Below are 72089 nucleotides of genomic sequence, written 5' to 3' on the forward strand. Positions count from 1 at the left end.
ATTATATGTTTCTCAATTTTACCATTAGAAAGGCGTAATTGAAGTTTCTTAAAAGTTTGCTTGAATCCTAAAATGCTTGTAAGACTGTACGTTTTTTCAGGTAGGCTATCCTGGCACATGACAGCCTCCTCAGGAATCTCGCAGATTTCTTTTCCCTGACATGATGGTCCTAGTGACTGACAAAGACTGGCAAGGCATTTTGTGCTGTTCAGTGCAATGAAATAAAATGTCGATACGTACAATGAACAAAAACCTAGACAACATTCAGTCAAAATGTATCTCTTGTATTTTAATTTTCTCTAATTAAAAAAATTATCCCTAGGGGCCTCTAAACCAACTATATTCAGGGAATGCTGCACATAATTTTGCTTAGTTCTTAAATGTAATAGCTTTTAAGTATATTTTTAATATATAAGAATGTTTAAGATACCACTTCCATATCAAACGTGCAATGTTTTAAAAGATACATAGAATTGCAGTGTTTCTATCTCAGATTTGTAACTGAGGGTAAGATAAAATAGGATTCATGGCAGATGCCTAAATGTGAATCTTCCTCCTCGTGCTCTCTGCTCTCTCATTCTGAAGACAGCCTATAGCCTCATAAATAGGTCACTTGCAGCATAATTAAGAAAAAAAAAATTATAAACTTGATGTTTAAAGGGGAAATAATCGTCCAATAGCAGCAGAGCTGGCTGTGGAGGTGACAGCACTGTGACGTCGAATGAGGAGTGCACAGAAGAGAGAATGCAGGAGAACGGGTCATGGTGGCAGTGGGATAAAGATAGCATCCATTAGGGGTCGTCTCCAACAGGACAAGGTCCACCTCAAGCTGGGAGATACTGGAAACAGATCTAAGCCCTGGGGATGTGAGAAAGGTCTGCTTTGGAGTCAAAAGGAGGGAGCTTGGGAAGTGCGTGGAACCAGAGCAGCAGCCCCGAGAAGCACTTGCAGTGCACTTCCAGGGGTGGCCATAACTACTCTCCCATGCCCATGCCAGTTTTTTTTTGCAATGTGACTTTGACATTCCTCCTATTAAAGGATGGTGTCCTGCATCTGGGTTCCCACAGTGACTTACTTTGAGAAACAGAATGTGGAGGAAGTGAGACTATGTAACTGGGCCTGGAGAGACCCTGAAGCTTGCATCTGTGTCCTGGTGGAGCTGTGAGCCCTTGTGCAGAAGTCCAGCTGCCCTATTGGAAACTGCATGAGGACAAGAAGGGCCTGAAGTTGGAAGGTCATTAGAGGAGAGAATTTCTGGAAGATAAAGTGTCACAAGGGGAAATAGTCCCCAGCATTCCAGTGATCCTAGCTGCGGCCTCTGGTTCCATGCCAAAGAAAAAGACATGTCTTACTCAGCAGGCCACGTACGTGCTGTGTGCGTGGTTTATTAGTAGTGTTTAGTGCCAATGAGACTGGCTGGTTCTGATGGGTCACTCCGCTCTAGCGTGGAAACAAGACTATGGGAATTTTATGCTAAAGAAACTTAAAGTTCAATGTATGGAGATTCCTCAAAAAAATAAAACAAAAGCTCTAATACAACCCAGAAATATCACTTCTGCATATTTATCCTAAGAAAACAAAAATGTTAATTTGAAAAGACATCTGTACCCCTATGTTCATGCAGCATTATTTACAATAGCCAAGACACAGAAACAACCTGAGTGTCCATCGACAGACATTTGGGTAACAAAGACGTGGTACATGTACGGTGGCACCTTGGTTTTTGAACATCTCCATTGATGAACATTTCGGTTTACGAACGCCATAAATGTTATGGATCTATGGTATCATTAGATAGTAAAAGTCATGCTAAACTTGCAGTTTTAGGGGTCGATTTTAAAGGTCTGGAACGGATTAATCCATTTTGCGTTACTTTTTATGGGGAAACCGTGTCTCAGTTTTCGAATGTTTCAGAACTTGAATGGTCTTCCAGAATGGATTACGTTAGAAAACCGAGGTACCACTGTATATACACAATGGAACATAACTCAGCAATAAAAAGGAATTAAATCTTGTATTTGTGACAACATGGATGGGCTTAGAAGGTATGAGACTAAGTGAAATAAATCAGACAAAGACAAATACTGTGTGATTTCACTTATGTGTGGAATCTAAAAAAACAAATGAACAAGCAAAACAGGAAGAGATCCCATAGGTACAGAGAGCCAGCTCATGGTTGCCAGAGGGGAGCGGAAGATGGGTTAAAAAAAAAGAAAAAGAAAAAAAAACAAAACAAACGTCCATCAGCAGCAAAAAATTAAATACATGAATAATTAAACATGCTCAGTACCAATCTCTGAGTGGACATCATAGCCCAGATAGCACTCTCCTAATTCTCTTAAATTAGGAGGAAAAAATAAAGTCCAGGTGGACTATAAAAGGAAGTAGGAAATGTTTGTGCCTCAGCCATTGCCACAGGTGCTCTCTGAAATCCAATCAAGAAGGAAGCGTCTGCCTGCAGATGGATGTGTGCAGGATCAAGATGCAAAACTAGATGGAATGAGTCTCAGAACTGCGGGACTAAAGTCTCCAAACTCTGCCTCCTACCCCAAGGTGGCAACCTTGCCAGGTTCAGAAGTTTTACACTGTATCCAATGAAACTCTAAAGTCTTCATTCTTTCAGGAGCCCTGAAAGCAAATAGAAGTGGGTTCACCGAGGCTGCTTCGAAATGTAACAAAGGCCAGAAGGGTTTGAAAACTCTCCGTTTCTCTGTGATCTTTATTCTCCTCATGTTCCCGACAGTTACTCAGAACAACGTTCCCAAATTAGAAATCTATGTCTTCAGGTTCAGTTTCAACCACGATGGGGTTTGGACAGCAGTGGAGCCTGCAGGAGGTCTGTCCGAGCCGCCTGGTCCCTCCTCTGCCTACAGAGAACCCCTTGGAGGCCGGGAGCGGGCGGAGAGCAGCTCCTGTGGAAGCTACAGGGCGTGATCCGTGCTTCCCGCTCCGAGAACCCAACAGTGATGAGCAGAACCAGCCCAGGTGATTCTAAAGCCCAGGACAACAAACAAGCAGCCAATTGGCGTCGCTACAAAAGACCAGTCTTAGGTGGGAACCTGGAAATGGGAGGAGGGCAAGTGGAGAGAGGAAGTGGAGAAGCCCAGGGCCCCGAGGTTGTCAGCCACAGAGGGGCCATGGGCCTCCTTAGTGGTCGGAGGTCTTCAGGGCCGAGGATTGGACCCCAGACACTGAGAACACCTACAAAATTGGGATTAGGTTGGTGCAAAACTAATTGCGGTTGAAAAGGTTAAAAAGAATGGCAAAAACCGCAATAACTTTTGCACCAACCTAATAACATAACCAGAAAAGTGGGAATAAACTTTCCTTTAACTGCAATTAGGGTCACTTCATTTGCCCGCGTCTTCGTGGCTGCTCCTTTTCATTAAAAAGGAGTTCAGAAGCCTGGCGATTTGATGAATGAGCGTGGGCGTGCACATGTGCGCTCACACAGAAAGGTGTTTTAAGGATCGAAACCCAGTCCTGCCTTCACTGTTGAACGTGAACATCCCAAAACTTGACGTTTTCTGCTGATGATTTGTGCTCACCTTGGGGATCACTGGCCTGAACCCCGAACAACTCGCAGACAGATGCATCGGTGAGAGCAAAGCACAAGAAGACTCTGGTGTGGCTGGGGGGGCTGGTTACACCCCCCCAACCCCACTTCCTCAGAGAAGGTTTCATTTTAGGTGGGGAGAGGCCGATAACAGCCTCCGTCTTCTGACACTATTTGCTTGGTAGAATTAATATTTTGTATTTAACTTAATTGGCTTCCTAATGTTTGTAATAAAAAATTCAAACTGGGTATAGACGTATGCAATTCAAAGTAAAGGCTTCTCTTTGCTCCTCATTCACACTTGTGAGCAGTAAGTGCTAACTTTCATATATAAAGCAATAAGATATAGAATGTTTTAAAAGTAGTACATTAAAAGTTAGATAAAATTATACAGCAGCCACAACTGAGAAAAGAAGTGTTTAAAAAAATCCAAAATTAACTTTGTATGTTGTGAGTACAAAGTCAACTTTAAAAACAAGCATAGCCATACGGAAGGAAACCAGCATTTGTACTTTGGGGACTCAAAGGATGAGGGATGAAATTTGGAGAGAAGGCTCTTTAGACGTGGCGTCCAGGCCCAGTTTCCCTAATTAACACCATTGCTAGTAAATCACTCGCTGGATCTCAGTTTCCACAGTTTTCAACAGCAGCAGCTAACATTTGTGGGGTGTCCATTCTGGGTCAGGCCCTGAACAGAGACTTCATATGAAATAACTCAGTATCCTATGAGGCAGATACTGTTCATTTCCGTTTTGTGATCAGGAGAGAGTGAGGGACAGAGCGATGAAACGACCTGCTCAAATTTCACAGCAAATAAACGACAGCCAAGATTTGAGCCCAGGTGATGGGACTTCGTACCCGAATGGCTACGCAGCAAAGGTAGAGAGCACCTGACTGTCCCCTTACATAGCAGCTATGAAGACAAAAAGAACAGTGTGTGTGAAAGCAGTTCAAACACTGAAAGCAAGCAACTCAAGTACCGCGGAAGGTACTGGGGAAGTCATGCAGAAGCTAGAAATGTCAGTGAATGCGGAAGAGGAACGATGCTTAATCACTGTGTCCCAAAATACCCTGGGAGAATCAAGACGTATTTTAAAACGTAAGCTGATGTACATATATTTGAATTAAATATGCATATATCATAATGCCTGGAAGCTAATAACTCCATACCATGTTGCACATGGAATACTTAGCTGCTTTGTAAAGTGAAATATAAAAGTAGGATAAAAAGCACGTTCTTGTGCAAATGTTTTCCACTGTATTTCAGTCCACACACACAAACTGATGTCCTCTAAAGAACGGGAGCTTGTAATTTAGGAGCTGACGGTTTGTTTGGGAGTCAGGAGCGCGGCTGGGCGCATAATATAAAAATGACTGTGTTGCATCTTCCTCTTGGACTCATGACTTCCCCAGGCAAGAAAACGGACAGTGGCCGTGACCTGCAGGGAAGTTCTGTATGCAGGGAATGAAAGTTAATGAGGTGGGTTAGGTGATCAGGCCAACACAGCCCCAATACACCTGAGTCCACAAACGTTCTGTCCACTGTGGGGTAACTCAGTGTGCTGTGTGGCATGGCCCCCAGAAAGCCCCCAACGCATCATTCACAGCTCAGACTTGAAACGCCACGGGTGGTTTATAAAATAAAGTAAACTTTTTAGCTGTTTTATTAGTATACTTTCCATTTTCCAAGTGACTTTTAACACAAATCTACCCTGCAGATGTAGCTGGAAAGAGAAGAGCAATGTGGGGAAAGGAGGCATAGTCTGCAGCCCTGGGCCTCCAGGCCAAAGGCTCTTCTGGAAAGGTCCCTAGGAATCCTGAGATCTGTGTGGACTCAGCTTCCTGAGACACTCGTATACATGACAAAGGATGAAAACGTAACCCACATGGGAGAGTGCCACCTGCTTATGACACGAGAATCCGTGGTGCTGCCATGCATTCCTTTGCCACCTCTCCAGGCAGGTGTGGCCAGAGGAGCTGTGTGACCCATCTTCCAAGCATGATGACTCTCAGCGATTTCTAAGGGGCGGTGTCAGCAGTGTCTTCCCACTAACCCTGCTGAGACAGTCACTCGCCCACCTGAGACAAGGCTTGTAGCCAGTGAACTGATCGCTTTTGGGGCACAATGTCACCGGGAAGTTCTGTGGACCCTCCACTCCAAGCTGCAGACGCAGGTGAATCGGGGCTTCCCCTTCTATGTGATACAGAAATACGGGCCCCTAGGACTCTGAGGCCCCAGCCACAAGTTAGCTTTTTTGGTGGACCCAGTGTTGACAAAGCTGCCTCTGCCCCGAGCATGGCCGACCCCAGAAAACTGTCAGAAGCACTGGCTTCTGTAATTTCATGCCTTTTCTCCAGGCTGTAAAAAAAGCTGATCACAAAAACCACAAGCAAATTAGCAAACCGACCAACGAGCCAAACACGTGCTGACAGCAGAGACTGCTGAGGATGAAAGATGGCTCTCATGTGCTCTTTGGGGTTCTGGAAATCCAAGAGAGGTTATTTACAGCCTATTTCCTGACGTGAAAATAACAGGCAGAAGGTGCCTTAAACTGCCACTGTCACCCCAACACCCTCGGACTGGCTACTGTAGCACCACGGTGGTTCAGGTAGAGAGGCTCTTCTGAAGGAAGCGCTGCCGCTCTTTGCTCCCCTGCTGAATGCCAGGGTCGGGACTAGTTACCAGGCAGGGTGCTCCTGCCTCAGAGGTCTACACAATGTCAGAAGGGCAATGCCGAGTGCAGGCGGGATGAGATTTCCCTATGGAAGAAGCATTTCTAGGGCAGTGTGAAGGCATGCTTCCCGGGGGTCTACAAACACGCCTTGTCTGAGAGAAGGTACTTTAAAGGTCTCTGTCTTACAGAGGAAGACGGTTTCCCCAGCGGGCACATGGCAGAGCAGGCCTGACACTGGGCAGTCTGCATGGGTCGTGCCTGCTACTCTGCTGGCCCTCACGTGGGCGGGAGCCTGGCTGCACACACCTTCTGTGCTGGGGATGAGCCATTCAGTCACACACGCGATGCACAAGTCACACGGCAGGTGTGGCCGGCCTCCACCTCCTCGCTAAGGAACCGCCCAGCCTCTGACCGCACGTCAGTGCCACCCCTCGCGCTTCAGAGTCCCCGGCACAATTCATGGAGATCTTCTCTGCCTCTGTTCATTGTTCCACGTTTGGTCTTTAAGCAGCGTGCATTGCATTTCTTCAGAAAATGTTGCTTCCTTCCAAAACACTGCACGAAATGCTGGCTGCCTGCCTGCCGTGTCACCAACCTCAGGAACTCTGCAGCCCCCAACCCTCTCGTCGGAACGCCGTGTGGGCGCTGTTTCACGTTTGTGGTCTCCCTGCAGCCGTCGGCTTCTGCTGTGCTAGTGAGTGACACAAACACTTTAATCTGCCTTCAGCCAAAAGAAAGATTTGCTACTCACACCCTGAAATAATAACTGATTTCCCATTCCATGACAGTCTGGCATTTCCTGGAAAATGCAGCATCAGTAACTATTTTTGAGGCACCTCTGCAGTGGCCCTCGGGTGGGGTGGGGTGTGTGTGTGTTAAAGCAGAAGCACGTGGGCTATGCTAGTCCAGGAGCCCCTGCAGTTAGGTGTGACCACCATCAAGCGACCCGCGCCGATAACGAGGGCTTCTGAGTGCAGGCTCTGCGTGAGCTCACACACTGCTCTGCCGACGGAGCACGTCCCCTTCCGGGCTCCGCTGCCAAAGCTGATGCTCAACGGATCCCTCCTTCCATGACTCTGGACTTGTGTATTGGTTTGCATGGTCTGCATGCTCAGCCTCCGAAACAAGCACTGTGGACCCCACCCTATCACCTCCCAAGTCTGGGGCCAGAGCTCATTCTTCCCAGTTGGTTCTACATCTGCAGTTTGATTAGCTGTCATTAGCGGACAGTTTGGTTCATTTATTATAAAAATGACCTAGTTAAACAAAACTATTACTTAAAGCAAGGGAGGGATGATTCACATTAGTGATTCTCAAACTTGACCATGTATTAGTCACCTAGCAGCTTTCACCCTACTGGATGTTCAGGCTACATGTAGATTAGTTACGATGGTGTCTCAGGGGAGGTGCAGAGGGACCCCGGGATCATACACCGTAAAGTCTCCTGGGAGACTCCAACGTGCAGCAGAGTTTGAGGACTGATTTACAGGGAGGGTTAGAGAAGCAATGATATTCAGTTAGACTTGTCATAATAGGGGACATTGCCAGAAGCACTGTATGAATATAACGCATTTCATCCTCACTACAACCTTATTAGGATTGATGGAAATAAGGAACAGAAATCCAGTGACTGGTCCAAAGTCACCCACATTGTAAGTGGCAGAGACATGACTTTTGGCTGTCAGCTTGGCTCGTAACCCTTACAGTGTCCTCCCTCCTGTTAGGTTTTCTGCTCTTAGGAGAGCGTTGTCACAGCTGTGGCAGCAACACACCCTCCGAGGCACAGGTCTCAGTGCTGTACACACAGACACACTGATGAGGGCGCAAAAGTTCTGAATAAATGCCAGCTCTTACCAGGAAGTGCTTGGTCTACTCTCAGAACAAACCTCTTTTTCCAAAGTTTACATGACTTTAATCAAACCACATACTGTGTACCCGGGTCTTTAGCTTAAAACCGTTTGTTAACATTGACAATGTCCTTTGCCATGAAGTCATCTTAATGCAGTTGTCCCACCTTTCATTTTCTTAGGCAAACACGTGATTCTTCCCCACAGGACAGACAAACCAACCTGCGGCCCCTCTTGCTCTCCCTGCTGCCTCGCTTTCACAGAGCCTGTCGGTGTTCCCTGCAGCCCTCTCCTACGGGGCAGGCTCTCTCACCCCTGCTAGCCGTCTCCCCAACTTTCCTGAGTCACCCCTTTCAGCTTTCGTGTCCCCAGTTCCGCACAGAAGCAAAGTGCTCGTGGACCCGCCATACTCAGGAAGAGACCCTGACCTTTCTTCCTGCGATGGGGCAGGAGGCAGCCAGGGCTCTCCCAGCCTCAGGCCCCAAGCGGGACCTCTGATGGCCCCTTCTCCTTGGGGTGTATTTCTCCTGTGGCTGGTGGTGACCAGCGGGCGGGGTGCGCTGAGAGGGGCTGTGGCGGCTGCCGCCTGAGCCGGGCTGGGCATCCACATAACCGCTGACCTTTAGTCCGTCAGGTAGGCTGCTGGCTTGCTTCTGGGGTCACATCCCTCTTTATATCGTACTGTTAGGAGCTATGGCTGTGTTTTTCTCTTCTCCACACTGATCTTCACATCCCGCCTCTGATGTGGCCCTGACCTGAGATAGGGGCCCTTGTTTATTCCCTTTCAACCGTCTGGAGTCCCTTGTCCAAGCCCCTAATTCTAGCCCCCAGCCTGCACTGCCACCGCCGCCAGACCTCGCCGACCCCCACAGCCTGCTCTTGTGGCCCCAGGCCTGTCAGAATCCATCTACCAACCTCCCTGATGTTTTTCCTTTATTGCCCATGGCTGAGACTTGTCCCAGGGACCTTCTCTGCCCCTGGGGTTCTGGTGTGTTTCTGCTTTGCTCTTTTCTGCCTGACTTCTCCCAAGTGCCATTGGAGCCTGAGGTTTGGCAACCTTCTCTCCACTGGAGCTGGGGTTTGTGAGAAATTGTATGCATGTACCTGGCATTTTGTTTTTACCAAGCTGTGTGACAGGCAGTGTTCCCCACCTATCTCCGGGTGGCTGGCATAGCTTGTCCCTTTACTGACAGGGCCAGGTCCTCACACAGGGCACACCTGTGAGCAGGTACACAGTCGTTTCTTAGGGCACCACTTCGCACTGCTTCTGCCATCACTGTGCAGTCTCCACCCCAGGCTCTTCCCTTCACCGCTGCGCACCCCACTCCTATCCCTCATCTGTCAGATTCAGTGCTTCAGGCTGTGGCTGCATCTGACGGTCACCTGAATCACTTTGTCAATAAATCAGAATCTGACTCAGGAAACTTTAGGTTTCTGTTCTTTTCTATGAAAGCCAAAAGGCTCAGCCGCCAGAATTACTCTGATTTATCATATTATTCCTATACATCACATAGCATGTGGCACATCCTGGGAACAATATGTGTTTGAGGAGTGAACAAATGGGTATTCTGATACTCTTTTTCCTAAGGCTGGAGGCTATGGTTCCTGCCTACCAAAGCCAACTGGCTAGGAAATGTAAACAGACACATTCCAAGCATGTTCACATCCAATATTAAAAATTTTAGATTTTTGACATTCCTGATCACTCTAGTTTTAAAAATATTTTGCTATTTGATATATATTTATTGTAGGAAAAAATAGAAAATACTTCTCACTAAAACAAAGCAACTAAAGCACGTGCACTTACACCACCCAGAAATACCCAGTTACCCATCGTCTCTTCATTTACTACGCACATGCATTCTTGCTTATGTTAAATTGAATCATTCTTGACCCAGGGAGCCATATATTGTGTGAAATCATAGTTTTATTAGAACACTGTGGACAAGTCAGCTACACGTTAGGGAGGTCAAATGGAAAGCTCCCTCGAGGGACCCTCAGACCTTTCTAATATTCAGCCAGTGTCACTCGGGTGCCCATCAGTGGTTGAATCCTTAATTAACAGTTGTGTTTGAAAGAATGAACCCTAGAAAACCATGAAATAGAGAAAGTTACTCTCCAGTGACTATATATAGGGACAAAAAAAGAAAAGTTTAACAAAAATGAGAACGTTTCCTGAGGGTTTTGAGTCTTCAACTCCTAATTCTTTTAAACCTATGCTTGCTGTTTTATTTTGACAGAAGAAAATCATAATAACTAATGTTTATCAACCACTTTCGTTGGGTGCAGTGCTAAACAATTTGCATGAATTATTATTATTTTGTACTGCTCACAATAGAACCATCAGGTAGGTATTACACTCCCAGGTTGTAGTCACGGAAACGGATGCTTAGAAAGGAGAAGAAAGTCTGCTGTCTCTGCACTGAGTGGCAGAGCTGGGGCTCACGGGTAAACAGGTTGTATCCTGGCCACAGTGTCCTGCTGGTACTCTAGCAACACTTCTTAAAAATGTCGTGCTTGAGCAAAACTTGTTTTTACTAAAAACCTGTGCTGAAAATCTCCCTTTCTTTATTGAGTCCCTGTAGAATTTTACTGGAGCTGGCCCCCATTTTCCGTCTTGGGGAAATTGAGAATTTACCCATGTCTAGTCTACACTGTTTGTCTTGGTCTTCTGATTTCCTAAAGGTTTTCAGGGGCGTTCAGCTATGTTGGTTAAGCTAGTTCTCCTGTTTTGCGGTGCCACCATCTGTTGCTGACCTGGTCTGACCTGGAGCGTCCACTGGACAGCAGGCAGTGGGTGGTAGATACGCTGTGTCCAGAACACACAGCAACAGCAGAAATTTTCAGTCAACAGCAGGAAAGACCATTTATCTCAGTATAGAGCCATTTCTTATACGGCTCCTGTCCAAAGCCCGCCAAAGACGGTTGGGATTCAGGGCTGGCCGTTTTGAGTCAAATCACTAGAAAGCAGCACACCTGCATTTCACATTTTATTATTGTGGCTCTTTGTACTGATCGTTTTATAGAACTCTGACATGAATTTTGCCATCAGCTTGCATCAAGTTTGCCATTCCAAAGGGCTGTGTGCAGAAGGTCCACTGCAGTTGAAGACACCAAGTATTGTATGCTTCAGTGTTTCTCATAAAAACGAATGTGGTAAATTCCTCCCAGAGGTCAGAGCCTGCAAAAGGCTTTCTCTGCCGACCTGCCAGTATGATGGCTTCCTTTTCTTAAGTAGTGCTCCTGTAGCTTTTTCTTTTGGCCCCGGCACTTTCCTTGTCAGGAAGCTGGTGGCTGAATAACCTTCTCCGCTGCTGCAGCTTCCTGTGACCTACGTTTGCTGGTACAAACGCCTGCTCAACTGCCTTCATGACCAACCTCCTGCCTCCATCAGTCCCCACCCTCCTCCTTTTTGGTTTGTGCCAGTAGGTTTCAGCTTTTTGCTTGGTACTAAAGACGTGTGGGCTAAGAGTCTGACTGCCTGGAAGTTTGAGAAACAAACCAACAGTTCTTAGCTGTGTGACCTTGAGCGAGTTTCAGAGTGTTCTCTATGCCTCCCTTTTCCATTTATAAAAAGAGGATAATAGAAGCACCTGTCTCAGATGGTCATTGTGAAAATTAAATAAAATAATGCCAGTAAGGCACAATTCAAAGATGTTATTATTACTGCAATTATTTCCCTTTTTAAAAAAAGTCGTGGTAAGATATACATAACATAAAATTTACTACATTAACCATTTCTAAGCGTACAGTTCAGTAGTAAGTACATTCACGTTGTCATGTAATCTCCAGAACTCTTTTCATCTTGCAAAACGGAAACTCTACACCTATTAAACAGTAACTCCCCTGACGCTGCTCCCTGCAGCCCTGGCACCGCCATCTACTTTTATCTCTGTGGATTTGACCACTCTAGGAGCCTCAGATAAGTGGAAGCATACTGGATGTGTCCTTTTGTGACTGGCTTATTTCACTGAGCAAAGTGTCCTCAAGGTTCATCCATGTTGTAGCCCGTGTCAGCATTGCCTTCCTTTTTAAGGCTGAGTAATACTCTGTGGTGTGGATAGACCACATTTTGTTCATTTGCGATGGACACGGGCTGTGCCTGTCTCTTGGCTGTGGCAAAGATCCTGCTGTGACCATGGATGGGTATTGATGCTATGTGTCCTTATGGTCTTCTGTGCCTGCTTCGTCCTATCTTTTCTCATTGTGAGACTCACCTACTATGTGTGAGAAATTTAAAGTTTAGATCTTTTCAACCCTCCTTAGCCAGTCTCTATTTTAGAAACTCAGGCCAAGAAATCCTGCGGACCTTTCTAAACGTCACTGTCTTGTTTCTTGAAGTCGAGCGTCTCTGTCTGACTGTAGATAGCATGTCCTACCTCAGCTCAGACTCAGTCTTCTCAAACTTCCTGCCACTCCCACCGCGCCATCAACTGTTTCCACACTGGTCAGAATTAGAAACTGAATATCAGTTCTGCCAGACACTCTTTCCTGCTGCGTGACAAAAGTCCCAGCAAGGGAAGGCAACATTTCCCACTTACTATGCTTTTAGATGACTTACACCTCCAGCCAGCGTCTCGTTCACCCCCTTGTAATCTTTCCTAAGGGAGACTTGATTATTACACACTGTGACTGGCGAGATAAACTCCAGAACATTCCCATAAGAGTACCGCTTGCCTCTTCTTTGACGTTTATCCAAAGACTTTGTCCCATAGTCCTCCCCTCCAGGGTAGAAAGCTCTCCAGTGCTTCTCTTTCACTCACTCAGCTTGTTTCTTTTGGAAAAGGGACCCTCTTTCCCTGCTGTCCTCTCGTCATGAGTGTTGACAAGTATCAGAAGCCAATCCTGCCTTCTGGCCTTATATTTCCCAGCATTCCTAGCATAGTCGTTGCTACCTCAGTGCCTCTGCGAGGTGGTGCCCTCCATGTGAAATAAGTGCCCTTTCTTTCATCTCTACCCTTCCTTCGAGGCCTGAATCACGCTCTGCTTTCTTTCTGCAGCATTTGAGGACCTGTCTTGGCTTGCATTTTGAGAACGTGTCTTTTCTTTGTATGGATGTGGCACTTACCACCTTGCTTTGGACTGTGGATATCTGTGTCCATTCTGCCTCTCCAACAAGATCAGGGGTTGGCAAACTTTTTTTGCACAGAGTCAGATAGTAAATATTTTCTGCTTTGAGGGCCATACAGTCTCTGTTGCAAACATGCAACTCTGCTATTGCAGCGTCAAAGCAGCCATAGCACCATGTAAACAAATGAGGATGATGCTGTTCCAATCCAACTTATTTTCATAGACACTGAAATTTGAATTTCACACAATTTCCATATGTCACACAACATATTCTCCTTAGGATTATTTTTCAACCATTTGAAAATGTGGAAACCATTCTTTGCCCCTGGGCTGTACAAAAACAAGTAGTGGAACTTCTGTGGCCAGGCTGTGGTTTGCTGATCCCTGGATGAGAATGCGCTGCCCAGAGGGTGGGCTGTGCTCCGTGCCCGCGTGCAGGCCACGCTGCTCTGCCATCAGGAGGTGCCTCTTCCAGGCAGGGCTGCGGCATACACCTGCCCGCTTCTCAGATGACGTGATTGTCTATGTAGAAAATCCCAAGAAATCTACAACAAAAACAACAAAATGCCAAACTCCTCCCAAAACTAATAAGTGAATTCTGCAACATTGTAGGTTTCAAGATCAACATACAAAAGAAATCACATTTCTACATACTAGCAGTGAACATGTGGGCCTGAAAATTAGAGATACAATACCATGTACACATACTGCAAAAAAGGTAATACTTATGTAATGCGATCTAACAAAACATACGGGACTTGTGTGCTGAAAACTACAAAATGCTGATGAAAGAAATCAAAGATCTCAACATATGGTAAATATAATATTCACAGATTTGAAGAATCAACATAGTAAAAATGTCCATTCCTATCAAAATCCCAGCAAGGCTTTCTGTAGACACAGACACGTTTATTGTAAGGTTTATCCAAATAAGCACAGGCCTTAGAATATCTAAAATAATTTTGAAAAAGGAGAATAAAGTGGGAGAAATCTCTACCTCATTTCAAGACTTATGGCTACAGTGCTGTTTGGTATTGGAGGACAAACACACACAGATCAATGGAACAGAATAGAGAGATCAAAATGTTAAACATAAAACCATAAAACTTTTAGAAAAAACATAGGAGAAAATCTGGGGAACATAGGATTTGGTGATGAGTTAGACTGGACATCAAAAGTATAATCAGGGAGGCCGGATGTTCTCAGTTGATTAGAGCACGCGCTCTCAACAAGGTTTCCGGTTCAATTCCCCCATGGGGTGGTGGGCTGCACCCCCTGCAACCAAAGATTGAAAACGGGACTAGACTTGGAGCTGAGCTGCATCCTCCACGACTAGATTGAAGGACAACGACTTGGAGCTGATGGGCCCTGGAGAAACACACTGTTCCCCAATATTCCCCAATAAAATTTAGTTTTAAAAAAGTATAATCAATAAAAAGGAAAAACTGATAAACAGTACTTCCTTGAAATTAGAAACTTTGATCTGTGAGAGACACTTTAAGAGGACAAATAACAAGGTAACAGAAGAAAATATTTGCAAACCACTTAAAGAACTGGTATCTGGCATATAAAAGACCCCTTAAAACTCAACAGCAAATAAACCAAACAATTCAATTAGAAAATGGGCAAAATACAAGGAAAGATCTGGAATGGCCGGTAAGCACATGAGAAGGGGTTCAACATCATTAGCTGTTAGGGAAATGCGAGTTAAGACAGTGAGATATCACTCACTATGCACTAGAAAAGCTAAAAACCAAAACAGAATAAAAAGTGACATTACCAAATGCTGGCAAGGACCCAGAGAAACTGAGTCTCATACATTGCTGGGGGAAATGTAAAATGGCACAACCACGCTGGAAAGTAGTTTGACCATTTCTTAACCTAAATACATCAACCATAGACTCAATGACCAAACATCTTGGCGTTTTCCAGAGAAATGAAAATATATGTCCACACAAAAACCTGGACATGATTCTTCTTAGCAGCTTTATTTGTCATAGCCCCAAACTGGAAATAACCAACGTGTCATATCTGTGAATGGTTGAACAAACTGTGGCACATCCTCAGCAAAAAAAAAAAAAAAAAAAAGCTACTGCTGTACCTAAGTTCTGAAGGGTGTCATGCTGAGTGAAAAAAAGCCAACACCCAATGGTTATTTACTGTATGATTCCACTTACATAACTGCCTGTCAACAGTAGGAAGATGGAAGATGCATTAGCGATGGGCAGGGCTTAGAGGCTGTGGGGAGGGTTCTGGGAATGACTATTAAGGGGTCGCAGGCCGGAGATGGTGGTGCCAGTTTTCTGCCTTGATTTTGGTGGTGGTGATGGGAATCAGCGCTTGGGATCAAATGACACAGACCCCCCCCCACCCACACAACACACTCACTCCCTGTACCAGGTCAAGGTCCTGGTTTTGTCTTGTACCGCAGTTAAGGTGGAATGGAGGAGAAACCAGGAGAAGGAATCGCGGGACCTCTCTATACTATCTTTGCAATTTCCTATGTGCTACAATTATTTTTAAAATTACAGAAAAGAAAGTGCCTCACATTATATCGTAAGAGGAGAAACCGAGAGATGGTGGAAAAGCCCAGCGCTGGCTTTTACAGCCGCACGACCTGGGGCAAGGCTGGCTGGCGGAGCGCGAGCCGGGTGGCTGGGTCCGGAGGGTGGGAGGCGGCGTCTGCGCGCCGAGTGCAGCCCCACCCTCGCGCGTGGGGCAGAGCCTGGGAGCCACAGGCCGGGACCGTCGGCGGCGCCCGGCACTGCTGCGGAAGGGCGGGGGCAGCAGCACTTTCTTGGAGTCGCGGACGTTTGGGTCAGGGGGACAGCCTCCGCGCTCTGGCTTCCCGCCTCTCGCTTGCGGGTTTGTCTGCTCGACCCGCCTCCCTTCCCCGCACCTGCCGCGCGCAGCCTGCGCCCCCAGTCGGAGCCCAGGTTGTCCCCGCAGCGCGCGGAGCAACATGCAGTCGCTGAACATCACGCCGGAGCAGTTCTCCCGGCTGCTGCGGGACCACAACCTGACGCGGGAGCACTTCATCGCCCTGTACGGGCTGCGGCCGCTCGTCTACACGCCCGAGCTGCCGGGACGCGCGAAGCTGGCCTTCGTGCTCACCGGCGGGCTCATCTTCGCGCTGGCGCTGTTCGGCAACGCGCTGGTGGTCTACGTGGTGACCCGCAGCAAGGCCATGCGCACCGTCACCAACATCTTCATCTGCTCGCTGGCGCTCAGCGACCTGCTCATCGCCTTCTTCTGCATCCCGGTCACGATGCTCCAAAACGTCTCGGACAACTGGCTGGGGGGTGAGTCCGCCCGCTTCCCCTCGTCCCGGCCTTCCAGGGGACCCCTCGCCCCCCACGCGCACGCACCCCGCTCCTCTGACTCCTGACATTCTTTCTCCAGCCCAGGGGTCCGCGCCCTGAGAACTTCCTCACCTGCGCTCCCTGGGAGCTAAGTTCTTGGCCGCTTCGGTCCAGCGGTTTTCTTCTTGTCTCTGAGAGACGCGGGTTGGGGAACCGCCTAGGAAAGGTCCGGGGCCCAGAGGGAGGGAGTCGCGCCGCAATTCAGTCATTTCAGCTCCCTTTTCCATAATTACCAGGACTTTTTCTATTTTTATATAAAAGTGAGACAAGTATTTCAAACAATAAAAGCCCCAACATCCCGTCCCTGCCTCAAGGGCCCGGGCCACTCCCCACGTGCCTGTGTGGCTTCCAGGCAGTGATTTGTAGACCAAGCTCATGTATGGACTTAAAACTTTTGAAAAACAAGTAGAATACATTTGCAGAAGAAAAATATCTTGGACCCGTCCTTCTTTTTAAAAATTGGATTAACAGACTCACGTAGGAAGAAGGAATGCAGAAAAGACGTGCCCTCCTGACTGGTAAAGAGGAGAAATTTCTCCTTCCTTAGAAGGGAGCAGGAACGGCAGGGAAGACACCTGCAGTCACTGAGTTGGGAGCAGGGTGTGGCTGTTGGGAGAGAAAAGACACTGCTCTTCCCCAAATGATCCAGTCCTTACACACACACACACACACACACACACACACACGAGAGTTTGTCCCGTGAGCCATCAGCTGAGTGCGATGTGTTCTCACCACTGCCTGCTGTGTACCTTGGGGAGGACACATGGGTGTACCCGCACTTTCAGGGGTGGGTGTATTCTTGTGGCCACATCAAAATTCTTAGAAAGTGGTGAGAAATACAGAGAAAATCTGAGAGAAAGGGGTCATTACGCCTCCAAGCCCTGCCATTTCCACCTCCTTGCTAATTCCTTTTAATCTTGTGGAAAGTGCTTCTTTCATCCCACCAGTACCGATCTGAGATCTTCAGTTTATCTCCCTGTCATTACTTTTTCCCCATTAATTTGCACTGAGTTTAGTGTTAGTCAGGTTTTGGGTCAGGATGCTAAAACCTTTGATTCACAGCTCATCTATAATGTGAATATTTCCCCAAATGCACAAAACATTAGAGTACATAGCATTGACTTGAAAGTGACATGTGATGCTGAGAGGTGTAAACTGATTTATGGATTATAGACTTTCTTATGCACGTGGACAAAATCATTGTACTTGGGCATTTTCAAGTTACCCAGTGCAACCGAGTCCATAAAATTAATGGGACAACTTTTGATCATCCTATGTAACTTATTTTTTGAGGAAGAGGCACAGGAGTTATTTCTAAATGTTTGTGAGGACAGATTTAGGAAGCATACTTATATTGCTGGATGTTTATAGCTCCATATTTAAAGGGAAACATCAGTAAGCAAAGTGGGATCTTATGCTGGGAATCAAAAGACCCAGATTCCTGCTTTGGCTCTAATACATGTTAATTCCACATGTCTGGACCTCAGGTTTTCAATAAAATATTAGGGATTCTAGAAGCTTGGAAGCAGAATGACACATATCTTTAACCCCTGGCTGTGCTGGAGAATAATGCGTGGGTGAGACTGCATGGTGGGTCACCCTGCCCAAGGACTTAGGTGACCACTGCAAAGGTTTCTCTCAAACTTTGTTTCCTTGCTTCCCAGTTCATGAAGGACAGACGTTTCACTTTAACTTCCAAATGCTGAAAAAGGGTAATGTGTTGCTTATGTGTTTTGCAGGGTTAGTGTGAGAATAAGTGTGTTAGTAAAAGTGCTTTGAAAAAAATGGATCACTGCATGAAAATGTAAGCTATTAATTCTGTTAAGGAGTGTTTAATTAGAACTGGCCTGTGTTTATCTGGAACCAGATTTATAGAATAAATATTCTTATAAGTTGAGTAGGCAACACCAAAATTGAAGTTTGGGAGAGAGGAGAGAGAATTAGACTGTACTTTATAGGATCTGAAAATAATTGCAAAACTGCATTGATAAATTAACAAAAAGAAAGTTCAAGGCGATGTAGTGTGAGTTGAAAATAAATTTGCAGTTCCATTATTTCATGAAACTACTGTGGGTCTCCTTTGTGGAAAAGCATTCTACCTTGGGAATCCAAAAATAAATAAAGCTCATCTATGCCTTTTTGGACCTCAGAGAGTAGGAAATACCCCCAAAATGAGCAACAGTAGGACTTGATGGGAGAGGAAGCACTCGCTGTGGGAGTGTGAATGAGGTGAAAGGTTTCACCAGGGTGGGGTGTTCGAGCTGGATCGTGAAGAATAATTCAGACCGTTGCCAGCAGAGAAAGGATGATGGGGTGTGTTCCAGGACCAGGCGTCAACTCAAAGTTTGGAGGAGAGAAAGAAGGTGAAGTATTTCAAGAACACCATATAAAGTATTTCAAGAATATACAGTCTATATGTGGGGGATGGTGGGAAATGAGACAGAAAGGTAGGTTAGTGCAATGGGGGAAGGAAAAGTACATTGAAAGTTATATAAAACCTAAAATATGAATTCCCCTCAAATTCCTTCAGGGAGGCAGGGAGCATAAACAGAGCAGGTGGGAGACCCCTGGGAAGCACCAGGGGCAAGACTGCTGCAGGCAGGGGTGTGTGCCCAGTACTGCCACTTCTTCTTTTGCTGCTGTTATCGCTCTTATTATCTTTTCCAGGGAAGCTAGGAATACATATTTTCATGAGGTTGGCATTTAATTCAAATTTAAAAAGTAGCATGTAGTTGGGTGAAAGCAAACCTCTCTGAGTTTGGCCACAAATAATTCATGGACCTCGTTGGTGACTTCCCAACAAAGTGTCTCTCTCAAACGCTTCTGACCTTTCGGATGATGGCAGGGCTGGGAATGACCAGCTGACTTGTTTTTTTCTCCTTTTTGGGGGCCGTTCACCTGCCTTGTTAGGGAGCAACAGCATCGTGAGTGAGAGCCTGCGTCTTGACATGCTCCCCCAGCTGGTGATTCACACCAAAGTCTGGCACGCATGCCTCTCAGTAATGGTTCTCAGACCTGGCTGCACAGACTGTCCTGAGAGGCTTCTAAAACCCATCTGTGCCAGCCCCACACTGCTGACTAGTCCGGACTAGTTCTATCTGACTCTGGAGCCAGCTTGCACCCTCTGTGCACATCTCTACATAGTTCCTTGTTCAGGGACATCGTGCTGCTGGTCTGAAATAGGTCACGTGGGAGTTTACACTGTGGAAATCAGCAGCTACAAATTAGGACTTTAAAAGCAAACCTGAGACCGTTGGTTTCCAGCATACTGCTCAGCAAAGAAATTGGCCTTCCTTTTGTACCGTGATGGCACCAGGGGAGACCAGGTGTATCCATAAACATTTAGCTTTTTCCATGAATTCCACTCATCAGAAGGAGATACAGGGTCCTCAGCAGCTAAGTTGCCAGCCCTGAGGCAAGCTGCCATGCAATCGCTTTTACACACCTTCGTTGCCGTCCTAATCTCATCTACTTGTGGTCCACCAGGTGGCTCACTTCCACACTACTCCCCAGAACTTGTTCCAACATGGAGTTAGCAGAAGAGGGGCTCTTTGCCCCAAGAATAGGGAATAGCATTTGCTTATGACTTTTATCACTCATGTGAGGATGGGGTTGTGTTCCCATAGCAGTTACAAGTCCGGCCCTGAAGCTCTGTGCCCTTCTGATCATCTGTGACCTATTTGGTCAGACTCCAGCAATGAACGTGCCCCTCGTGCTCTTGGTCAATGGAATTTCCCTCTCATTTTCTGCAGCATGTTCTTCTTCCTTTTATCTGTTTCTTCACAATATATAAAAGTTCCTCAAAATTCACTCACTGAACATGCTTTGTTTCTTCCAGGTCAACTTAGTAACCATAGATTTGGTTTCTGAACAGACATTTTGCTCCGTTCTAGAAGATTCCATAAATATCTTCTTTCTTTGTTTTCTTTATGTCTCCATCTCTTTCTTTATGTCCTGCCTTGGATGGTTCTCACACTTCTGGTTACTTTTAAGAGTGTGTCCCCTGAAGCCTAGTATGTGATCTCTCCTCTTTCCTCGTTCACTTCTGCACAAAGGCTGCCGTCAGGACTCTCATCTCTTTGCTGATGATTCTGAAATCACTATCTAATCATTATTGGAAGCCACAGTATCTCCCTGATCCGAAGATCAGGCATTTATTTGCATGTGGATATCTTATTGGCATCCGACACTCTCCCCTCTGCCCAGGGTCAACACCATTGTTAGTAGTCCTACAAGTCGCCCCTGCATTCGGCATTTCTGAGGTATCTGCTATGTGTGTGGGGTATCATAGATGTGGAGACGTCTGTGTCCTTGTGGAATAGACAGGTGTTAGTCAGAGCAAGAAGGCGAAGGAAGCATTCAAATAAAAGATGGGGGATGCAGGGGTTCCAGAGTGCACAGTGGGGACACAGTGGAAGTGTGGGGAGTGGGGGCTTGAATAAGAGTGTGGGATATGCAGAGCCTGGATTAGGTCCAGGGGTGAGGGAGGATCTGGGGAATGGGACTCATGGTGACTGAGGTAATGTGAACTTCAGGCATGGGAGGATGCATTCTGAAGACCTCCCAGAAGGCGGTAGAAAGTCAGTTCAAACTCCAGCCTCCTTCTGGCTCTCAGCATCAACAAGGTGGGTGGGGAGTGTGGGGGAGGGGTAGATGACAGCCTGGTAGGAACCCCAGGACTCTGTGCCCACCTCCATCCAGCTGTGGATGTGTCCACAGCCAAGGGACATGATGGTCACCCCATGTCCCTTGCAATCCCACTGAGGGTGGTGAAAATAATTTTCTAATGGTGGCTGGAAAATTGACTAAAGCAATACCAAGAAAGGAGTTCCCAAAATGCCCTAAGTGTTGGCAGTGTCATTGGGAGACGGACACATCCACACATGTACTGCACTCAGCCAAAGACCACTCGCTTGGGTAAGAAAATGTAAAATTAATTTTCTCGGTAGCTGATATGAAAATTCCTCTTAAGGCCATGATGCTCATTCTTGGCAGCACACAGGAATCACATGGAGAGTTTTCAAAACCATACCTGGTTCCTACCCCTACAGATTCTGATTTAATTGGTCTGAGTGTGATACCCGGCTATCAGATTTTCAGAAGAAAAGAATTTGCAGCCAAGGTTGAGAACCACTGATGTAGTGTGAATGCTGACAACCCTGAGGCTTGGGCTGTAATGAGGGTTAAAAGAAATAAAGGATGCAAAGTGCTCAAATAGCAGAGGGTCTGCCACATATACCAGTGAACTGTAGTTATTATGTTTTGTAAAAACAGGCATTGAAGTCAGAATTCTTGGAAGACGCAGAAGTAGGTTGCATAAATAGAGTCCAACATGGACGGCTGAAACAATTCTTTCATTGTACGCAGCCAATTACACTTTTACTAAAGCCCTTTATCTTTTTGGAGTCTTTCAAGATGGATTTGGAAAGAAGTCAAAAGTGATGAAGAGGTGGGGATAGAAGAAATACAAAGAAAGACAAGAAGAACTATTCTCTCGCCTGGGGAACAGAAGCCTAGTTCTAAATCAGCACACCTCACAACAAGGTTTTACCCAGAGTCGAGTGCCTGGTGAGGGTGGGAGACAGGCAGCCAAGGTCCAGGCTTCATCACAACAGGTCCCTTCTCTCTTTTTAACAGATAGAGTTTGCATACGTTTTCATATGAAAAAAAAAAAAAAAAAAAGGATTTTACTGGGAGGAGGAACCGGAAGGGGAGAGGGAGGAAAAGAAAAAGCAGTCATGGTACACAGCATGAAAGATTTAAGTGACTTTATAGAGATTTCAAGCTGGTACATTGTGAAATGGGTTATTAAAGGAAGTTGGTGAACAGATCTGAATTCTTTGAAGAGCAGAGGGAGTAGACTGGAACTTCTGTTTTATTATTTGATTAGTGGTTAGAAATTTTCACTTATACTTCTTATAATGATTTTCTATGACACGTCAGAAAGTTTAGTGTTTCTGGGAAATTTTAAATATAGTGAAGTTAATAAATAAAAAATCAACAGTATTGGGAGCTTAAAAATCTTTTACCAGGAATGTTGAAAGTTATTGGCAAAGAAGACTCTCATTAAAACAGAGAAGTGTATTAAAAAAAAAAAGAAAATAAAGAAATCAAGCGGAGGCCCAACAGCAACAGTAGTTTGGAAGTAAAACAGAAAGCTGTACGCTGGGCTAGACCCTGGGTGAGTTCCCTAGAATCAGTTATGCACGCACTTTGAGAAGAAAAGATGCCATAGGTCAATTTTCTCCAGAGGTGGGAAGTGGCAGTAGCCGCCAAACATTTATATAGATGCTTTCTATGTAGGACAAGAGCATTTTACAGTTAAAATAAGGGCAGGTAGGCATTTAGCAATGAGAATGTTTGAAAAATGTCGCTGTGTGCCGGTGCCTAGGCACAAAAAGGATGCCCTTTTAAATTTGCTTTCTCCACAACCCAGCTCAGTTCTTCAACCAGTGGTCAGTTTATTAGGATTCTTGTTTGCAAGTAGAGAAGGCCAACGTAAACTAACTCAGGGAAAGGGGGGACTATTCTGCCTTGTGGAACTGCAAGTCTCAGGGTTAGGGCTAGCTTCAGGCACGGCTGGATCTAGGTTCTCCAACGACGAGTCTGAGGCTTTGCCACTCTCCCTCTCTGTGCTCAGCTGTCTTCTTTCTAGCCTGTGGTTTCATTCCTGGGCTGTCTTGTCAGGTGGTGTGAGATTTTCCCCAGAGTTATAGGCTCACATTTTCTTTAAAACTCCCCACCCCAACTCAAGTGACTATCCCCAGATGAATGGATAAGCAAAATGTGATATAGACACATAACATTATGTCACTCACCCATAACAAAGAATGAAGATATTAAGCATTATGCTAAGTGAAATAAGCCAGACACAAAAAGACAAATTTTATGATTCCACCATGGGCTATCTAGAACAGGCAAATTCATAGGGACAGAAAGTAGATTAGACATTACCGGGGGCTGACGGAAAAAAGAGAGGATCCTTCCTGGTAGCTACAGAAAATATTGTTCTCTTACCCATAGAACCAATCACTGTGGCCTTAGCTCTGAAATCTTCTGCTCAGGCCTCAGTCATGTGCCCTAGGCTGGTGGGAAGGTGGAGGCTGGGAGGTCTGGGTCACCCCCTCCTGAATGACTTGGGGGAAATTCAGGGGGACGGCTCTACCATGCTGGTCTCCCTGTAGGTCACGTAGGCAAGGCCTCACCACCTTCTGGCTGCCTTGGCAGAATGCCTGGAGCTCCTGCCTGAGCAGGAGGGGAAAGTGGGGTGAGTAGCCAGCATCAGGCAGTTTCTTCCCGGGTCTCCTGGGAGACCGGCTGCTTCTCCTCCATTGCCCTAGTTTGGCTTCAGCCGAGCCCAGGACTTCCCACTGGGCTGCCACTTAAGGTCCAACCACAGGCTTTTGTGTAAACCTTGCCCTGCTGCAGTTTAAGGTGGGCGCCTCCTCTCAGAGGGAGCTGTGGCCCACGCCGTGGTCACCTGTCCCTTCAGGTTCGGTGTCTTCCTCTGGGGCCAAGGACACGGGGAGCTGACACCGTGCCGATCTTGCTTTGCTGTCTGTGTAAGGAACTTCAGTGTTTCCGCACCGACTGAATCTGGAAGTGTCACAGGCCAGCCTAGCAACTGCAGTAGGTACACCTGTGGCCCGTTAGCGCCCGCGCTGCTGCTCGGTCATGCGCCGCACTGGGCAGGAAGGGCTGCTGCAGGAAGGCACGCAGGGCAGACAGACATGTTCGGTCGAGTTGCCCACTTGGGTCTGCTGGACCGAGTTCAACCCTGGGGATTCGACGCTCTTGAACACACGCTGTCTTTGAATCCTTTGGTGTCCTCCCACGGGGCCCAAGCCCTAGACGAGGTTACTCAGCATCACGCTGGACCAGAGTTTTGAATAGCCTCTCCTGTCCACCTCTCCTGGTCTGGGCTGGGTGTGGCCATCTCCTGGCTCCCAGGCTCCCGCCAGGCCCACGCCATCCTCCAGGGACCGGCCTGCGGGCTGCTGTCCTTGGTGCTGGACGTTTGACGCCTCCTTTGCGAAGGAGCTAGTGAGGGCGGTGAATGCAGTCTGAGAGCTTCATCTCGGCAGTTCCCGCTCAGTCTGTGTCTCTAAAAAACGATTCAGCAGAGCTGAACTTCTTGTTTCCTTTCCTGTCTCAAAACTAAGGCTTTCTAATAATGACTTGGAAGTGCTCAAGTGTGTATTGTTTTCAATCTATCAATGCAAAACGATATTTGTTCTTTTTGTGGCTGGGATTCTGAGAAATACTTCACCCATTGTACCAGAAAGATTGCAGATTATTAAGGGCTAATAGAAATCTCCTTAAAAGATAACATGTCTTCATATGCTGGGAGAAACAAGAGAGTTTGGTGCTGTGAAAACAAAAGTGTACTTGAGAGTCAGACAGCCTTGGTTCTGATTCTGCTCTAATGCTTATTAACCACATTGTAAGTTACGTTTCCTTGTACTAGGTCTGCCCCTATTTGGAGGCCAAGCAGAGAAGTTGCACAGTAGTTATGCTGCTGTCCCACTGTGGTGGGTGGACAGCAGAAAATGCAACAAAGATGCAGTTTTACATCATGCTGTATTTTAACAAAAATATTATTACATATCCAGTTCTTAGGGTCTCTCCTTGGAGTTCAATATGGAGCATACTATGTACATATTTCCCTAAAAACCCTTCCACCTGTAAAACTTGAAAGATTCTTTCAATACATGAATGAAAAAACATTATTAAAAAAACAAAAAAACCTTTTCCTTGTGAAATTGAGATGCATTTAATACCTGCAGTTGGTACAGGTTGGTAAACACAGTGTTTGACATTGGGACAATTATTTTAATTTCTCTTTGCTGTAGTTTCTTCATCTGTAAGTTTGGGAAAATCTATGTCTACCTTATAGGGCTGCTGGTAGAATGACTGACCCGTGCAAAGGACCTGACACTTAGTGGGTACTCAGTGAAAGGAAACTTGTTCACCACTGTGAAGTATCACTATTTAAAAAGATAGATACATTTGTGGGTAGAATAGATTTATAGACAATAAGGATTTCAGAGTTTTAAAAAAAGACTAATTACAATATTAGTTATGTCTCAGATACTTATGATACATATTTGTGTAAAACAATTGTAAATAGTCATATCCAGTTATAGGTTATTTTTGGTTGATGAAATCTTGAATAATATAGAAGAAACTATTTCCTTCTATAATCAAATGAAGAAAATTCAAACTATTCGTTTGTGCTCGGAAATAGAAGAGTGCTTGCTTTCATTTGCCTCAGAAGCATAACACCTCCCTGGAGGAGAATGAAGTGGTAAAACATTCGGTGGGGCTCATAGAGGTTCTGTAATTCCTTGCAAGGCTCCCGTGTCTTTCTAGGCCACCTCAGACTGGAGGCACCATGTCATCAGCATTAATACACAGCGTCCCACTGACCTGTGCCCCTTCTAATAATGTGGGACCTCACGGCCCCTCAGCCTCTTTGTGCCAAACTCCCCTTCCTACCCCAGCAGAGTCTCCCTTGATCACACGCTACCAAGTATTTTGGGGTCTTCTTGCTGTCCAGCTCATGGACTGGCTCAGTTTGGCCGGTGGGCTCGGGGCCACTGTGAGACAGTGACGTCATTTCCATGACTGCCGTCCTTTGAGCCTCCCATGTTGCTGGCATTGATTTGCTGGGATCTGGGCAATTCTGGGTGCTCTGCACCAAAGAAAAGGAGGAATAACAATGATGAAATGAATATCAAACTCTTAAACTTTGTAAGCGGGCATTTTCCTGCCAAATCGCGTCGAAACGCGGGGCTTTTTTGACATTTTCTCGCCAAAATTAGACTTTCCATAAAATATTCATATCTTTCGATCTATTTGATATTTTTCTATGAAACTTTCAGTGTTTTAGTTTAAAAAGAGGTCTCTATTTATTTACTTTGCAAAATTTTTGCCGGTTCCAACTAGAGGCGATATGACGAGTTTACTCGTTTCCCGCAAAAAATGTGAGAGTTTCTATGTGACGAACATATCATTACCCCGATTTTACAGAGGAGAAAAGGGAGGCCCAAAGAGATGGTATCTGTGTATCAGTTACCTATTCTGCTACTACTCAGAACTTCGTGGCTCAGAGACCACGGTTTTATTTGCTCACATTTCAGTGGGTCAACAATTCTGGCTGGGCTCAACTGGGCAGTTCTTTTGCTGGTCTCACCTGGGGTCACTCATGAGACTACATTCATCTCGTGGCCTGATAGAAGCTCATTGTATTAGATGATCTGAGCAGGGACAGGTGATCTGTGTCCTAACTGGTTTTCCTTCCTAAGACCCAAGATCGGAAGTTGCATAAATGTCACTTCCATGATAAAGCTTCTATGATCACTGGGCCTCAGATGGGGTAAATAGACCCCTCCAATGGACAAGAGAGGTGACAAAGTTACATTGATAAAGGAGGGGACTTGATGGGATAAATTTGCAGCCCCCTCCTTTTTTTAACCATCTATCTCATTAAGTATTAAATTGCCCAAGCTCATACAGATGGGAAGGGATGGTGACAGGATTTGAGCCCAAGAAGTCCGCTCAGTGTTGGGCTTCTTTTAACCACAGTGGCTATACAGGAAAGGGGACAGTTCATCTTTCTGCCATGCATTAGGCTCTGTCACCTGCTTCTGCCCCATTTGTGCAGTGTCACCTAGCCACTGGCTCTCAGATACCAGTCTGAGAACTAGAGGACAGATTTCTGAAATGAAAAAGCCCTGGTCTTTTTCTCGGAAACCTTCATGAAAACAGACTCCCGCAAATGGACTCAGTGGCTCTGCCCAGCAGCCCAGTAATGCTTGGGCCCCAAGCACACACGTGTTCTCAGAAGCATGTGCTGACTCAGATATAGGAGTAGCTGTCAAGCTAGTCTACACATGAAGCAACATGCTTGGCTTTTAAAATATTCCTCTATTGCAATATCCGCAAACAATAAAGGGTTAATTCGTATGGGGAAGAATTTTATTGCATCAAAATCTAGTCTAAGTATCCATACGAACCTGATCCAACCAGTGATTACTTTAATGGGTTCTGAGGAAGAAGCAGTGGTAATGAGTGAAAAGAATAGTTTTACTTTTCTAAAGAGCAGAGTGGTGGCGCCTTGGAAATTAGCTCTGGGCTAGTGCTTAGGACAAATTAAGTGAGGACTTAATGAAGTAAGACCACACTCCGGGCAAGATGTAGGTCCTGTTAAAATTTTCTATTACCTATAAATAGACTCTCTAGGTCTAAAATATAGATCTTCACTGTGTTAGCAAGATGCAAAAGGAGCTCGTTAAACCAGGGAGCACATTATTCAAATTAGATTTTTACTGTTGGGGAACTAATGCGTCTGAGTTTTACGACGCTGAAGACACAATTTATTTGCCTGGTTTTGGTCTCCTCCACTAGAATGTAGGCTCCCAAGGTCAACACGTCATCTCTCGTCTCTCCAGCACACAGATTGTTGCCCAGAAACGGAACGGTCTCAGCCGCACACAGGAGGTTCTCAATACGTAGTTTTGAATGAATTAATGGGTAGCTCCTTATTTGTCTGCAACAGTGTTTGAGGCTTTTACGGAATCGGTTGTATTTATTTTTGTGATGTGCAGGAGAATGAGATTGTATTTGTCTTTTGTATATATTGTATTTTTGCTGTTTTGGTTGCAAGGAAGGAAAATTCAGTTTACCTTAAATAATTGGAGTTATGGCAAGGCTCTTTTTTAGCCATAAAGGAGAGCGTGGGTCACTTATAAATTGAAGGACAGTTTAACAGGCAGGTCTCATGGAATCGAAGTGGGACCCAAAGAAGCAGTTGTGTGAAGCTCAGCAGGAAGAATGAACATCCAGGGCTCGGCCACGACTGTGATTTTGTCCCTGTCCAGCAGTGGACGCTGGCCTGCTGGTGAAGTCTGACTGCTTTTCATGACGGACCATAGGCTTTCATCTTTGGGTTTATTAATTATTTTTAGTATCTCATTTCTTCTGTCTTCCACTTTACTCTTGGAAGGCAAAATAAATCCTAGCGTTCCAGATGGCCCAGGCCAGGTACAGTGTTCAAACAAAACAAACAGCCAGTGACCAACGCTAATGGTTTCTCATGAAAACCCCTTTCTTCCATTCCACTTGGGACCTTTCTGTTATATGCAGTAGTGTCCCACAAAACTTTTCTCACCCTGCAAGGCTCATGAGTCTATTTGGCCACCCAGATCGTAGGCATAATGTTGCCACACTGGGATTAATACAAAACTGCCCCACTGAATGGCATCTCCAACTTCTTTGTGCCAAATGGCCCGTCTCACCCCAGGGAACCTCTTTTGACCATGACGGTGTCCTGTCAATTATCTTGTGGACATTCCTGCTGTCTGGTTCGTCCCCTCAACCCTCCTCAGCCTTTTCTCGGTTCCTCTTCTGCATCTTCTTCCTTCTTCACCATTCTCTCTCTTCCTGTTCTCCATCTCTCCTCTCAGTCTCATTCAGCTCAGTCTCAATTTTATTCGTGCAAATAGCCCATCTTGATATCTTCCCACACTTACCTACACAATCGGGTTCATAAAATGGCTCAAAGAGGGAAATACCCAGCAAGCATTTCCCTTAGTGAAGGGGTAAGGGTGGAGGAAAGAAAGAAGCTAGAAAACACTTCTGTTTCATCCCTCTTATATTTGTCTTTAAGTTTTCTCCTTTCCCATAACCCTGGTGGCCCCCCTCTTACTTGTGACTTTTGTGTACATTGTTTGGCTTCATCTCGCACTGTATCCTTATTCTGTTTCCTAGGTCTTAGCCCAAAGAGGAGGCATCTGACCGGCAGAGACTTTGGGTCCAATATGGTCCAATCAGCAAAGGGCTGGTGGAAGGGGGGGGGGTCACGTGACCCACCAGGGCCTCTCGCCGGGCAGACTCTATAAGAAAGAGCTGCGTTAGGCTGGGGGCGATGGGCCCAGGAAGCGGGGTGTATTTTTGCTCTTTCCTTAGAAGGTGTTGGGGGCTGTGAAACGCAGACGGCTTGCATGACTCCGAGAGGTTCAGGGACTAATTTGCTTCTTTTAAATGTACCTGTGAAATTCTCAAGTTGTTTTGCAGAGCAGTTCTCTGAGAGATGGTTGCAGTTATTTCAGTAACAGTGATGAGGCGCGCCTCCCTCGCTCTGTGCGCGGGGACACGCAGACCAGGTGTGCGCGCGTCTCCCGGTGTTCGCCGCCGGACCAGGTAGGCTATGGCGTAGAAGGAGCCCGAGGGCTTCTTGCTGCAGGACAACGTCATCGCGGAGTTCTCAGTGGACAACAGCGGCCAGAGCAGCAGCGCACGGCCGAGGGCCGAGTCTGTCTTTTGAACAGCTGGGACGCGTGCGCAGGCTTGGCGAGCACCTTCCCAGACCGAGGACCTGCCAAGTTCAAGATGAAGGCCTGGGGTGTAGTGTCCTCTCTCCAGAGAGGAAACAACGACCACTGGACCGTCCACACAGACGATGACACCTGTGCTGGCAGCACCCCTGTCGCCTCCTGCGCCCCTCGGCACCTGTGCTGACAGCAGCCCCTCCGTGTTTGCCCGCAGCCCCAACGGCCTGCCCCCAGAAGTGCAGAGAATCGTGAGGCGCAGGTGGGAGCTGTGCCTGGCCAGGCAGCACGGACTGAGTGTGCACAGTGGTTCCTGCGACCACAATTCCCAAAGAAACCTTTTGTGGCGATATCGGGGTGTCCAGTTTCGTTTGGAAACTTCCCACTAACTCTCACTCAGCCTTCAGCTCTATTTATCTTAGTTTAGTTTGGGCCTCTCTCCTCCCTTTTCCTCAGGAAACATGCAGCCTTCAGTACACATAAAAATAGACGTAGGAATAAGTGAATCTGTTTGCAGTCAGATGTATGTCTTTACTGGGGTTTCCCAAGGATCAATTGAGGCTTAGGATTCCAGACTTTGATTTATTAAAGTATAGTCACCTGTTCCCTAAAAAAAAAAAAAAAAAGTAAAGATGAGAATTTCATGTTAGGTAACTGTGAACCTTGGTTAGTTATCTAAATTGGATTTGCTTTTTATCCTTGGCAGACTTCATTTTACATTGTCTTGTAGTAAACAGGTCAAAGAAGACTTTTTTCTGTAGTTAAAACAACTCTACACGTGTACCCTCCCCCACTTTTTTCTTTCTGGAAAAGGGTATATAACAAATAAACAAAACCCTCTTTAAAAATAGGAGAAAGCTGGAAGAAAAACACCCACATTTTTCTATTGTCAGAAAATCTTGACTTACAGATGTTACTGACAGATGGGAAAGCTGCCTATGAGAATGGGATTTGATTCTTTCCCACTAAAACTCTTACAGGAATCTCAAACAGAAAAAAAATTACGTGGGTGGCATATGACCCAGAATTGTGTTCTGAGCTCTGCGTGTCCTTTATATATCTTTACAACATGCTCCAGTTCTAGAGAGTGGCTGGCAATGCAGAGAATTGCAGACAATTGAAGTTATTAGGCTTCTTTAAAGTTCCTGATACAAAGAGGTAAATAAAAATTTCCTGCTTCAGGGGTAAGTAGAAGATACTTTATTTTGGAACAAACAGTACTGGTTCCTTTGAGGGGTTCAGCGTGGGAGAAGCAGAGACCGCTTTGGTGAAAACATTCTTCTGCCAGCATTTCAGGTCATTAGGTCAGGGGTCACAGGACCCACTTGGGGTCTGGTTACCATGGTAACAAAAATATTGCAGTCAGGAAGTAATGTTCCCTTGGAACAAAATAGAAAGTCTTCACTGTATTGTGCATTTTCCTTGCTACTTGGAGTCTGGTCCATGGACCAGCAATGTCAGCTGACCTGGAGCATTGCTACAAAGAGCCCCAGAGGCCCACCCCAGACAGAATTCCCGATGTGGTCCATATGCACAAGAAAGTTTGAGACCCACTCTGAGAGATTCTGATTTATGGAGTATGAGTGGAGCCTTAGGATTTAAAAAGGTTCCAGGAGGTTTTAACGTACAGCAGCGTTTGAGCACTATGGGGCTAGAGACTGGATTTGAGAGCGAGCCTTCACGTGCTGTGTATGGATGTTTAGTCTTCCATATATATTTAAAACCAAGTTTGTTAACTGCCTGGACTTTTGATTGGTATTGTATTCAGTTTAAAAATATCGTTTTGGAGATAACTGATCTCTTTGTGATGTTAAATCACTGCAATATTAAGTCATATTAATTGTGATAAGACAGAATAGTAGCCACTTAAGGATGTTCATTCACATCCTGATCTCCACAGCCTGTGATTGGAGGCAGGGAGGTGAGCCTGGATTACCTGGGTGGGCCCAGTGAATCACAAGGGTACTTATCGGAGGGGTCAGCAGTCAGAGGCAGACAACTGTGTCAGATGTTGGGGTGAGGCAGGACTGAGCCAAGGAATGCAGGACGTTCTCTAGAAACCAGAACAGGCAAAGAAACAGAGTCTCTTGAGCCTTTGGAAGGACCACAGCCCTGCTGACCGGTTTTAACTGACTTCCAGACTTGGAAGGTCTAAATCTGTGTTGCTTTAAGCCACAAAGTTTGTGGCGATCTGTTACACGGCAACAGGAAACGAATGCACGTAGGATGAGCCTCCATGTATTCAGTCTTTTTCAACGCGAACGGAAACCTGACATGTTCAAGTGCTGGGTGGGCGTGTTCTCTAGGGAAGGTCAGGACCCCGTCTCAGCTCTAGGTCTTGGATTTCATTCATTTAGACCAATATTTTAAATTTTACTCTCCTTGTAATGATGAGTGTCAAAACAGGCATGCAGCCCATTTTGGCCACAGGCTCTGAGGTTTTTCTCGCTTCCGTAAGGAAGTGAGCAAAGTATATACCGGCATACCTTGTTTCTTGGGCTCTGCAAATATTGCATTCTTTACAAATTGAAGGTCTGTGGTAACCCGGCGTCAAGTGTGTCTTACTGGCACCATTTTTCCAACAGGCTGAGGTGATGGTGAGCATTTTTTAGCAATAAAGTACTTTTTAAGTAAGGTATGTACATTGATTTTTAGATATAATGCTTTTCACACCTAATAGATTACAGTATAGTAGGGTAAACATAACTTTTATATGCACTGGGAAAACAAAAAAAAATTTGTGTGACTCACTTTATTGTGACACTGGTTCTATTGCTGTGGTTTGGAACCGAACTCCCAGTATCTCTGAGACATGCCTGTACTTTCCTTTCCTCTTTTGGTCTTTGAACATGGTCAGAGATGCAATGATTGCACTATTATTTGCACAGAGGGACAATCCTAAGAACAAAAGCAAACCCAGGAGATGAGCCCTTCACCCCAATCCTGGTGAAATCATTCAGCTGTGGAATCTACCACCCTCTTATCATCCAACCCTAGAATTCCTTTGATGTGAAATAATACATCTCCCTTATTGTTTCAGCCACTTGAGTTGGATTTTACTTTACTTGCAGTCCAAACCATCCTAATTAATATGTAGAACAAATAAATATAAAGAAAATAAAATTATTTTTTCCAACATTCAAAGATAATTACGATGATTATCTTAGCATGTTACATTTTAGTTTTTTCCTACTTATTTTTTTTTTAGCAAAATAGAAACCTTGTAGTGTTTGGGTATATGAGTATGTGTATGTGTGTGTGCATGTATATATCATTTGTTTGTTGCTTGGTTTTGGTTCGTTTTCTGTTTCATTTTAAAACATCCACAGAAAGATGATTATAATAATTTACATTATATTCATGTATAATTTAGCTGTTCTGCTATTTTTTGACATTAGTTTATACTAATTCGAGTTTACTATATGTTTGATTAGCAACTGAGTACATAAATTACGTAAATATTTCTAAAATTTTATTAAGCATTTCTGGGGAAGGACATGTGAAAATGCATTATGTTAACTGATAATCTTCATATTGAAGAATTTTTTTTTCAATGTAAAACCTGACCCTCAACGTTTCTTCCTTAGCACAAAAAAATCCTCCGGTATAACTTGACATTGAGTCATTTTAACATTTTGAACATAATGAAACAACATTATTGCTGCTTTCTTCTTTCTTACCCTAATGTTTAACCTGGGCTCGTTTTATTCTATTTTTTGAAAGTCTAATTATTGCCATTAGAGTAAAAATCCAATTCAATTACTTTTCTAAAATAGTTTCTGCAGCTATTGGAATAATGAAATGTAGAAGAAAAGACCAGGGAAAAAACAACGTAATTTCTCTCAGGTGAATTTGTTTTCTTGCACAAATGTATACCCAGAAGGTTCTTCTTATAATAGTGACTGAAGGACACACTCTGAGGAGAACTACAGAAGTAGTATGAGCTTTGGCTCCACAGCGAAAATCCTAAATTCTGCACTTTGTAGGGCCCACACTGGAGGCCCACTCTTTCCAAGGTCCTGCTGGGGACACACCAGCCCCTGTACACTGAAGCCAGGTGTCTGCCATGTTGCCCCATTCTCACATCTGTGAAGACAACCAAGGATTGTCAGACAGTTGAAGAAAGTTTGCAGAACAAAAGGGAAAAAGACAAACTGATAAATGAAACCTGTAAGACATGGATTATTTATAAATTAATTTAGAAATAAACTCTGAGAAGTATTTTCATATTTACAGAATATCCTGAAGAATGTCTTCTGATATTTTCCCACTGGAATTCCAATTGGTTCTTAAGTCTCAAACTTCTGCAATAAGTCTATCACCCAACAAATCAATTTTTTAGTTGATGTTTACATAAGAAAAATGTATGTCTCAAACTTAATAAAACATTCTAAACAAACGATATGCTAAATGCAGTTGATACAACATCCAAATCACAAGTAGGTGTTTTGAAAAGCTGGCCTGTGTGTGCTCAACGGCGCTGATGCAGAGAAAGCGTCACATCTGTCCACTCATTCTTTGCGACTGCTGCTCTTGCAAAGAAGACTGACTCTGAGAACGGATCAGTGAAAAAGGTGGTGAAGATTTAAAACGTCACGCTGAGAAATTCAGAAGTATTGAGGTTGTTCAGAATAACAGTCTGAGAAAAGCCGATCACAGTGATAATCTGGAAAGCGTTCCATGAACCCACTAGGTCACTTGGCGAAATCACTTGTGGGCTGCACAGAGACCATGGTGAATCTTAATCTTGAACCCAGTGGAGGTACTGTTGCTGATATTTCTCATAGCACCATGCAAAGAATTCTATAAACATAAATGGTAAGTGTTCTACGGTTTTTCATCTTTAAGTGTCAGCCACCTACACTGAAGATACACTCAGGAGTCCCTACCCCGTAGTGAAAGTGGTAAAGAATCTCAGCTAGTTTCTCAGTTTCACAGTTTGCCTGAAATGGCCCTTTTGTAACCCAACTCACCCATGATACCACTTTCTACAACCAGCGACGGTGATTGCACTTCAGCTCTCCTTGCCTTTCAACTTTCTACAAGGTTCCAGTCTGCTGCTTTCTTAGTGATAGCAGCTCATCCCAGGTAATTGCCTTGTTTTTGTTGCAGGTTTTACCTGCGTTTTCTAACATATTTATTAATTTCTGTGTGCCAGTTGCTATGTCATGTTGAAAAAAAAATTCATGACCCGCCATGAAAACACAACATCCAGAGCAGTGTGCATACAAGCAATTTGTAACAATTGATCTAATTGCTTTGCAATAGGGAGCAATGTTTTAAAGCCTTTTACATACTAAGTGGTGGTCTTAGTGTATTTTAGTTACACTTAAGGAATTCTGATGGGAGTTTAATTTGGCACTTTAAATAATGGGAAATAGGCTATCAGCGCACATTTTCACACAGAATGTCTCATTTTCATGAATGAGTTACCGATGTCAAATGGGAGATGTCTGGATTTAAGAAGACACTGACTTCATAGGTCAAGAGAAAGCTTCACAGAAAAGAAACATTTTCACAATAAGGAAAACGTCTTAAAAGTGAAAATATGATTGCTGAACTTATAAATTACAAGAGCTGGAAAGCAAAGACGAGAATCTCCATAATGTGGAGCAAGTAGACAAAGAGAATTTATAAAGTAGAAGAATATATAAACAAAGATATAAACACAGAAGGATCAATCCAGGAATTCCACCAGCTGGCTAATAGGAGAGCCACAAAAAATTCTTCTCCCCTGAGTCCAGCAGGAATTCTGGAGAAAAATGGCTCATCTTCCTTGCTGTCCGTTTTCTACTGCAATCTCTCTACTGAGTCTTCCTCTTGGCACCTGGCCGCTCTAGAGCCTTCCTCCGACCCTCCGCTCTGCAGGATCTCAGCCATTTCCACCTCCTCCCAGCCTCTCTGTTGTTCCAGCCAGGCTCCTCCTGGGCTCAGTTCTTTCCTGCTACACAAATGCAGCGTTAGCAGAAAGTTCACAAATCATAGGATGATTATTAGAGTGACTGCGCTAAATAGGCCTAATTATCAGGAGGGCTGAGATTCTAGGAGACAAGGGCCTCATATCGCTTGTTAAGTGTTTAGCAGCTATGGTTCTCTTCCTCAGTCTCTACAGTTAAAATTGGCAGGTGTTCCAGTGTGGCTTGTGTAAGTCCACTTTGGGGTATAACTTCTTTAAAATTCGATGTCTTACATGCTAGAACCCCAACAAATGAAGCTAGATATGGGTGGAGCGGCTCTAGCTGCAGGAGAGTTGGGGCTCGGCATCCCGTCTCCTTCCTGCTGTGGCTGGCTTGCCCCTCTCTCTCCGGGGCAGCTCCTAGAGCAACCCTGCAGAAACCCGGGGCTCTGGGGGACACTGGTGGAAAGCCTGCAGGCAGCGGGGATCCTCTCTGGGGGGCCTTCCTGCTGGGGAGGTCCATGGCTCTGAGCCTGTGTTCTCAGCCACAGCTGGTCTAACAATTCTGAGTTTGACTAATTGTTCCCCACTCTCCTATTGTAGGATGTGATTGAGGGGAATGAGGTAGGATTCAGGAGTTGGTAAATTTGGTCATTAGCAGCTGCTGAAGAAACATGTTGGACAAAGCTAGAAACTTCCAGACTAATTTGGGACAGGGTGTATCAGCTGTTTGAATATGACTTGGGTTTTTTGGTACGGGAAGTTAAGGTAATTTAATTATGTGCCAGATTCTTTGATAATATGTTAAATCATTGTTTCAAGTAGTGGATGTACAAAGTAGCCTTTCCTTTATAAAACTGCAAATGTCCTTTCGCATTTTTTGTTTGTTTGTTTTACTAACCTTGGAACAAATTCTTCACAGAGTGGTTATCATCATTAGGTACTTTTATGCAATTATAGCTCATTATACCATTTTCTAAATTAATAAAAGAATGCTTTCAGTCTTTTGTACATATGAATACTCTGTTCTTTTTACTCTGACCTTTTCACTTGGATCCTTTTGAAAGTCACTGTTACACTAGGGTGAAAGCAAATACTGGCAAATTGTTTTCAATTTCCAAGCATCGTTTTTAGGAATAATGAGGTCTTGTTTCTATTTGGATCTCTGAGACCTGCACTGTGTGTGATAAGTGATGAGGGCGGGTGGGTAGTGATGACAGTGGACACCATTCGTGTCCAGAGCAAGAAGTTCATATTCTGGAAAATAAAACTGTATAAACAAGTCAAGGTTGGAAAGAGAAGCCATGATATTAAGCCAAAGCATTTGTTTTGAGTCCAGTGGGCAAAGGAGAGTTATTGTAGTTGTCTATGCAGGAGTCAGACGCAGTGGCAATGGGAGCAGTGATGGAGCCAGACTGTAGAGCAGGATTAGGATTGAGTCATTTTAGAGTTCACAGCACACACAGAAGGGACATTGATCAGTGTACCCTGCATTTTAGGAAATCCACCTTCCAAAGAAAAGGTAATGAAAGAGAAGTATGTCAAGTACGTTTCCTTGGTTACAAGCAACATTGATGACTGAGTAGCCTAAGAGAAGGGAATGTACTGGAAGGATGTTGGTGGCTGGCAGTATCAGTGTGAAGCTGGAGGAACAGGCAGGCAGGCACCAAGGGTGCTCAGAGGTCAGCGGCAGTAACTGTGCTGTGGTCTGTCAACACTCACAATCTAGTGAGCTGGGGCCGCACCACCTCCAGCCTCCCTTCCATGTTCACTGCACCTTTCCAACACCGGAAGGCCTGGTCCTGGCCCTGCCTTGTCTTCTCTATCAGGGCTCTAACCTCACCTGCCCACATGGGGGACAGTTTTCGCACCAGAGGAAATTGTGTTGCTCGTAGGAAATGCAGGTGGATGATGGACAATCAAAATGAGAAGTGACCATTCCAGGCAGACTCTGAGAAACACAACTCTGACGTTAAAACCAGATAAGCACACAGAGCAAAAGGGAAGGACATCCCAAGAAAACAATGCCTTATACAGGGAATTCTAGGTTTAGCTCAGTTTTGAATTGTCACTCATGGGAAGAAATGTCACAAAGGGCACGTTCTTGCAAAAGAGCTTGGATCTGTACAGCGCACACTGGGCTGGCTACAGTGTGGAAGGAGAGTTATCTGAGAGATCCTCAGAACAAGGAGTTGAAAAAGGAGGGTCGGAGAGAGAAATTTAATAAAGGGCAGAGAAAAAACCCAAACTCTTCAATGCCTGTTTTGCTTCAGTTTTCCAGACCTTGAAAAGTGATCGCCATAATTAAAAGCACAAGATAATTAGAATAAAAACAAAGATCCATGATAAGTGAGTAGAGAGCAAAAGAACAGCTATCAATTTTCAAAAGAACTCAGATCCTCAGCCCAGATAAATTACGTGCCATAATATTGACAAAACTTGGAGAATGTGATCAAGGAAACCCTTAGGGATTTCTTAGAAAGTTGGTTGGAGAAATATCAGAAGCGATGAGCTGGGCAAATGCTGCCTGGATTCAGACAAAGGCTGAGGTGACCGAGTATAGAACTCCGGCTTGGTGCAACATTCCCAAGTGGATTATTCTCAAATGGATTATTGAACAGATGGTTCATGAGCATGTAGACAAGAAAACGGTCACACGGCATGGGTCTATCCAGATAAGTGAGGCTGAGGTAGTGGACAGAGTCAGATGAGCTGGGCTCAAGGCCTCATTCCGTCACTACACAGCTGTGTGCACGTGAGCAAATCACTTAACCTCTCTGAGCGGCAGTATCTTTATCAGGGAACCCAGGCCATAGAACTAGATGTCCTTTAATAGGCAATTTAACCACAAACAATCGGTTAGCTTCAAATGTACCAAATTCCCCTCAGTTCTTTCAGTCAGTCTGTCCGATGATAAAAGAGCTGCCATGTGTAAAGAACACATGCCGTGCTGGGTGCTATGTCCTTGTGTGACGTGCTCACGTGACGGGTGGGCACTGGTAATCCCTCTTCACAAATGAGGAAATTGAGGTTCGAAGGGGCTAAGCAGTAGATCAGATGAATCAGGATCAGGGTGTGCCCTGATTTCGGGGAATCAGGTAACCAATCTCCCATACTATCATCATACACACGGTCAACATATAAGGAAGGATAATGCTGCACTGAGCAAATAATAATCATTCTTATGTGTTTGGATAGTTATGCCTAAAATGTGTTGATAATGGATCCATGTCCATTTCATGGAAAGTTTCTTCTGGTGTTCCTTTAACCTTGGCCTGTGCAACTTTTTTTGAAAAATATATAAAAAATTTGGTTGAAAGAACAGAAGAAATTCTGATCAAATTTTCAAGGAAAAGGAGAACTACCCAGATGAATAATTTATTCACATATTTATTTATTCAAGTATCACATCCTGAGGTAAGCTAATTCATTCACAGTATGATCAATATTCAAACAGTGAAATACTGGGGGTGCCAAAAAATGTCTACAAGTGGACACTTTGGTCAACGTTGCTGAAGCAGCAGTTCTCCGTAATCAGTAGTGTCTGGACGCTGATGGGAACCACTTTGAGCATCTCTTGTAATTGCAGAAGTCACACGTGACTTGTATTCATCTTTTGTTATTGGTATATACTGAGTATATATTTAAGTATTTCTTAAAATGTGTATACTTTTTTGGGCACCATCTGTATATTAGTATTGAAAGCAAAACCCTACACTTAGTATCTGAACTATCTCGCTGGACTAGAAGGGGCCTTGACTCTGAACGGGATTGGGTTTGGGGGAACTAGAACAGAGCATGGCAGTGGGTGTGACTGGCTCTTGAGTTGCCATTTGGAGCTTCCAAGTAGGATCGGAAAGGGACTGTCGAGAGTGATACCTCGGTACGTTATTTTCCCTTAGTCACAGAATTTTTCCATTAAATGGACCCAGTTCATTTCAAGTTGATTTCAAGTTCAATGGTATTAGCCATTTGAAATGTCTACCACAACATACTGATGTAAGTTACAGTCACAGAAGAGGGTGTTCAGACCCCAGCAGACAACACAATCCTCTAATGCCTGCGTCCGCCGGACCACATCCTGAGTGTGATGGGTTCGCACTGCACCATGTCCAGTGAGAGGCCGCTGGGGCAACTGGAAAAGACTTAGCAGTGAGGGACATGAAAGCTGCTTTCAGGTACATGAAGAGCTGCTGTTTGGAAAAGGTGGTTGGAAACTAAAGGAAAGCTAGAGGAAGTGGGTGGAAGTGTTGAAAAGCACTGTTTGCAGTGACAGCCTCTCAGAGTTGCATGGAGGCACTTTTAGAGGTTAAGAGCCTCCTAGTCACTCATTCCCTTCAATTAAATGACTATTGAGAGCCTTCTGTGTGCCACTGCAAACGCGTGGGGTACCTTAGGAAGACAACAAAAACCCTTGCTCTTGGAATATTTATGTTCTAGTAGTTGTGGGGACACTTTGTAAGTTGGCCTTGTTGAGAAGTGACGTCTGCGAGAGACTTCAGTGAAGGAGGGGAGGGGGTTACTTGGGGAAGAACATTCCAAGCAGAAGGAAAAGCCACGCAAAGGCCCGAGGTGGGAGCATGCCGGAAGGGAGCCTCCTCCGCAGAGATTGGTGGAGCAATTGTTAGAGAGGTGAAGGGAGGATTTCCGTTTTGGTGACAGCTTGGACTATATGACCTCTGAGGCCTCTGCCAACTTTTTATATTCCCTGAGCTAATGATTCTCTGATAGTTCAGATCAAGTAATTCGGTAGCAGTGAGGAGGTTGGATTGTAGAGCAGACATGTCATAACAGAGCTCACAAATGTTCATACAGATGGTGAAGGCGCAAGTCAGAGAGTATAAACATTGTAAAATACTGGCAGTGATGTCCAGATAAAAAAATATGACGTCGCCCACACGAGGCATGTTTGCAGACCACATCTTGCCCAGGGGCCACCAGCTGGACACCTCTGCATTGAAGAACCTAAAATCGGTTCAGAGTGGAATGGTGTAATCCAGACGTCAAGTCTTGGACAGGAAGTCCAAGGAGAATAAAAGATAAAAGAAGAAATGTGAGAATGGCTCCTTTGTTATCATTTGACAGGGAATGAAGGAGAAAGGAAGAATTAAAAGGTTACCCTGGGAGTTTAGATCCCAGGAGACCTGTTCACTCTGGCTTTGCTTTTTCTCAATCAAGGGTCGCATTGATTTCGTTTTCTGCCTATTATCAATGGTCAGATGCTGACTTGTCCCCTCAGTGCCCTATTATACATAATTATATGTAATTCAGGAACTCAGAATCCACTCGGAGAGAAAATATCAGCCAGTGCAACTTTTCTCAATTATTTTGTGTCTAAATATAATTAAAGACATAAAACTTTTGAACTCAGAATTAACTGCAATAATTACAAAGAGACAGAAAGAAATTCTTATTCTTTTGGATGCTTAAGTTGTCCTGTTTCCTCACTGCAGGTCCCTTCATTTGCAAGATGGTGCCATTTGTCCAGTCTACTGCCATTGTGACCGAAATTCTCACTATGACCTGCATCGCTGTGGAAAGGCACCAGGGACTCGTGCATCCTTTCAAAATGAAGTGGCAATATACCACCCGGAGGGCTTTCACGGTGCTGGGTAAGGATGTGCCCGCGGGAGGGGGCGTGCCGTTCTTCAGGGCAGAGCAGAGAGAACTCGTGCCAAGTGAAGCACATTTATACACTGGGGGAGTAGCTTCTGGTATAGTGGGTGCTGGGGTGTGATTTAAAGGGTTCAGTCCTTTGCCCATTTCCCCCCCCCCCCCACCCTCAGCCATCTCTCCTTTAGGCCTACTCTAGCACTGAAGATCTCTCATTTCAGACTTCTTCAGTTTAAGTCTTAAGCTTTTAAGCATGAATTTCAGCTGATCTAAGGTAGCCCATTGGTGGCATCGCCACAGTGACATTTATTAGGTAAGAGACCTTTAATCCAAGATACCCTTGTTAGGGGACCCACAGGAAAGGTGTTCTTAGAAAAATGGAGAATGGAGGTGGCCCTTGGGGGTGAGTCCACGATGGCAGGAGGCCACAGGGCCCGCGAGCACACTGGTGCCGAGATGCCTGACAGAGGCATGTCCCATCCTCTTCACAATTCAGCTTCCGGCATTCCTGAATCCTCCGCTGCTGGAATCGGTCCTGAGGAGCAAGTACCTTGTGATAAGTGGTAAACTTGAAGCAGTGTCTTAGGGCCCGGCACAGCAAAACGGAACAGTTTCTCTATTTGATATTTATAATCGAGCCATTTAAAAACTTTAATGTGCCTCACCATGGTTTGAATGTATTGCAGCCAAATAATCAGAGGTATAGGAAGCAACTAATGCAATAATCAAAGAGAACAATTTTTACTAACATCTCACTTGAGAGCACTGAGGAAACATTTCTTTCTGCTGTAAGAATTTAGCCAGCATGGGATCATAGAATGACAGAACAAACTCCCCAAATCTTTGCAATGCCAAACTCATTTAAAATAGCTTGAAATGCATAGATAAACTAACTGGGAGGACATGGTCAGTTTTAGTTAGTTTCAAATTTATGTCAGATCCTTCCTGTAAATAATTCAAAGACCTCTTGGCTTTTAATAATTGACCTTCCACCATCAGGTGAAAGCTGAAAACAGCAGGTGATTATGGAAGGAGGGTGAGGAAAGGAATACATGAAGGAAGGGAATTAAAAAATAAAATAAAAGAAAGAGAAGCAGAGGGAGTCTCCAGATCTGAAAGCAAAGTTGAGAATAGACAATCAAGGCAGTACGTACTCCAAAAAGTCATAGGAGAGAGGCAGGTTTTTAAATCAAGTAGACATCTTCATGGGGCTCTGTTCATGGTCGTCTAATGTCTCCCTGAAGCTGTCACACTGCGAACCTCCTTCCAGCAGAGACTGCCTGCCCCTGGTCCCCAGCCAGCAAGACCCGCTAGCCTTTCCTGCCCAGAGGTGGTCACCGGTCCCAGCAGTAATAATGTTCACCCAATGGTAGCACTTTTATCCTTGAACAGGCAGTGGACCCACAGGACTGGCAATGAGCGAAGCCAATTCGGCTCAGCTCCTCCAGAACTTCTGCTAAAGACTGGACAAATGATTGAACAGAAGAGAACACAATAAGATAGTGATTGGACTAGAGTAGATATCCATGGCAATGGAGAGAGAGACGTTTGTGAGCCTCAGAATTATCTTGGATCACTGAGTCATAAAGCCTTTCAATAAGCAGTGCCAGTCATGTATTTCTTTATAATAAACCCCAATTACGGCTTAAGTGAATCTCAGTTCCTTGAAACCGAAGGCAATACACTGTTTTCTTAATGGTTCCACTCAGTACAGAAAGAACAAGTCGAGTTTGAGCTGGGATTTTTTCCCCTCAAAATCAGTGGTGGGGCTCTTGGTTCTGGCCTCGTCCTAGGCTGTTAGAATTCTCTTTTGTTCCTTGCTAAGGACCCATCGTTAGAGCAATTCACTCAACATGCTCTCTGGTTTCTGATGTTGTATTTGTTTTGTAAGTGAAAATTAATGCCTATATTATGATGGTTGAGACAAATGTACTTTCAATTTTAAGAAGAAATTTCAGAGGGCGATCTACATCACGTTCAAATTACTCATCCACTTTTGCTGATCAAGCACCTACTGAGGGCCAGGAATTTTCCTGGGAAAATTCAGGTGGTCAGTTTTATCTGGAAAGCTTTCAAAGCTCTCCTAGAGACGGTGACTTCTGTGTCAAATCCTGGAAAAGGAGGCCACAAGTGGACCCTGGGGATAGGGTGCCAATGAGGTGTCAGCCTGGAGGCACGGGCTGCACAAAGCATTCTGGGATGTGGGCACTGAAACCAACTCTGTAAGGTCCTCAGCAGAGGACTTGGTGTGAAGAACTTAAACTGAAATATAAGATGGGAGAGAGAGCAAGTGAGCTTGTAGAGAGCCTCAGGGACCATGGTAGGGAGTTGGGTTTTATCTTCTAGGCAATGGAACATTATTAAAGAGTTTTAAATGTTTAGAACATGTTTTGGGAAGACATTTCAGCAGCAATTTTGAGGGCAGTGAGAGGGTGGAGATGAGAACACACGCAGAGACTATACTGCCCCAGGGTCGGGGGCTGGGTGCACTGCATATAAGCAGCCTTATGGTTAGAAAATTAAGCGGGATGTATTTGCTGAGCTCAGTCATATTCCGATGATGTTACCACTTTACAGGTGTGGTCTGGCTGGTGGCAGTCATCGTGGGATCCCCCATGTGGCACGTGCAACGACTTGAGGTACATTTGGGGCTGGGATTGATCATTACAATGTTGAAATGTCTTCACATCCCCTCGATTATTTTCTCCCCCTTCCTGCAAGAGGAAGACAACAAATTTGTATGATTTCTGTTACTTCATTGGAGCTTTTGCAAGTGGAATCAAATGATTTGTTTTCAGGTTTTGTTCCCTTCTGTGTTATCTAGTGCGTTCTCAATCTTCTAATGGTAAGACTTGAATGATTACAGTACAGCTTACCGGGGTCCCTTTGTACATGTTCCTGCCCACTGAACGTGGCTTTCCTAGCGTTCGCCAGTGTCTTGATACGTTGTAAAAGTCCAGTGATTGCTCCAAGTTCTTCTTTCAAGTCACATGAAAAAAATCTGTAATTGAGTGTTTATTTGTCAGTTGATGCGCTTCCCTAAGTCCTTTCTCACCTGGCTGCCGTTCAGTGACGTATCGCAAATGGAATTAGAAACATGTGAGGGCATCATCTTATCCCCTCTCTCGCCCCCATACTTTGTCAGGTGGCCCAGCATTGCCTGGATAGTCACCGTGAGGGGGTCCTGTGCTGCTTTTCAGTGGCCCAGTGCATCCAGTGGGATGAACTGTCACGCGTCCTTCACAGGGGCCCCGGCTCAGACCGTGCAGGCTGCACACATACATGCTCCCTGAGATCATTTTCTGAACCGTGTGTCCTCTCGTACCTTTTCAAATCGACATAGGCAGACGTGGGACTCTGCTGGGCATTGTCCATTGGCCAGGATACCAGAGGAGCCCTCAGGCAAGGGGACATTTAAAAAGTGGCTTAGTTCCTGATGTCACTGGTGTGTTGAATGAGCTGGACTCCATAGGTGAGCACAGATGGCACTTTTATTCCTTCCCTTGCTACCTATAAAAATGCCGTCTGAGGACTTCCCAGCCCTCTGATGAGACGCCACGGGGAAAGCCTTGCGTGGGACCATATAACATAGCTCTTCTAGTCAGTCAGATAATTAAACTCCTCCAGTACTTCCAGTCCCAAGAACAGTGTTAGTTCCGTTATGGAAATGTCAAGTCCTGTGTCGGTCACCTAAGTCTGCGTTCTCAATCAGTTGCAAATGTCTCCCATCTCCCAGCTCGAGCCGTTTTTAGGTCTGGAATCCAGCCATCTAGAGGGGGGTGTGATCCCCTTCTCCTCTGCTTCCTCACTCTGTTTCTCTTTCTCTCTCCCCATCCAGCTGGCTGCCTCTGGCTCCGTGGGAGCTGGTGGGGAGCGTGGGAGAGGATGGGGCAGGTGCCCTCTGGTCTCGATGTCCTCTGTGTGTGACTTTGGCTGGTGATTGATTCTTTACTTCATGGGTTTTTCAAAGATACCAGCACCTCGGTTCCGCCTGCTGCCCCTTCTTCAGCCATCTGCTCATAAAGACCCTTCCACCGCCACACACACCTCTTGGTGACCAGCTCCTTCCTCCAAGGCTGCCCTTTCCTCCCGCAGGAAGCCCACACGTATGGGGGGCCCTTTTAGAAATGACCCAACCCTGTTTCCATGTCCAGTCCAATTCGGGCCCATAGAACACAAGATTTATCTATTTTTTAAAAATAAAATTATTTTGTCATGTGCTCTGAATATATTTTCAGTACATAACTCATTTAGTTTGTCGAAAATGCATATAAGCTAATTGGCTAGGCTAGTCCTGTCAGATCAGCAAAATCAGATTTGTTTTCTGTCAGGAAAAAGTATGAGATCATTTTTCAAATCAAATCCATGTATTTAGAGGCATCCCATGGCTCCCTCCTCGTTCCGAAATTCTGTTAGCGACGGTGCGTTTGAGTGTGACCCACAACTGCATTTCCCTCCCGGGTGAAACAAAGCACCACTGACGTTGTCATCTCCACCCATGGCCTCTGTGCTCTGCTTTCACTGGGCTCTCGCTCAGGAGTGATCTATTTGACAATTTTCATGGGGTGGAAGCAATGAGGTGGTTAAATTAAAATTGTCATCACTTCTGCCCCTTCACTGTATGAAAAATGTGAATTAACAACATCTCAACACCTGTCAAAATACCTTTTTTCTAATGCCTAGCTACCTTGAATAGAAATAGATTTAATATCGGGAAAAGCACAAAGCCCTGTCTGGATTTATGGGACCTGGGTCAGGTGGTTCCACTGGCGTCAGTAATTTGAACCATGTCTTTCTTAGGTCTCCCACAGCAAGATTTGGGTTGGGTGAGACTCGGACTTGTGTGAGTTGGGAGAAGGGTGACTGTGAGAGAAGAGCTGGGATTGTGGACCCAGCATGACGCTTCAGCCTCCGCCGTTCTCTTAGGCAGGGGAACTGAAGAGAAGTGTATGTTTGGAAATAGGAGTTCTGAAGCTGGGTTTCATAAAACCATCTGACCGTGATCTCAGAGAGTCTTTGTTGTTTGTCCCCAGAACAATGGCAGCTCTTTGGAGATGGCCAGTCCGGCCTTGTGGTTTAGGATGTGTCACTGTGTGCCCCCTCCCCCTCCATGGTTGTTGGCCCTGGTGTGCTCTGTCTGCATGGAGTCAGAATGCATTTCATTTTAATATCCTGCTCCCAGGGAGTCTGTATTCACTGAGTGTTTTCATTTCTAGTTGTATCTGTAAATAACACGTAGATCAGAACTTGACGTTTCTTACCTTTGGTGAGTATACCAAAAAGCTCCCCCACCCCTTTAATTGGCATTGAAGATTGGTGATAAAATCTGCTGGGATTGGAGAACTATGTCTAAGACCTAAATGTTTTTCGTCTGAAAAGCTATAGTGTGACTAAAATGACAATAAGTTTTATAGATTCTCTAACTTTTATTCCTATAATCTAGAAAAATGACATTTGAATATACTTTAAATGTTTAGTTTGTCCCTTATTAGCTTTTGATATTTTTATTAATATTGTTATTAATAATATAGTTGAACTCATGAGTCTGTTAGAAATAGTATTAATAAATTAAAATACATACAGAGGGTGCCAAAAAATGTATACACATTTTAAGAAAGGAAAAAACTACTGAAAGTCCGCTGACGGTAACTACTTTGAGCCCCTCTTATAATTGCAGAAGTTAAACGTGACTTGTATTCATCTTTTGTTATCGGTATATATTGAGTATTACAACTCTAATACAGTGTTTTCCTTTCTTAAAATGTGTATACATTCTTTTTGGCATCCTCTGTATATACCTCTAAGACTTATAATTGAGCCTGAATATTTGTGAATTAGCAATAGTTTGAATCCCAATTTCTCATTCATCTCAGAATCTAAAAGCTACCAGTTGCCTTTCTGAAATTTCTGCTAGTGACCTGATCACTGCAATCTGAAATAGCAAAATACAGACTGGTTCTTAGCCATTGGGAGAAGTCTGGTGCCTTGTCAAACCTGTCGCAACGATTGAGGAAGCAAAATAATGTAACATTAAACTAGTTGGCACAAAGTACAAAATACTGTTTTTGTAATACTTTGGTCACTGAAGTGCTCTTTCACCCAACTGAAAACTTACGACTGGAGTATAAAAAGTTGAGAAACGTCAGTGAGCAGGCCTTGGACCTCAATTCCATTTAAAACAGAAAAGAAAGTATAAAACACTTAAGAATTTAAGCAGTGAAGTGGAAAAACCACTCTTCAAACAAAAGCACAATCAAAATTGGATATCATTTGAGAGATGTAACCATGGTAAATATGTAAGGATCTGAAAAACACTGCATTACCACAGCATTCTGCTGCTCTCTGTGCTGTGATGCTAAATACCAGCTCTCCTAATGGAATAATTCTTATTTTCAAGATCAAGTATGACTTCTTATATGAAAAAGAACACGTCTGCTGCTTGGAAGAATGGGCCAGCCCTGTACACCAGAAAATCTACACCACCTTTATCCTTGTAATTCTCTTCCTCTTGCCTCTGGTGGTGATGCTTAGCCTATACAGTAAAATCGGTTATGAACTCTGGATCAGTAAGAGAGTGGGGGACAGCTCCGTGCTTCGGACCATTCATGGAAAAGAAATGTCAAAAATAGCCAGGTTGGTTTAATGAGATATTCATCTCTGTTCAAAATATTTTTAATTCTCTGGAAGGGACAGTTACCAGGGATCTCAGAACTGCTGTGTGAGTCAAAATGTCATTTATCATTCACGTGTAGGGTGTGGGCTGCTTTCAACTTTTGAGAGTTTATGTATGGCAGGAAGAAGAGAGATCACCAGCTCCCAAATCAAAGGGGGAAGCCACCGTTACAGATAGAAACTTACTTGGAATTTAGAAATTGCTGTGTTTTCATCTGTACTGGGGGTGCCAAAAAATGTCTACAAGTGGACACTTTGGTCAATGTTGCTCAAGCAGCAGTTCACCATCATCAGAAGTGTCTGGACGCTCATGGTAACCACTCTGAGCTCCTCTGGTAATTGCAGAAGTCAGACGTGACTTGTATTCATCTTTTGTTATCGGTATATATTGGGTATTACAATTTAATACAGTTTTCCCTTCTTAAAATGCGTATGCATTTTTGTGGCATCCTCTGTATGTCATTTCACTATGGTAGGAAGAGCTGCGTACTCTCCCCTGCCTGCCCCTCACCAGCCACGTGAGGTGGGGAAGCCTTACTCCTACAGCCTGTGCGTTCCTCACGTACCAGGGAGCATAGCAACGTCCATCCTTACTTCCTCCCACTCAAGGATGATGCTACATACGTGAGCTGATGTGCTGGAAAATCCTTTGGAAACTAGAGCATGCTGTTCACTTTGAATAATTAATTATTGATATAGTTTATTTTCAACTAAGGGCTTTGCTTTCTGATCACACTCATTAATAGAAAATTTAAAACACGATTTACTGCTATGGTACTTGTAGTTCATATGGTTTATTTCATAATCTATTTGGAGTGACCGTTAAAAACAAAACTACAACCTGATAAGAAGTTGAGTGGTTTGATGGGATTTGATGATTTCTTCAAGTGAGCAGCAATCCCTAGTGCCCAGTTTGTATAAAGACATCCCCGTTCTCTGCACAGCACCTTGGAACTTACTGCTGTTTTGGCAGTCCTACTTCCTCAGAAGAAAGGGCTACCAGCTTGAAATAAAGAATAATGAATATGACCTTTTATATATGTATAGCACCATGCAAATGTGTAGCTCCCTTGCAGATGTTACTGTCCTTTACAGGACTAATGGAGAAAACTAGTTTGAAATCCTGGTTAATCATGTAATTTATAGATACGATAAAGGATTCCATTTTAATGGTATCTTTTAAACATAGGGCTTCCCGCAGCTCATAAATATTGATAGTTTTCTATCACAGGTATGAGTGCTCTTCAATATAAAATGAGCAGGACTGTCTAGCCCTTATGAGCTGAAATCCCTCACTAGCTGTCTGACTTTGCAAGTTACTTCACCTTCTCTGTGCCTCAGTTTCTGCATGTGCCAAACGGCTTGTTGGGAAGATCAATGACATGAGTGAGGCCCAGCAGCCCCACAAGGAGTACACGTCACAGGGGTGTTTATAATGTGAGGAATATGGGGGTGCGGGAATAGCGAGGGGAAAGTGACGGACAGCCCATGTGTAACCGATCACGAACTTCATCAGGATTTGAAAAATCTTGATTGAGAGGTCTAGGCTCAAATTTTATTTAATAGCTTTGCCATCAGTTTGACACACTTGCCAAGGAGAAGTTAATTAACACAATGAATGTGTCCTTATGAGTCCAGGAAGAAGAAGCGAGCTGTCATTATGATGGTGACAGTGGTGGCTCTGTTCGTGGTGTGCTGGGCTCCTTTCCACATCGTTCACATGATGATTGAATACAGTGAGTGCCTGTCATTCTCATTTGACAGAAGTTCTAGTTTATTTCCTGCCAGAATGGGCAATGAACCCTTGAAATTTGTCATGATTCACTTGGGTAATCAAATATCAACTAGTAGGTTTCTTTCATGGTTTCGACAGCACTAGGTCGTTCCGTGGTGCGTAATTATGTACGACTCTGACTAAATCTTTAATAATTACAGAAGATCAAGACAAGCTTCTGAATCTTCTTCCATGCTCTGCCTCTGTTCTCCTTAAGTTATTTCAGTATTGGGACAGCAATGACCTCCTATGAGCATTCCCTACTGAATGCTGGATTGAACCCCATGAATTTAATAATGCTTAGCTTTTCACCCAGCCCCTCAGTGAATTCTCCCTAATAATCTGAGGCGTCACATGGTTCTCAGGTAACTGTTTCTATAACTCAAGTGAACATTTGCAGAGTCACTGCTGCTCCCCATTGCCATGAGGCCTGAAATCAAGTTGAAAGGCAGTGAGTCCCCCGATACGTGCGGGGCACCGGGCTAGGCCTGTAAGCCTCGGTTCTCTAAGAAGGAAGACTCGTCACAAGGTTGCTTTTCTTCGGACATCAATGGCTCTCCCCAAAATCATCCTGAGAATTTTTCTCACCTTTAATCACTTGTCCAAGTGTGTTTGGTAAAGATTGATGGTAAACAGAAATTGAATTTTATGCTCATCAAAACAAATATGCATTCTCAAGCATTTCTTTTTATTTCAGGCAATTTTGAAAAGGAACAGGATGATGTCACAATCAAGATGATTTTTGCCATCGTGCAAATAATTGGGTTTTCCAATTCCATCTGCAATCCCATTGTTTATGCCTTTATGAATGAAAACTTCAAAAAAAACTTCTTATCTGCAGTTTGTTACTGTGTGGTCAGAGAAACCTTCTCTCCCGCACGGAGACGTGGAAATTCGGGAATGACAATGACGCAGAAGAAAGCAGTGCTTTGCTGGAGAGAGAACCCTGTGGAGGAGACCAGAGGAGAAGCGTTCAGTGAGGGCAACATCGATGTCAGGTTGTGTGAACAGCCGGAGGAGAAAAAGCGTCTCAAGTGACAGCGCACCCATTCATTCCAAACGGCTAATACGAGCTTCAGGCCGTGGGCGCTAATTATAACATTTCTGCATAATTAATACCATTCATATCCTAACCTGAAGAGAATGTTATTTTGAGGAAAGGTCAAAGACTTTTTATTCGTAGAATGAGGAAAAGAAGGCATCTTACATCATTTTCCATAAAAATATGATGTTGTACATGAAATTACAGTTTTGAAAAATTAGTGAACCATCCTTGTACTTTACAAAAGTGGAGTTTTAAAAAACCTTGTACAGAAATCAATGTTTTTGGCTACTTCTTCCCCCTAGCCAGTCAATTGTACTGTGGCTTTTTGTGTATTGTTAAGTTGGATGAGAAAATAAGTTAAAAACTACATCGTCTGTCTTGAATAAGTTTAATAGTTGAATGCTGTAACATCGTTTTTAGTGCACTGCTGAAGCTTGTTGATAAATTCTCTTGCAAATGAGGTCTGTCCAATGATTGTAAAGTCGAAGAAGATGCAGAAGCAGCAAAATGACAGACGGGTGGGATTTGGAGGCAGATGCCTGCCTAGGTTTGAGCTCCAATTCCCACATAGACCTGCTGTGACCGCCACTGTGACCACTGGCCACCATGACCTTCTTTAAGCCGTCATCCCTTCCTGTGTGAAGTGGGGCGGCATCTCGACCCACGAGTCACTGCCAGAACATGTGAGCCAGGAGCAGAAAGGCACTTTTACTCCAACGCCCCCTCAAGTTCCAAAGCATTATCGTAGCTCCTTATGTCTCAGATCTCTCCATCTGTTCCCTTTTCCGTTCTGAGATTTGTCCTCAGCCCTGCCCAACCTTCAGCTTGTGCCTATTTTGTAACTGGTTTCTCTACTCAAAAGAAGAAAGATTCTGGGATCCTCATTTATAGGTTGAGTGGCATAAACAGACCAATCTATCTGAAATATTTACATTTTTAAGCTCTGCATTTTCACTAGTGGGATGAAAGCCTTTTGGGGACGTAAAAGGGCTGGTAGGTGCAGTTAGATGAGAGCCTCAATTCCGAGCCCATGACTTTCACTGACCCCCACGAGAGACGGGTCAGGAAGAGCAGTGGCGCTCCCCACTCCTGTTCACCTAAATCTCCCTCCAACGCAGCTCCTCACTTCTCAGCCTTCCCCTCTTACCCCCTGGTGTCCTGGAGCCACTGGGCACTGTTCCAGTGCCCTGTTGCTTCCCCTTCAACATCTGAGATTCCCAAAGTCCAGACACAGCCTGTGGCCAAAGTGTTTCTTCTATCTCCAGCTTTCGGGCCAGAAAGAAAAGGGAGCTCAGGAACGCTCAGGTTATTTCATTTGTAAAACTTTAAGGTTTGAGACCAGAGAACTCAGAGCATAGGGGTGTTTCAAGATACAGACATTTCATTGCACATGTTTGTTAATGTAAGCAAGGAAGAAAACAGAGATGAAACAGTGTGTGGTGTTAGGAAAAAAATGTCTATGCAACACAGGAAAATTAACAAAGTTGAGAGAGGAAAGCTGATGATTTGGTTTGTGTTGAAATGGACTCATTGTGGCTTATTTATGTACCCTGTCCTGTTATGCCTAGTTAACCTGTAACAAAACAATGATTATCATTAACTCATTAAACCATTACAAATGAATCAGATTCACTGATTTTGGTTATTCTTATTTAATCAGCAAATATCCATATGATGCTTCCTAACTTTGATGTATGTGAGTATATACTCCAAATGTGACTTAATGAGAAACAGATGAATCAACACTGTTACTAACCATTTAATTATCAAGATTAAAGTTTTTAAAAATTCTTAATCATTGCGGAGCTTGATCCAAAACATTGAGATATTAGATACTAATTGAAATATTTACTGTAAAATTTCCAGGCAGCTTGTGAAAGCTTTTCTTTTTCTTTTTTTCTTTTCTTATCTTTCCTTTTCTTTTCTTTTTTTTTTTTCTTGGTTCACGTTGTACTAACATTGTTTCAGAAATAAAAAATAGTGTTAGCACATTTCTTGTCCTGTAAACATAATCCTTTTGCATTGTTATAAAAGTTTGGAAGAGACGTTCTGGTCCAGTCCATTACGGAGAAACTCCTGCTATTAGCCAAAGAGCTCTGAGTCCCGAGATGGTGGAACACAGCTGATGAGTCCATCGACAGTTCGCCTTGCATTTGTGAAAAGAACACTAGTTTGGGCCTTTGTTTCTCTTTTCCCTGACTTCACAGTCCCCTCCCCGATTCCCTGAAATCCTTTGGTCTTCCACCTAGAGATTTGCTTCCCCTCTCTTTTCTCTCTCATTTTATTCCATCTGATTTTCCCCTATCTGGTGCTTACAGTGAGATATGTAAAGGTCTCTTTGGATCCATCCAGGAGGTATGGTTGAGGAGGGGTACAAAAAACTATTCTTATATTTATCAGCATTTTGGGAAAATGTCTATGAAATCAGTGAAAAGATATGTATCACTGCTCAGACCTTTAAGCACTTTATTTCATTATGAATCATTTTGCCAAAAAGTAGTACCTTTTCTTCCACTCTATCAAAGAACAGCCACTTATTATGGATCGGGACACTGGTGTTTTGCATGCCAGTTTGACTTAAGACTATTTTCTAAATCAAAAACAATTTTAAAAGGAAGGACCAAGTTGCAGGGTTTATACACCTTATTTGAAGACTTACTGTAAGTTACAATAATCAAGAGAGTGTGGCATTGGCCCAAGGATAGAGATATACAAATGCACACATATATGCACACATATATGGTCAACTTATTTTACCCAAGGAGAAAGCATAATTCAGTGGAGAAAGGAAAATCTTTCAAACAAATGGTTCTGGAACAATTGGATATCCAAATACCAAAAATAGACCCTTGATCCTTATACGACATATTAAAAATTCACTCATAATGTACCATAGACTTAAATATAAGAGCTAAATCTGTAAAACTTCTAGAATAAGACGTGGAAGAAAATTTTGCACCCTGGATTAGGCGAGGCAAAGATTTCATAGACAGGGCACTAAATGCAGGAAGATTAAAAGAAAGAACTGATAAAATAAACTCCATCAAAAACAAACAAAAAGCCAAAAACCAAACAAAAAAGACCTGTGCATGAAAGTTCATAGCAGCTTAATTCAAAATAACTGGAAAACTGGTAAGAACCCAAATGTTTATCAACTTGTGAATGAACAAGCAAATTGTGTTAAAGCTATTCAACTGAAAAGAACTCAGCAATAAAAAGAATGAACTATTGCAACACCAAAGGTTAGTTTCAAAAGTATTGTGCTATGTGAAAGAAGCCAGACACTCTGTGATTGCACTTACATGCGATTCCAGAAAAGGCAAAACTACAAGGATAGACCTCAGGCGTGTGGTTGCTCGGGGCTGACAAACTTTAGGCAATTGAATGAAGAGGGCATGAGAGACTATTTCAGATGATAGAAACGTTCTGTATCTTGATTCTGGTCGTGGTTACTTCACTTTATACATTTGTTAAAATTCATTGAATTGTATACTTTAAAAGGGTGAATTTATTGTGAGCAAATCATACTTCAGTTTTTTAAAAATGCATAACAGAATTTTCGCTTTGTAATGCAAAAATTCCAAACCCTTATTTTGTTTCCTTGACCTGTAGAATAAGATCGATGGTAGGAAGCCTTTGAACCTGCCCCTCCACCACCATGACCACAGCAGCCAAGATAGTTAATCACCCTGGTACTGTTTCCCAGGGTGAACAAGATGTGTGCTACTTCCAAAGCTTTAAACGACGCAACACACGTACCCATCACATCCCCACTGAATGCACCAACCAGACCCCAGCGCAGCCTGGCTGCATCATAATGAATGACAGGGGACAACCACAAACTTAAGTTGTAGCTCCAAATGCTACTGCTGGGCTGATGTGACAACCACGAGAGCAGACTACCACAGACTCTGGTACATTCTGTGCAGCTATGGGTCAGGCAAATGCATTGATTTCAATGCCTATTGAAGAGGAGAATCAGGGCAATTTACATTCACATGGGATAGACAACAGCGTACCATATTCCACTGTTTTAACCAAGATTATGTTAATTTGCCTGTTACTCCACAAAAGAGTCCAAAGGGATATAAATTGTCTGGACATGCCACAGGAAATCATTTGGGTCCATTGTATGTATCATGTTATATTACTTAGATCTGGTAAACAAAAAAATGGCCAGAACTCTGCTTTCACCATCATATGTGCCCCAAGGGTGGGAGGTAACAGAGACAAAATTTAGGAAGATTTAGAGGTTGCCACATAGTGACATTTTTAGGAGTCTAGTGTTCTTGGAATTGCCAGGACGTAGCTTTCAAAGTAAAGTGCAAGTTTTTGTACCTTGACCCTCCCAGCCATCCTTGGTAAGCATCTTTGTGTTTGGGAGGCATTCTGTTCACTTCTAGGGACCCCTGTTAGGACTCATTTATTGGAGAAATGGTCGGCTGCTGGTTCTGAGTGCGTCCCAGAGCACAAAGGGCTCTGCGGCAGGTGTAGGCTGCCGTCCAAGCAGGCCTGTGCCTTGGACCGTCTGACTTAGAAGATCCAATGGTCCAGGTTGCAGTATGAGCAATTCTGTCACCTGGATCATGTGATGTGCAAATGCCATAGTACCAGAAGGGTCTGTGTTAGATAAGGGTGCCCCATGGCACCCTCCAAACTGCAGTGGAAGAGTTGCCGTGCATAGGCCTGGTTTCTGGAGCAAGTCCGTGCCGACTGCACCAAAGAACTACTTATCACCAAAATGCAGCTCCTGCCAGGCTGCTAGCCACCAAAGAGACCAAATGTCATCCCACCCAGTGACCGTGTGGCCAAACTGCCTGTCATGAATAGGGCACTGTCACATCCCCAAGTCCCAGGGTGGGCAGTCCCAGACATAATTCATGACGAAAAGGAAGTAGTACATCCACAGTCAGAGCACGTCCAAACAAACACGTTCCATCCACATGTTCTTTATTTTCAAAGGCTGTTTATTGCCATGTGTGGCAGGTGAAGTAATGCTCATAAAATGTGAAAACTACACATTCACAAATTTCCTCCTGATACTCAAACTGAGCCTTTCCACTCCCGCAAAGACCATAAAAATTAAATTCCTTTCTTTATCACTCCATAGAGTTATTATTATGTTCTCAGTTCACCAGAGTAGCCTTAACACGAGTTTTGGCTTTATTGCCCTAAAATTCAACCTGGAGCCATTTAATTCCATTATCTGTAAGACCAGCAGGATGTGTAAATACATGTTGAGAAGTGATTGGTATGAATAGCTAGTAAAAAAGCAGTGTAGCTACTTTTCCAATGTAGTATTTGTAGGTTTTATGAGGCATATAGGACCCCTTGAAATGTTGAAATAAAAACAGATCAAGCCATTAAAAAGTGTAGACTGGCAGTGCATTGTTCTCATTCAATAAATATTCTTGGAGCACCTACCACGTGTCAGACCTAGACATCCTCCTTCCATTTCAAGATCAAGAAAATCCTTTCTACTCTGAACCAGATGAGGCAGAAAAGGGTTGGTGGACAAATGAGAGACTAGGGAAAGAAAGTCATAAAAATCAGGTAAATCCATAAACTAAAAACATAGTTTTACTGGTGTCGATCTCAGACCCTTTTTCCTCTTGCTCACCACATTTTTGTTTTCCAGAACTGAGATGATGGTGTTGCTATAAAAGAAAAAGATTCAGAAAGAAAAACAAAAAAATGACAAAAAAAATGCTTCTATTTGAATCACTAGAATTATAAGAGGACAGGAATCAATGAACTATTGTTCTGATGCCGCTCATTTCTGGTCACCAAACCAGATTCCTTAGCTACTGCGATGTTTGCAAAATTGTGTTAACTCAGGAAAACCTAGGTATAAATAAACTTTTTAAAAATTAATTTTTAATGAACTGGCAAAGGCAATGTCAAAAGGGGATTTCAAAGAAAAGAGCATCTGACAAACTTATAATTATATGTCCTCTCTGTAGGGAGTAAGTGTATGAAGTCTAACAGTTGTTCTCTAAACTCCACCAGCCTGAGTGGGTGCAAAAATAATTGAGGAATTGAGGGATGGTTAAGGATGGCAGTGTAGGAAGGTCGTCAAATCACCTTCCGCCCACAGACACACCAAATCTACAGCTACGTATGGAACAACTCCTTCTGAAAAGGGCCTGAGAACTAGCTGAACAGCTCTTCCCCAACAAAGGAGAAAAAACAACGAGAAGGGTAGGAGACACAGATGTGGTTCTGCCACTCCTGGCCTGACAACCCACAATCAGGAGCGATCTAACAAATACAAAACTGCTCCCCAAGAGCGAGGTGTTTGTGCCCCCACATTAGGCATCCCAATCCTCGGGACCTACATTGTGGGATGTGCTCATGAAACATCTGGCTTTGAAAACCAACAGGGCTTGCATCAAGGAGAACCATAGGGATGCAGGGAACAGAGATTTACTCTTAAAGGCCTTGTGCACAGACCCACTCGCACCGGGACCCAGCACAAAAGCACCATTTTGAAAAGTGCTAGACCATATGAGAAGGAGATTCATTTGCTAATCTTAAAGCATCTGTCAGAGGGGCAGGAGCCTGCTGGAACTCTCCCAGGGACAAAGGCGAGAATGGGTGCCATTTTTATATCCTCTCTCTAACCTGCTAGTGCCAGTGGGTGAACCCTACCTCCCATCAATCCTGTGATGTCACCAAAATGAAAATGGAAATATGATGTACCACAATCTATGGGAGGCAGCAAAAGCCATTCTAAGAGGGAAGTTTATAGTAATACAAACTACCTCAAGAAATAAGAAAAATCTCAACTAAACAATCTAACTTTACACCTAAAGGAACTAGAAGAAGAACAAAGTCCCAAATTAGTAGAAGAAAGGAAGTACTGAAGATCAGAACACAAATAAATAAAATTGAAACTAAAAAGACAATAGAAAACATCAATGAAGCTAACAGCTGGTATTTTGAAAAGGTCAAGAAAATTGACAAACCTTTAGCTAGACTCAGTAAGGAAAAAAAGAGAGGGCTCAAATAAATAATATCATACATGAAAGAGGAGAAATTACAACTGATAACTCAAGAAATACAAAGGATTATGAGAGACTACAATGCCAACAAATTGGACAACCTGGAAGATGTGGAAAAATTACTAGAAACATACAATCTTTCAAGAGTGAATCATGAAGAAATAGGAAATCTAAACAGACTGATTATTAGTAGGGAGATTGACTCAGTAATCAAATAACTCATAACAAACAAAAGCCCAGGATCAGATGACTTCAGTGGTGAATTCCAGCCAACATTCAAAGACGATTTAATACCTATCCTCAAATCTTCCAAACAATTGAAAAGGAGGGAACACTTCCAAACTCATTTTATGAGGCCAGCATTACCCTGATACAAAAACCAGAGAAGGACACCACAAAAAAAGAAAATTACAGGCCAATATCCCTGATGAACATAGATGCAAAAATCCTCAACAAAATCATAGGCAACTGATTTTAACAGTATAATAAAAGGACGATATACAATGATTGAGAGGGATTTATTCCAGGAATGCAAGGCTGATTCAGCATCCACAAATCAATCAACGTGATACACAACATTAACAAAATGAAGGATAAAAAATCATATGATTGTCTCAATAGATAAAGGGAAAGCATTTGACAAAATCCAACATCCATTTATGATAAAAACTCTCAATAAAGTGGGTAAACAGCTCAACACAATAAAGGCCATATATGACAAACCCACAGATAACATCTTATTTGATGGTGAAAAACTGCAAGCTTTTCCCTAAAATCAGAAACAAGACAAGAATGCCCACTCACCACTTTTATTCAATATAGTATTGGAAATCCTAGCCAGAGCAGTTAGACAAGAAAAAGAAATAGAAGGCATCCAGATTAGCAGAGAAGAAGTGAAACTGTCACTATTTGCACACGACTTGATTTTATATATAGAAAGCCCTAAAGACTCCACCCAAAAACTGTTAGGACTAATAAATGAATTCAGCAAAATGGCAGGGTATAAAATCAGTATAAAAATATGTTGTATTTTATATGCTAACAACAAACAAGCAGAAAGACAATTTAAGAAAAAAAATCTCATTTACAATTGTATCAAAAAGAATAATACTTAGGAATAAATTTAACCAAGGAGATGAAAGACCAGTACACTGAAAACTGTGAGTCATTGATGAAAGAATTTGAAGAAGACATAAATAAATGAAAGATATTCTATGGTCCTGGATTAGAATAATTAGTAGTGTTAAAATGCCCATATTACCCAAAGCAATCTACATATTCCATGCAATTTCTATCAAATTTCCAATGGCGTTTTTCACAGAATTAAAATACACAACCCTAAAATTTGTATTGAACCACAAAAACCCCAAATAGCCAAAGCAATCTTAAGAGGGAAGAACAAAAGTGGAGACATCATGTTCCCTGACTTCAGACTGTATTACCGTATGAAGTTACAGTAATCAAAATAGCAACCTATACCATCCTGGGTTGCTTCTTTCCCCTAGGAAATCCTGGCCATCTTACTATGTTGTCAGCTGAATTCCTTTCTCCAGTGAGCATGGTGCCATGTACATTTTTACCCTATCCAGCCAATATATATTTGTTGAATGACTTCTATATGCCGAATTTGCATTTGCAAGACTGTTAGCTCTAGTTATTGTTGAATCCTGTTCATAGAATGGGGACATCTTTCAACAAGCTAACTGATCCTATTGAAAACAAGTACAAGCTCATAACTTTACCAATAGCCACTTCTAAAGCTTCAAGAACAAGACACAGCTAGAGTTTATAAAACCTGCAAACACTACAATATTAATGCCTGTAAAATAATAATTTGTATTTTAAAATGCAGTCTTATTAAGTACAAACTCTAAGACACTGCAATAAGAATTGTCTCATGATTTCTGCCCTTGGTATTTATCGTTTCTCATGAAAGCAGAATATCCACATAAAAAGACAATTAACATTAAATAGCAAAGGATGTGTCAAAAGAGAGATGTAATAGTACCATGGAAATTTAGAGAAGGTCCTGGAATAGTCAAGGGGACAGTAAGGAAACAATAGGCTGAAATTTGAAGGATTTAGACCATTTGTGGAATTGGAATGAATAGTCTGGGGGGGAAAGAATGAATGTTCTGGTAAGGAAAGTAGTGCAAATAAAGATTCCTGGAGGTGGTTAGGGAGAATTTCACAGCAATTCAAACAAGATGGTTTTAAAGCAAAGGCATCTACGATGAGTAGGGAATAGTGTTGGGGGGGGGGGCTACATTGTGTAGAAATGGTCCAGAACACTCAACTTTGGGGAATGCATTAATAAGGGATCATTGGAAGGGTTTCTGAGTGGTCAGATGAGCCAGATTAAAGCAAGTTTTCACAAGTTAGTGGTCAACATACGCAGCATAGTCTTATAACATTCTCTAACAATACCAAAGAGTGAGTGGGGTTGTCTGGGAAATTCAGATCAGCAGAGAAGGTGAACACAAAAGCACACTCAAGTAAGTGGTGTTTCCCTGAAAATGCAACAGCTGTTCTAATTTTAGTCATGAAAAAAAATGATAAGAAAACAGAAGGAACTACACCGTGAGAAGGCAGACAGCTGATTTGGGCAGGAATGTGTAGATAGGGAGGGTTACCGCTCCATCACCAGGCACAGAGAACAGGACTGTGTACAGGAGGTTAGACGTGTGCGCTGTGCCACGGAAAACATTGGTGGGGTAGACTTGCGAACAGATGATTGTGGGTTGTCTGATCTCATCGTCTGGTTGATAATTTGAGGTGCCTGAGCCTCTGGACACCAGCTTTGGGTCATCATCCCCTGGGTGGAGGAGGGGAGGATGGTACTGTCCTTAGAGGCTCTGGCCTTGCTGTAATGAGAGTCCTCCGCTGGTGGTGGGATCTCATTAAGAATGCTAGCTCCTAACGCTGTCCAGGAACTAACAACAGCCTCGTGTTTCCATGGTTATAGATCACATCCTTGCCCTTTGTTAAGCCATATTTAGGCCAGGGCAGAAACCTTACCTTAACAGCCAGCTTGTCTTGATCTGGTCTTGCTTTCTCTCCTAGGGGCCTGTGCTCAGGGGCCTGGGCGTGGGGCATGACCTGGGGCTGGAGGTGGAGGGCTTGGTCAGGCCCTGAAACCCTTTGTCAAAGAAAACCCCCTGAAGCATTGAAAGGGGAACAGCCCCCTCCTATAAAACTCCATACCCCTTTTCTGGGGAGGTTATGATCTTTCCCCTCTGCTCTAGCCTGACCTTGCACAGCTCAGACACCCCAAACAAATGCTAATAGACGAATCTTGATCTCCTGCAGCTCCTTCCTCCCTTGTGCTTAACACCCTTAGCTGGTCTGTCTTAAATGCATCTCAAGAGAGACAGGGTAACAACATATGGCTGAATCACTTCCAAGATGTTACTACTTACTACGGGGAGAAAAGCAAGTAAAAGCGCATATTTTTATGTTTCCTGCGTCTGATGTGAAGGACAAAATATTGTCTGCATGGGTTCCTGAAGAGCTTGGCCTGAACTGGTCTGTCTTCTCCCAACTCTGAAGGCACTTGTCTCTGCAGTGAGTTCCGCTCTGCCGTCTGTTGTCTTAGATCTTGTTAGTTTTTGCTTCCTCATTTAACATGCGTATACATACAGATTTCTGTTCAAGTGAGGAGTGGGTGGGCTGCTCACCTGGTTTTGCCCATCTGGACACAATCTGAATGACCACACATATATGATTGATTACATGTGGAGTACTTTTCAACAAGTCAAATTTTCAGTCAGACACTGGTCATCCAGTAGTCGTGTTCTGATGCCTTTCTGTGTCGGTTTGGGGCTTTATTTGTTCTAAACAGAGTTCTGTATGTTCATACCCTGCCCTAACCCTGTCAGCTACACCATCAGAGGGCTGTGGTGTATGCTCTAGTTGTCTGCTATCTGAGTGCACGATCTCCACAAGCTTTTCTGTAGATATTAATGCTTTTCTGCTCTGGTGACAGCAATAACGGAAGGTGTTAGTGCCCTGCAGTGGGCATCTGTTGTTTTGTTCATTCTCTAGGTACTGCTGCTCAGGCTTCCTGACGTCTTATTGTAACTTATTTTAGTCACCATAACTTGAGCCACTTAGAAATGTAAGCAAACTTTTCAGAGTAATTGTCTTAGATGAAAATATCTGTCTCCAATGATACCTTTTTAAAGGTGTTCTTTGCTCCTTTCAGCTTTTATGTATATTTTAGAGACTTTCTGTTATACTCTTCTTCACATCCTCGTGTTCACATAGCTGCTACTGTGTTTCCCCAAAAACAAGACCTAGCTGGACAATCAGCTCTAATGTGTCTTTTAGAGCAAAAATTAACATAAGACCCGGTCTTATTTTACTATAATGTAAGACCAGGTATAATATAATATAATAATAATATAATATAATGTAACACCAGATCTTATATTAATGTTTGCTCCAAAAGACTCATTAGTGCTGATTGTCTGCCTAGGTCTTATTTTCGGGGAAACAGGGTTGCATATTATTTTCAGTTCCAGTTTATATCAACTCCCTCTCTATATCATCATCACACATTTCTGAGATGAAAAGTGCTTATATTTTCTAAGTATTTGAAAGAAGGATGCCTACATTTCAAATGTCTGTGACTATGATGATATAATGCTATAGAAACAAATATTTACTTGAAGCTAAAAGGAAAATAAACAAATTACATGACAAGGGGTGAAAACTATTATTAAAAAAACAAACTATAATCTTCCTTCAAATCAGTGGGGAAAATAGCCGATTTAAAACACCGAATGAAAGGTGATCTTCAACAGTTTTTTCCCCCACTTGAGTCCATTTGTTATGGTGCAAGATGAGAGACTCTTCTTAGACTTGGAAACAGCACTCTGTATCGAGACTCCCAGAACACACCTACATAAATCTTTCTAGTTCTTTGTACCTGGAAACCTACTCTGTTCATTGCCCATTCTTTCCATAAAAATATCTTGTCTCTAGCTTAATCCATGCACACCCAACTTTATTTGAATGAAATCTCTGGGGAGTTCTCTCTTTTTATGATAAACGTTTTTATTGGAGTACACTATACAAAGAGAACAGCACACAAATTGTAAGCTTGAAGAATGAAAGTGATTTTAGCAGTTTTTATACTGATTCCAATGTTGGCTTTGTGATAAGCTGCTCCCATGTTTTCTTATGGAGTGAAATGTCAGCATACCCAACTAGAAACACTTAAATACCTCATATTTCAGAGAGATCAGTTACTGTATTAGAACCTTGGAAAATTAGAAAACATCTAACAGCTTATTGTTTTTGGAGCTGGGGGCTACTGAGCTGCCCAGTGGTTCTATGCATTTTGCCCGGGCCCTCCTGGGGAGGTGGAGGTGGGAGCGTAGTGAGGCTTGTGGAGGCAGAGCGGGGTCAGACCGAATCCCACAGGCCACACTCCTTCCGGGTCCCGGCGCTCAGAGGGCCACGCAGGATCCATTTGTGGTGGGATGCTGTTGAATGTTTTAAAACGTCAATGCCATGTCTGTACCTTAATGTGCCCTAGGAAAAATACAGTGGTTACATCCTTAGGATTTCTCAGGTATTCTTCTTAGACAAGTGCTTGGGTTAAAATATTCAGTAGATTTTTGAAAACAGAAAACACATATTAGGCTTGAGTGTGGTAGAAGGAGGGCTGGGGAGTCAGGAAACACGGCAGTACCAGCTGCCCTCACTAAACGAAACTGCCTCCGAAATGAGAACAGAGGAGTTGGGCGAATCACAGAAAACTCTTGGCTGCAATCCTGCGTGGCCAGTACTGAAGACTGGCTCTCTGCTTCCACCCCACTTGCACAGAATGGGCCTTACTGCCCACGGCAGCCTGGACACACGTGGCTAGATGCCCGCCTGGGTCACACTCTTCCTGATGCAGCGTCAGCCTGAGGTCTAGGAGATGCACCTATCACACCGGCCTCTCTGCCTCGTAACTGTCACTTCATAATCATTTAACAGCACAGAGGACGTGGAGCAGACCCTCCTCATGCTGCTCGAGCTGCCTCTGCATGAGCACTCCATGTCCTGTGGGAGCTGAAGCCCCGACCCACGCCTTACTTCCACTTGTTTCACTTCTGTCATCCTACAGGGGGAGGCTGAAGTCACAGTACCCTCTAGTCAGTTTATGTAAAAAGAGGTTAACGAGCAGTTTGGGGTGACCTTTAAGGGCTGAAGGACCATGCGGTAGGCTGGGTCTGCAGGAATGAGTAAGGTGTCATTTTTGAGACTAGCTGACTAGAAGCTGAGGAATCCAGAGGCCATCTGCACAGTTACAGGCAGCAGGACCCCATTGCATTATCACGATCCACGCACTACACGGGCTGTGACTTGTTTCTTCCAAATCTATTCATTTGTCTATTTTATGTTTGTACGCCTTCTCGTCCACGTTTCCAAATAAAATGTTGATAGTGAAAAAATACAGAGCCTCCCTTTAAGCGTGAAGATGACATTACCTTACCAAGTGCATACAGGAAATGCACTGTAAACTGCTCCACTTCACAACAATTACATTAGTCCACGCCTTCCCCCAAATCTGACCTGCAGCTGCCAAGCATGGTCCTTTTTGCACAGTCTGTAGATGGCAGCATTACCGCACTTTGGGAGTGAGGGCATTGGCAGAAGAACCGGCTTTCAGGAGGACTCAGAGCAGCTGGAGTTTTAAAGAACATCTGGAACTCTGGCACATGGCTGAGTCAGAGCTAAGTATTTTCAAGTATGGCCTGTGGTTAGATGTTGGCGAGTTGCCTCTACTGTCTGGAAAGCGAAGGTAAAAACAGGCTTGGAGGTCGCAACCCAGCGTGGGTTTGTCAGCCCGGGAGGAGGCGCAGGTTGTGCCTTATGAGTAGTAGCATGCTCCAGTTAGCCCAGCTCAGCTCGTTTTGCTCCTTTCACGCTCACCCGGGCTCGTATTACAATGTTAGAATGTGCCATCCTGCTCAAGAGACTGTCCCAGCCCACGGGGAAAGGTGGGCCGGGAAAGGAAGCATGACCGTGAGGGAGGTGCTTCTCATTTCCTCACGCTTGCCCAGATGCTCCTTCTGATCTTAGCAGCAAAACATTGTGTCTCTTCCTGACTTTGGCTTTATGAAATTGATCATTCCCTCAAAACTTTAGTTTTGGAAGGAACAGCGAAGTGGGGTATGAATGTGAGCACAAAGCCCAGCTCCAGGTTAACTCTGACACTCGTTACCTGACTGAGAAAGCTGGACAGGCATTGACGAGCGCTACTGCTACTGTGCGTCCCTTTCAACTCTGCCATCCGGTCGTGAATTTGGACATGGGTGGAAGGCTAATAATTGCTAGAAAAGCCGCGTCACTGAGAAATGGATGTGAGTCTCGTGTCTGTGGAAGTATGCAGCTGCATTAATGATACCTGCAGACTGACAGCCCGATGACACAGACATGCTGAGCAGAGACCCGCCCATCCATTACTCCGGGGCCACCTGTGTGACAGTCACAGTCTTTCGAACGCTATGACCTGCTCAATGCTTCAAGGAAAACCATTCGATAGCTCGAGTACATTTCTAGTAGGTACAGGTTTTCGTTTGTGCTTAAAACAAGACAAAACAAACAAAAAACAGCATAGCCTGGAAGAGTGATTTTTGTATCTTAAAACAGAAACTTCATGAGCCCCACCCACAGAGGTTATGATGCAGTTAGGTCTGAGGCGAGACTTGAGAATCTGAATTTCTAAATGCTCTATAAATCACTCCAAGAATTTGATAAGTTTTGGAAAGCTGACCTGTAGAGAAGGAATAAGGAAATTGATGCTAGAAACCAGAAACAATATGGCTACCCTCCCAGTACCTATGATACAATTTTAAAATCGCTGCATTTACAAACTTGGAAATGAATGAAAGGGTGGGCTGAGGGTGAGAAGTAGATATTTGGATTTTGCAAGTCTGGAATCGGAATCCCTTTAGTGCCTTCTGGTGAAAGCTTGATCTACACTGCTTTCTCTGTTGGATTCTTCTTGAGAAGACTCATCCTCATCTTCTGATGACATCTAGTGGAGGAAAAGAGTACACTTGAGGCAGAAAGAAATCGTCTTTGTGCTGGCCTGCTTCTCTGTGAGCCGGCCTCTTTGGCTATTGGACATGCTGCCTGCCTATGTGTCTTAGTGTCGTAAACTTTATAACGTACGATGTCAAGTGAACTGAGCAGGAGGTAGAAGCTAATGCATACCAGTGGAAAATTCAGATGGACTTAGAGAGGACAGTGCTCCCACGCTGTGGGCACATTGGTGTGGGCTGGGAAAGAGAACAGAGACTGTGATAAAGTAGGGTTGTTTCTAAGAGCATATTAAATAAGGTGAAAAACCCAAAGGAGAAGCTCTGAGTTCAAATAGTTCAAACTTATTCCTAAACAGTCACATAATCCTTTTACTCTTTACTAAGGATACTATTTTCTTTGCATTAATAAATTTTATTATTGGGTTTTATCTCCTCTATTAGCTTTTTTTTTTTGTTATATATTTTTGCAACACTATTTTAGAGGCTAACCTAGAAATTAAAAACTGCAACCGTGACTAGTCTACTTTTCCTATGAGCTCAAGGCCGCAGGGAGATTATAATATTATAGTTTAACTCCATTTACTTCTTTAGTATCTTTTCCTGCTACAGTTGTCAAATTTTTTGCTCCTACAAAAGTCATAAACTCTTGAACTTCTGTTCCTGGACTTCTGTTTTGTTTTTTTTGTTTGTTTGTTTTTTGTCTTCTTTGATCTGGGACCATTTTCCTTTGAAATGAAAATATCCTTTGGTATTTCTTGTATTGTACATCGACTAGCAACAATTCTTTTAGCTTTGGTTACCTGAAAAAGTCTTTGTTTTTTGTCTTCGTTTTTTGAAGGATATTTTGACTCTGTATAGAATCCTATGTTGGATGTTTTTATTCTGTTTTATATTTCTTTTTCAGTTTTTTTTTTTTAACAACGTCTTCTAGCATATAGTTTTGGTTGCTAGTATTTCTGTTATTTTTCTGAAGATAATGTTTTTTTCCCCTCTGTTTTAAAGATTTTTTTCCTTATCAGTTTTTAGAGCTGAAGAGCTGAGGTTTTCTTTGTATTTATTTGCTTGGGGTCCATAATTCTGGAATCTGTGGGTTATTTTCATCAGATTTGAAAAGCCTTTGGCCATTATTTCTTCAAATAGTTCTTTTGTCCTAATCTCTCTTCTCTCCTTTTGGGACTCCAGCTATGTGTATGTTAGATATTTTGATCATGTCTCGTATCTCTTACATGTTGTATTTTGTTCCTTCCATTCTCTTTTGCTATACGTGCTTCTAAAATACTTTCTATTGACCGATTTTGAGTCTACAAATCCTGTCTTAGATGTTCAGGTTACTCTTAAACCCATCAAAAGATTTCTTAATTTCAGATTCTGTATTTTGCATTTCTAAAACGTTTGATTCTTCTCATAGACTCCAATTCTCTATTGTAGCACTCCATCTTTTTGTCCACTTTGTCCATTTTTCCTCTACTTTCTTTAGCTTATTAATCATGGTTACTTAAACTCATATCTACTAACTGCAACTTCTGGGTCATCTGTAAGTTTGTATTATCGGCTCATGTCCCTTTTGGATCCACCACTTTATTATGTGTTTTTATAGTATTTCAGCTTCTTTTCTGTTTCTTATACCATTTATTTCTTCTCAGGTCTGTGGCTCCACCACTTTATTTGTTTTTTTAATAGTGTTTCAGATTCTCTTCTGTTTTCTCGACCACTTATTTCTCATGAAGTCTGTGTTGGAAGAGACCTTTGTTTTTGTAACATAGCTTTTACTACCAATTTTAGAGAATTCAAAATTCTTTCTATTTGTGAGTTGTTGAAAAGTCACACCTTAAGAATAGTATTTGGAGAAAGTGTGTTTCTATGTCTTGGGCGCTTCATGAAGCATGGAATGCTGGAATCTAAGGACTGTGCTTGCTTAATATTCTGCAAACAGCTGTGTGAAGCTTATTCGTCAAGAGCAGCTTCATTTCTCCATGCCTGTATTTCTCTTGGTGACATTATTACTAGTAGCAAGAAGAGTATTTATTCTGTTTACTTTCAAAAAGGGAAAGAGAAGCTTCCAGGTGTGTTCCAAAATGAAAAAGGTTCTCTTTTTTCCCAAGATTGTAGCTCATATAGAATATATTTCCTTCCCCAATTCATCAATTCCATTCTTATGTTTTAACTATTTTTTTTTTATTTAGCCACTTCATAGCCATATGAGCTACACAAATATTATTCATAGACCAATGTCAGAATGGTTTGTTTTAGCAATGAACTGAATTTCCTCCAGAAAAGAGTGTATGTTACATGTAAGATTTGTACTTGAAGAGCCTCCATCAAACATTATTTGAGGCCCACTTAGTTCTAGGGCATAAACAGAGATAGATAGAAGGTATTCATGAGCATGCAATCCCCGAGCCCATTTCTGACCGGCTCCATACATTTTAAAATAGACTCATTTTCTTTGTTTTCAATCAGCCCGTACGAAACCTGTGCTGTCAGAAATGACTCATAAAGGAATGTGCCTTCACTATACAGATGTCCTCTCTTCTGTTAGGGCCACCATGACGGAACAGCATTCTTTGGAACTTCCAGGAGATGACAGCCCCAGATTTATTTGTCCTTTATATCCCTTTTAGGGTACACTATCAATTTATTTTAGTGTATGAGCCTGTTAGAGTATTAGCAACTGGAAGCTAAGCACTGGGAAATGTGCCCTTTGGTGAGGAAACGAGTCTATGGCCATCTTAACAGATGACAGAAAATTCTTGGGGTTTCAGGACAGAAGTTGTTCATTAGACTCTTTCAATTTGCGGTATTGCTCAAAACATGTGGCCCCTCGATGGGGGAGGTCACAGTAGAGAACAGCTGTAACTTAAAGGATTTACTTGTGTCCCAGGTGTCGGATGCTCAGGCGAGGAAGAGGGTCCTACCCTCACACCTGGCCTATGGCGCTGCCCGCTGCGTTAGAGCCTGTCAAAATTAACCCACGCTGGGTTAACCCTTTTCATTTTCAAGTTGATCCTTTTCATTGCCATATGTTAGAAAGCGCAGGACACCAAGGGTAGGAGCTCATCAAAAGTTTCGATTCTCCTTTTCTTCCTCCATCAGATGTAATGCCATACAAGTGGAGAAGATTCATGTTTAATACCAAAATTCTGGGCCCTCAGAGGGTGTCACGTGCTTGTCACTAGATGAGAACCTAGATGGGTCCTTCACCCCACTAGAGCCTGAGGCCACTCCTTTGTGGGGGTAACCGGGGACGTTCCTCCAAATGGGTGGAGATGGTCAGTTTCTGACCCCTTCACTTCCTTACCACATCAGGGACCCCTAGTGAGATCCAATCACATTATTTTTTTCTGTCATATTTGGACTACACAGGGGAAATTATTTAACTTTTTGTTTTATATAAAACAAAATTCCAGGCAAGCAAAATTTATAAGCAAGATTAAGTAGATTAGCAGAAATTATTTGCTCATGTCTCTCAGGTAATGAAATATTTTGTTTTTGTTTTTCTTTTACTCTTGAAAAAATGTGGATAGCTTTGGCACACCTCATTTAACAATTGATAAAAGTCATAGCTTGTTGAACCCATCTTGTTCCTTTGGAAGGAAAAAACCAGACCTGGCAGAATCAAGAGAGCCTCAGACCCATGGAGGGGATTTTTCTGAGTGTTTCCAGTAATACCCGCCTTCTTAAACTCTGGTTCTCTGCCTTGACATATAATTTACATTTAATACTACATACAATTTTCCTCTGATTGATATTTCAGTCATCAGATTGAGATTCTCAAAACTTTTCACAGGCAGCCTATAAGAAGAAAAGCCTTTAATATTCCCCACCTATTATCATTCCATCTCCCTACCTTCTGAGCAACACAAATAATGTATCATCTCCACATACAGTAATCCACAATCAGGAGCATGTTTCCCAGCACTGGAGAAGAGAATCATTAAGATATCCCATTGGAAAATCCATGAAAACATCATTAGGAGTTATCGTTGGTACATAGATTGAGAAGCCCCGCTCGTGTGATCCCACAGTGTCCCTTTAGCACACCTGGGTTGCTGTGGGCTAAATGCTGCACGTGAAGTGTTTAGTGTGATGCCCTACTTTCAGGGAACTCAATCAATTTTAGCTGTTATTAATATTAGACGGCAGTGCTTTTCCCAACACAATACATAGCCATATCTCCCTTGAAATCAGCATGTCCCAGAATTCTATTGTAAATAAAACATGGGCCATTGCTGAAAAGCCACCTTTTCCCAAAGGATGACTCAGTCGCACACAATCACTCAATTATATCAGTTAAGCAAAATCCTGTACTCTCCTGAATATTTGATTTATCCTTGGTTGAAACAAAAGTTTCTAATTTGTCTTTCAATGGAATGGCTTACTTTTTTGGACAAAGGAGGCACTAGCTACTGATTTCATCGTCATATGGATGAATGTGCAGCCCTTGATTGAACATGCTTTGCTATGTATTAGCTGCAGAAACACCCGTAGACAGTCGCTCAGGGTGTGTGTGTGTGTGTGTGTGTGTGTGTGTGTGTGTGTGCGTGTAAGGCTGTGATAGTGATGGGGAATAGAGCAGGCCATGCTTGCATTCTATCAGAAAGATTCCTTTCTAATTTCCTCACGAAGAGATTTAACTGATGTGCTTTAGAAAGATGAGTGAATATGTCAGTCATTAAGTTCCACATGTAAGTAAGAAGGCCACTCCACGGTAGCATGGCAAGACAGAACACCTACTCAGTGCCCAAACAAGGCAGGCTGTAAATTTACTATGTAAATTGGGACACCTTAGAGAGTGCGATGAGGTTCTGTACATAAAGACAACAACATGGGCATGAACTGTGACTGTCCCCAGTTAACGGGGACGTATGGTCACTATAACCCTCACCTTCCTAGGAGCTTGGAAGTCATGAGATGTCTTTTGTTTCCTTGTAAAGTAGCCCATAGATTGATATTAACCCTGGCCAGAATTCAGCTTTAATAGTTGGGTGATGACCTTCGATGTCAGTCGGACAGGCATAATGTATCATATAGATAAAAAACCTTACAGAGGAGGGGAATGAATTTACCAGCAGGACTGGGGACAAAGGATTGAAGCCTCAGCATTTCCTCTGGACCAACCTCGGAATGTCTGAGCCCGCCTGGGACTCTCGTTTCTGCCAGGAGTTCAATGGCAGGACCCAGTTCACATTCTCCAGGGATCCTGGGGTCTGGCCTCAGTTACAGGCCATCCGTGCATCCATCATCACCAGAGTAAGAACTAGGTCCGGCAGGGCCATGGAGGAAAAGGAGGGCCCCGGGAATCGTGGCCTGAAAGTGAAATAGAAGTGGGTGCAGAAGTTGTAGAAGAGAAATCAGTCCACAGGAAGAAGCTCAGGCGCCCCTGGCCTTACAAAGTCTACAGAAAAGCTTTTCAAACTGAAAGGAAGATTCTGCCCCAAGTGACCACATACATCCAAGGGACTAGCTTGAGCCTCAGAGGAGCCCAGACCGAGGTGGTTCTTTGGTTTAATGAGACGGAGAGGTGAACGAAGCAGAGACAGGACGTGGACATCTCAGCTGGGAGGAAAGGAACTCTGAGGCAATCTGTGCCATTAAGACCTTCACACAGAGGTACTGGGAGAGAGTGTGGCTGCATGATTCCTGGAATGTGTTAGGGCCTGCATTTTGGGAAAGATGAAAGTACCGGGGAGGACGGCAGTAAGTAGACAGTGAAAAAAGCCTGGGCTTCAATACTGAATATTTCCATGTGTCTGAAAATACCTAGGAAACCCCCCATTTCTCTTTCTCAGCTCCAGGGAGCCAACAGCTCCCAAAGATTAAGGGTCATGGTGGCCCAGGTAGATCTGTGTTTGTAAGTCTGACCCAAAGAATGAGAGGAAGATGAGTTTATGGACCTCAAAGAATGACTGTAAAAGCATTAAGAAAAGTTCTTGGACTTCACTTTTGCAGGAAAATCTGTGATGCCGTGAGGTAGCAGAACTATAAAGGATCCAGGAGTTCAGTGAATCAAGTCCCCAACCTTGACAGACGAGGCAAATGAGACTCCCCACAGTCAGCAAGTTGTCCAAAGTCGTCACAGCCAGGCAGTGGCAGAACTAGGATTAAAACTCAGTTCTGACGCCCCATTCAAGGTAATGGTGGGAGAGTGAGGGCGAAGTCTTTAAGGAATAAAGTAATCGGGGATCTACAAAGTGGGGGATAC

At 43.6% G+C, this 72089-nt stretch overlaps 1 protein-coding gene and 1 pseudogene across 1 annotated transcript; both read left to right on the forward strand.

The window, feature by feature from the left end:
- The first annotated feature begins 15596 nt into the window (after nucleotides 1–15596).
- QRFPR (pyroglutamylated RFamide peptide receptor) lies at nucleotides 15597–52469 on the forward strand. Its single transcript, XM_019741427.2, has 6 exons — nucleotides 15597–16450; nucleotides 41191–41349; nucleotides 43928–43989; nucleotides 47748–47983; nucleotides 49661–49758; nucleotides 50494–52469. Exons 1-6 carry the CDS (start codon nucleotides 16111–16113, stop codon nucleotides 50832–50834), a joined length of 1236 nt encoding a protein of 411 aa, XP_019596986.2. The 5' UTR covers nucleotides 15597–16110; the 3' UTR covers nucleotides 50835–52469.
- On the forward strand, nucleotides 29721–30345 carry LOC109452480 (retinol-binding protein 4; annotated as a pseudogene).
- Nucleotides 52470–72089: the final 19620 nt, after the last annotated feature.

The sequence above is a fragment of the Rhinolophus sinicus genome, linkage group LG07, assembly GCF_036562045.2.
Source record: "Rhinolophus sinicus isolate RSC01 linkage group LG07, ASM3656204v1, whole genome shotgun sequence".
NCBI classification, from domain to species: Eukaryota; Metazoa; Chordata; class Mammalia; order Chiroptera; family Rhinolophidae; genus Rhinolophus; species Rhinolophus sinicus.

Bases quoted from the DNA above. Each gene is read 5' to 3' on its own strand.
- QRFPR (XM_019741427.2), top strand. From the start codon at position 16,111: ATGCAGTCGCTGAACATCACGCCGGAGCAGTTCTCCCGGCTGCTGCGG. The intron at 16,451-41,190 runs GTGAGTCCGCCC...TCCTCACTGCAG, and splicing joins CTCGGACAACTGGCTGGGGG to GTCCCTTCATTTGCAAGATG. The intron at 43,990-47,747 runs GTACATTTGGGG...CTTATTTTCAAG, and splicing joins GGCACGTGCAACGACTTGAG to ATCAAGTATGACTTCTTATA.